Source organism: Pinus tabuliformis, chromosome J, assembly GCF_031772625.1.
Source record: "Pinus tabuliformis cultivar Carrire ecotype Pingquan chromosome J, CPIR1, whole genome shotgun sequence".
In the NCBI taxonomy this organism is placed as follows: domain Eukaryota; kingdom Viridiplantae; phylum Streptophyta; class Pinopsida; order Pinales; family Pinaceae; genus Pinus; species Pinus tabuliformis.
The window spans coordinates 1,329,929,489-1,329,998,991 of NC_142295.1; the positions used below are offsets into that span (position 1 = coordinate 1,329,929,489).

Below are 69,503 nucleotides of genomic sequence, written 5' to 3' on the forward strand. Positions count from 1 at the left end.
ACAAGGGAATATTCTGGCAAGAGGACATTATTCCATTTTTCCAATCTGCCACACTTCCAAAGGAATGTACCTCTGTCCAGCAATGCTACATTGAGCTGTCAAAGCAGGTAAGGGAGAAACTTGGAGTAATAGATCCGTATTTCCAGAAGCTGGCAGATGCCATGGTCACTTGGATTGAAGCTTGGGATGAGCTCAATCCCACTGCCGACCATGCTGAAGTAATTCCGAATGGATCAGCTAAGTCACCCGCGAAGTAGCTGCAAGGATCTCCCACATTAATTACTTGCATTTGTAAGCTCTGAGCGGTAGTGCCTCTTATTATTTTGGCATGAGAATTTTGGTAGATGAATAGTTTATTGAGTTGAGCTGTAGTTATTACTTGTTTTTTTTAATGCAGTTAAATAATGGTAGGGGCTACATTGACATCCAGAGAAACATTTGTTGGGATGCAATTATTTCTGAGAATCTGCATGCAGTATTTGCATGGATATGTTTTCTATTCGGTTAGATAATAATAGGTCTTACATGGACATCTCGAGAAGCATTCAGTCATTACATGGATAATGCTTGGATTGAGTATCTGCATGGATGGATGGTTTACGTTTTTCTTGGTGCTGCAATTGCATATTTTATTTGTTTCAGTTATTACATGGATAATGCTTGTATCCAGTATCTGCATGGATCTATTTCTGCCATTGAGATTTAAGTTTTTCTGGGACTGTAATTCCCGACCGCCGTGTTTATTGAAAAACATAATTAAATGTTCAACACAAAATGAAAATGGATCGAGTATCAATGACACTGACAATGCAATGCCATGTATCGAGTATCTGCATGGATCTACTTCCGCTATTGAGATTAGGTTTTTTGTGTGAGTGTAATAAATTGCAGACCGCTGTGTTAGTTGGAAAATTTTGAATGTTTAACGCAAAATGAAAATGGAATGTCCTGGAAAATGCAATGACATGTATGTTATTGGATCGAGATTGATGAAATTCAATTTTCGTAAACATGTATGTCGTGACTATTCTATCTGTCGTGGTAAAATCGTGGTGTTTTAGTAGGGTAATATACCCTACCTTTCATGACAACGTTTTTTTCTCTAAAGACTCTCATGACATAGCCTTCTCTCAATATGTTATGCGCATATTTATGATTTACATAGTTTATGTTTTGTAAAATTGATTTGTAGTAGTCTCACCCTTGTTGTTGTAGTAGTCTCACTCTTGTTGTTGTTGGTGGTTTTGTATTAGATGAAAAGTTGATTTTTTTGTTCAGATGAAAAGTTAATTTTTTTTTTTTCATTGTGATTAATGGCATATCATTATTTTGGAGTTTAATTTTAGATTTTATTAAACACAAAAAGATAAAAGAAATTGGGAGTAATTCTTATTGTATTTAAAAAAGTATATATAATTTCTTTTGTTATTTCCGAAGAACTCCCCAGCGTGTAGTTATAACTAGTACGTGTAGTTATAACTAGTACATTTTTGATGATTTCTAGTCTATCACTGTTTTCTTAAGCTTGGTCATAACAAGGGCTTTTGAACTTTGCATTTTTCTGTTCACATATTAATCATCAATTGAACTGTCACCACAGATTATATGTATATATATATAATATGGGATTTTTGTTTGCATTTTATATGAGGAATTTATATGTTTTAGTTTAAAAATCAAAATCATTACCTCACAAATTTATCATATCACTAATAAAAATAAAAATTAAATATAATAATAATACAATGCACACAACAATTTTCAAATATAACAAGGAATATTTCCAAATATAACCAGGAAGATTTTATTTTTAAATTAGAATAAATGAATAAGGTATTCATTTAAATAATACACGCTCCTAATGATAATCAATTAGGACATAATACAGAGGAAGATTTTATTTTAGAGTTAAAACTGAGTAAGTAGGGTATTCATTTAAATAATACACACTCCCAATGATAATCAATTTTAATGGCAATAAATTCAAAGAATGTGCAATCCATACATTTTTTTCTTAATTATTTGGTAATTTCATTTATCATATGATTTATTTAGTTAATGTTTCCGAACCTTAAATAAGGTGTTATAAGGGTGTTAATATATCCAATTTATAATAAGTAAAGGATTGATAGGTAAACATTTATATATAGGTTAAGAATAATATAAAGTTGGGAGATCTTGTACTATCCTTATAAAGTTAAAAGTAATAAAAATAATAAAATTCAATTTGCTACATTGTAATTTTGGTTTTTTTAATATAGATACTAGAAGAAAATCATAATATACATATTACATTAAAATATACCAAATATATATTAAAAAATATTATTTAATATTCATATTCATGTAATTTTGAATTTGAATTATCAATATGAAAAATTGAATTAACAACTAAACCTTAATTATTTATTAATAAACATTTTATCTAAAAAAATATTATTACATATATTTTTATTCATTATTCAAATTTCAAATAGTTATTTCATATTTTTTTTATTTCAATATTTAATTCTTATTTTAGTGATTACGAAATATTTAGTTATTTGATTATATTTTTAATTAATATAATGATGCTAATTACTAGTATATCTTACATGATTTGTCTTTTTTAATATTGAAATATGAATAGAGTTAGGGGGATTTTATTAACATGAATAGACTTGATGATGGTGAGTTTTTTGGGTAGTTGTCTAAACTTGAGTTTGTTGAACAAAGTACAGCTAGCATCACTGATGCAACTCTCTTTAATTGGTAATTGAAAGGAAATCATAATGCAAGAAAACTATGAGAATAGAAATGAAAAGAATTTAGTTGAGATGGATGTTACATGTAGTGCACCTATGTTATCATCTGAAGACAAGCTTAAAGTGAATAAGGAATTTGGAAGCAAGAAAGTTATTGGAAGCTATTTAACAGAAGCTGAAGAATCAAAAGAATTGAAAGTAAATTAATGTATAGTTCTGGTTTAGATGCTTGTATAAGAGATCGTTTTAACCAAAGAAATATTACAACCTATGTTGAGGAAAGGAAATAGAGATTTGGGACTTCAATACTAAGAAAAGAGGGAAAGGTTTGAGATATACAAAACCAAGAAATATTAGAAGATCAACATAGTCTAGAAACTGTAGGAATTTACAGGGCAAGTTCCTCAGACAGAACACCGAAAGGACACCACTCACAACCAGATCTCAGATCAATACACCAGTATTTTGACGTGGTTAAAACCCTCAAAGAGGGAAACAGTCCACGGCCTGAGCCAACGCGGCCACTTCAGGCAATTTATTAATAAAAGAATGAAAATTTACATATGTTTCTCTCATGCACGGATTACCCTACAAATGACCCTCCATGTGCTTTAAATAGAATTCATGGACCAATCGGGTGTCAAGCCACGGATCAAGTGTCGGTAATACCGAGGAGAGAATGAACCGTCGGATCACTACATATCGTGACCGTCGGATTGTAAGTTACAAAATGTACAACGGTAAAGAAACACACTTTACCTAACTCTATACCTAACTCTACACTAGACCAAGTTGTACTTAACTATTTCCTATGTGTCGGAATATCCTAACAGAAACAACTTGATATCCCTCTGAATGAAAATTCATGTGTTGTGTTCCTATCATCATGGAATAGAAATAGATAGGAAAATCAATGGATAGGCAAGAAAAACGTAATATAGGCACTCATGAAAAAGCCTACAAAAGGATTTCACTTTGAAATTTTTCAGGGGTGGCATGAGAAGTTCCAAAGTCTATACACAAAATCCAATTTAAACAACCTAATCCATTTGAAATCGCAAAGTTTTCGCACGCATCAGATGATGCTTCAATAGTGACACCATTATTTGATATGGACATTGATGCACAAGTAAGTTATCAAGGTGAGCATGTTCTTTTATTTTATTTGATGAGTAGATTAAATGGGATGGCCATTACAGGATATCCCATGATAGTTGAGACCTTGGAACATAATTCTAGTCTAGAGGCTACAATTGTAAGGAGTTGAGACTAAATATCTCATCAATGAGAAGTTTCGAGCAAAACAGGAGCATGGGAAGAGACATGCCCTATCAGCTGAGATTGAGTTTGTTTATAAGAAACTGTTGCAACATGTTGTGGTGTTTCATGCATGTCAAGATGCAAATTTTCATATTATTTTTGAACTCTAACAAGAAGTTTTGGTAGGAACAATAAGGAGATGTCCATGCTAACCTACAATTTTTGCATCATCCCCTATTGGTAATTTGTAGGTTTTGTATAATACTTTGGACCAAGCTTCCTACTAATCTTCCCTATGCCTTTTTGAGCAACATTACTGTATTCTTTGGGAGGCCTGCAAGAATCAATAGATTGGGAGAAAATAATCAAACTTCAATCCAAGGATGGATCATTGCTCAGCTCGCCGACATCTATTGCAGTTGTTTTCATGCGTACAAGGAACAAAAAATGTTTGGAATTCTTGAATTTCATCTTGAATAAATTCAAAAACCATGGAATCAAGATGAAAATATTATTTCAGGAAGGCCCTTTTCTATATATATAATTTGTAAAAACTGTTAAATGGAGAATTTGTTATTGCACTGCCTTTTCAATATTCGCTTGATCTACTTGAACGCTTGTGAGTTTTTGATATTGTTGAGAGGCTAGGGATCGATCGCCATTTCAAAGAGGAGATCAAGGATGCATTGGATTATGTTTAAAGGTATTGTGTCTTTGGTCATTCTAAATAAGTTAGGTTTTGATCATCTCATTAATGCTTGATAATTATTATATCTACAAATTAACAACCCATTAGCTACTTGATAATTTTCCATTATCTCCATGTACCTAAGGTTTGAAGGCATTTGCAAATTAATCAAATGATATGTGAAAATCATATTCAAATCATTAATGCTCTATTTTGAAAATAAATAAGAAAAGCACAATGAAGAAACACAGACTAAATATTTGAAGTATATTTTCCTTATTGATTTGATTTAAATCCTTGGTAGGTTTATAAATTAAATATCTCAGTCATTTCATCTGTGAAAGGTTGATGTAGAATTAGAATTGCGTCCTTTAAGAAAAAAAAAGCTTTTAAATGTTCCTCTACTGAGTTTGGTTTTAAGTTTCCAAATGCAAGAATGGTCAGTGAAATATAATCTAGTAACTTATTTTTTCAATGAAACATTACTTTAAGTGCACAAAGCACTGTTGATACACATGATACCATTATTTCTGGTTAGCGAAAACAAATTCCCTCCCTTCGATTACATCATGGTTAGTTATAACATAGACATGGTATAAAAAATAAATGGATCAAGATCATACATTTGATAGCTTTTCATCCTCATTTCCCAAAAAGTACAGAAATTACCTTATTATAGTGAAGTTGAATTTCACCCCCTCTGTTCTCCTTCTGTTGATTTCCATAACGACATCATGTATGTGTACGACAATGACTATCCCATTTTTCCCTTTGGTCACAAGTGCTCTACCTTGTAGCCTATCCAAAACAGTCCTTCCCATGATATCCGCTACCATGTCCCACTCCCAACCTACGAAAAATGAAAAAATGTTGAGGAATGGATCTTTGCACTCCCTAGGAAACTTGTGAAAAGAGAAGATGTAAGACTCTAGCTTTTCCCAAACTATTTACTCTCCAATTTGTCTATTTCTATCACATCACTAAATTTTTCTCTCTCATACAATACTCTTTGGGACGTGTGTGTCCATTCGGCATACTCTACACATTTATGTCACGTGCAGCCATGAGCAACCTTATGTAGAGGAAGGTTGTCACTTCAACATACTGCTCAACTTCTGATATCCTTCCTCGTGAGCTTGGATCCAAGGCCTCAACTACCAATATATACTGTGACATTGATACATTAATGGGTTGGCAGTATATGAAATGATATTTTAACATCCATGAGACTAAAAATAGTCGGTGGGACCATTAGTTCCCAATTCTTCACTTTTTTCAATTCAATCATTTTCTTATTCAAACTACTGATGAGTTGGCCCAACCTGCCAATAATCCCCTTGCTGAAAGGACAATGCCAAGAAACTGATGCTAACCTATTCCCATAACTTTCTTTGATGTCTTTGAATGCATCAAATTCCAAAGTGAAATGCTTTTCCACTTCCACTACCCGAGACGTGAAAAATGTTCACACCTGTTCTTCCCAAGCTTCTTTAGGTCTTTTCCACCATCCTATTTCACACCGAGTTTTATGTGAGTTGGCTATTAATTGAGAAATAATAACCTTTTCCCTCCACGGAATGCTATCTCTAATGTACTCCTTTTGTTGGAGATTACACATAGGGTTGAATTCCTTAATGTAGTACTTCTTCTTTCTACCCAACTCTTTTCCCCATACCCGTTTACGAAACTTGTCTATAACGAAATCATTTAGCTCCTTTCTATTTGTGGGACAGACATTGAGGTAGATATTCAATTTTTGCATCCATGTGTGGTTTTGTCTCATCCATGTTTTCTTTCTTTCACTCATGCCTTCATTGAAAATAACATTAAGCCATCTACCTACTCCCATTTGCTCAATTCTTTTAAGATATATTTTGAGTTGCACCATAGCAATTGCTTCAATGGGAGTTACTCCTGTTTCAGTCAACATTATCTCATAAGGTACCAAACTTTTTATTTTTAACTTGCTCATGATCGAGCATTTTTGGATTTTCTCAATTTGTTTCCATTTTAAGACGGGAGTGTTGCCAACCTAAAATTCACATCCATATAGCATCACTGGACAAACTAGGAGTCAAAAAATCACTTTAACTATTTTGAAGAGAATATAATGCTTTCCACCCTCTTGAAATTCTCTTCTTCCTGCGGTCCTCCCAATAATTTTTTTATTTTTGAAATCAATCCCGAGGTACTTGTACTCATTTTCTTCTTCGAGAATGTTGCCTTGAAAGAAGAACGTACACTGGCTCTGCTTCCTTTTGTTAGAGAAAATCATTATTTTGGTCTTGCTAATATTGACTTACATCCCCACTCCTCTATAAAAATGCTCAAGAGCATATAAGTGCATCTGCAATCCATGGCCCAATTTAGATATCAAAACAAGATCTTCAGCATATAAAAGAAGTTTTATCACAAACTCCCCCAACCGAACACCATCTCCACCTTGCAGATTTAGCCACTCTTCAAGTTTATCAATATATAAACCAAAAAGAGTAGGAGATAGAGTGCTACCTTGCTTGACTCCAATGTCACTTCTAAAGCTTTCTGAAATACTCATTGAGGTTCTAATTTTGACTTTCACCTCTTCATAAAGTCTATGGACAACATATCTATAATGCGAATGAAATTCAAGCTCTTCCATTCTACACCACAACTTATCTCTAGGGACTGTGTCAACTGCCTTTTTGAAGTCCACAAAGCAGTAGAATACTTCTTCTTTGTCCCCCTAAACCTTTTCAATAATGTGTCCCAATGTGATACCATGATACACTGTAGAATGCTTCGGCCTAAAACCTGCTTGTTCTTTTGCCCTCTTTTCTTTTACTTCTGCCCAGTTACGGATTCTATTTTCTACCATGTTACCCAAAATATTTGCAAACAAAGGATTGATCATAATGGTTCTATAATTGGAAGGATTATTAATGCCTCCACTTTTAAAAAGGGGTATTTCTAGTCTAGTTGTCCAGTCCCTTGGGAGACCTTGCTGAATGATGTTATTGAATATTTCCATGATGTGTGGTGCAAGAGTGTTCATTCCCCATTTTAGATACTCTGCTTGGAGTTCAACCAAGTCCTTTGTCTTTCATGTTTTCAACTTCTTAATTCCAATCTCCACCGCCTGTAACATGGAGAGCCTTGTAGTTGTGTTGACGCAAATTAATTACATATCATTTAATTGTCAACCCGGGAATTTCGTAAAACTTTTGAAGCGTGCATGCAGTATATATGCTAGAAATTAACTTTCAATTTAGATCAATATAACTGCGAAACCAAATAACGACAAACCAAATTCACCTATTCAAATTCAAAAATCAATTCAAAAGAAATTATAGTACAGTGCATGGAATTTAAATCTTAATCCATCACACTTGTAGGAATTGAAATCTTAATCTACCACACTTGCAGGAAGCAAATATTAATATACCACACTTGCCGGAATTGAAATTGCATGAAATGAAATCTACTCTAAGGGATCATGTGTGCATTATCATATCAGGGTCCTATGAAATAAATAATCAAAAGCACATGAGATGAAATGAAAGCAAAAACAGTCATTCTTAACCTCTCACACAGGAAGAGATATGAAAGAAAATAAAAAACAATCACTCTTAACCTCTCACATAGGAAAAGATATGAAAAAAATAAATCTTAATCTATGAAAGTATAAATCTTAATCTATGAAAAACAATAATTCTCACACATTATAGGTGGCCAATCCAAAAGCATGAGAGATGGCGATTTGAGAGGCTCCCAATGCAAGCATGACCAGAAAGAGGTGAACATCACTCGTGCTCATGGTGCTAAATCTAAATTCCATTCAAACATGAGTAATATTAACTTGAACACCTAAGTATCTCCAACTTTACACATGCCTCTGAAAGGAGGAGGCTCTCCTATTTATACAAAAACATAAGAAGCTACCTCATTAATGGAGGTCCATTATTCTTTCCCCAGATCCCTATAAAATCTCATAGAGTTACAACTCAAATAGGTAGTTATGAGGCCCATATAGAGTTACAACTCAAATAGGTAATGATGATACACATATCCTCTTTGACCTTTATGCAAATCTTCTTCCATATCTTGAAGGGAATTCGAATTTGAGCATTGGAGGCCACATAAGGGTACCTTGGAAGCTTCCAAATGACCTACACATCTCATGAAACTCAAGCCACTTTTAATTATTAGAAGGTATATGTCAATTTTCTAAGTTTCAACAATAAATTCACTTAAAATACTAGAAATCATTAGCTTTTGGAAAACACAAAGGTAACCCCATGTAATCATGAAAATGGAGGCTAATGAAATGTTATATGCTATGGAGTTGCGACATGTGAGTTAAATGGTGGCAATAAAGGTGAAAGTGGATGATATTTTGAGGACATTTTGGAGACTCTACATACCCCCAACTGACGTTATTGCATGTCCTCATTCAATCTACTGCATTTCTTAATCATGATTTACGTTTGAATGAGTTTGGCTTCTATTAATTGTCCTTAAACTTTGCATTTGACAATTTCGTTTCTTTTTGCAAAGTATTCCTTATCATACATTGAATTGCAACATGTTTGGTTGGTCCTTGTGTGACAACCAAATCTTAATTGGTATTGGCTCTTGTGTACCAATGCCTTGTTTCCTTTTGGCGCAGCAAGATTCACTGAACATATTTAAAAATACATCTTTAAATCAACCATACAATATGCTCATCATTTAGGCATTTACTTGCAAATCACATAAACTTTGAACCATAATGCAATCATAATTGATTAGGACAAGTATGTTAGGATGAAATGAAGTGATATGGATGTGATAATAAATGGATGTCCCTTCTCCTCACCCCCCCACCCCCCAACCAAAGGTATTTACAGTTTTTTTTTTTCAAATGAGAAAGGAAATATGGTGAAGTATTTTCCAAAAATTATAATTTCAGTATTCAAGGAATTCTATGATTAAAAGCTAGAAAATAACATACCTTTACTTACCTAGCAAGTGGAAAAACTGTGCATATGTAGAGAAGCTATAGCTTTTGCTGGATCATGGAATAGAATGTAGAATTTCATCTGCTTCTTAGTTGCATAAATGATGGATGAGGTGGTGAAAGTGGATTCTTCATTTCTCCTCCTAAATCTGTTGTATCTACTGCAAAACGCTGAAATGATATAGTCTTCACCTGCTACAAAACCCGATGGTACAATTCTAGTCATGCAAATAAATGTGTTGTTGTCGAGCATGAAGAGAAGTCATTGGATTATCCGCCATTAATGAATTTCGTTAACCAATGCGAGGAAAACGTGTCATTAATGTCAACGAGTGCCAAGGTACCTAAGTAAATCTTGCAAAGTGCGAATAGATGAGCTGATGTCGAGCCACTTCCAAGATCCAACGATCAAGGGACATTGATGTATTCCCATGATTGTTGGCGAGAGAACTTGTCATTGATTCATACAAGCGTCAAGGTATTAATAAGGACTCTAGCCCTGAAGCTAGATAATGTGTTGATGTCAATAGGCCAAGCCTTGTTAGAAGGGAGGCATTATGAATCCCCCATCATCTAATGAGTATGAAATGATGATTTTGGAAGGTCTATAGATGAAAATTTGCGTCAAGCAAGATTTATTTAACGAAAAGGAAAATGACAAGAGGGTAAACAAGTGAACAGAAAGCAACAGGAAAAATCAGCATGTAAGCGAGTTGAATGTCTCTATTAATGGGTTAATGAATGGAAATTATGGAAAATGTTGTGGAAAACATGCAACACTTACAAGGAAAATGGCGATGACGATGCTTAGTGAAAGTGATTGAATAGCTTGTGAGTTTGGAGACGAAAAATGATGGAATTTATGGATGATAGAAATGGATTCAATTGGTTCATGTTTCTTGAAATTGGTCTTAGAAAACCAATCGTGCACAAATTGGCCTCCTTCAATTCTTCGATTGTCATAGAACCTGAAAACAAACATGGCACTAATATGGAAAGAAAACATAATTGTGTTCAAACAGAAGTGATCAAATTCTCTAGCTACAAACGAAAAATTTGCATAATTAACAGTTTCATGATGTGTCTTCGTTTCAAATGGTTAGTCCAATTTCACAATTGCGATAATAAATCCGATTTGTAAAAAAAACAATTTCCTCAATTTATGTTTGAATCATAACATTTCATAAAGATAAAGAAATATTATTTGTGAATGCTTGATGATTCATACAAAACAATCCTCAATCAAAAATTCATCAATCGATCATGCAGATAAAGCGCCCTTACAGTTCTCCTTTCCTGCATCATAGTTGAAGAGATAACACTAGATAAAACCAATAACAAATTTTTGAGCATGATTTCGATAACGTAAAAACTCAACCTTAACAAAATTTGATTGCAATTAAGCTTAGTTAAGGTGAGTTATTGCGCTTTTATTCAATTGTTTTTGTCTCGTGTTTTTTTTCTTACAAAATTTCAATCAGATGCTCAGAGACAAAGTTATGACGATTTTCCCCACGTAACATGTTTGAGATATAATTCGGGAGCCTACGAAAACCCTAACTTCCTTGGATCCTATCTCTGGAAATATAGCGAGAAAAGATCTGAAATTCATATCTGAGGTTCATAGAGATTTAGGGTCAAATGGGTTTTAATTGCAGCTTCTGAAAAGTCATAGAAAAAAAAGTTATAGCGAAAATGCAACGATGACCTGTATGGAGAAGCGAAACCCTAGAATCCAAAGCTCTGATACCAAATGTTATGTAACGAGCTCACAAAATAGAAGAAGAGATAGATCAATGACTTCAAAATCAGCCTCTTCGAGGGAGGAAACCTCATTTACATTACACAAAATGAATCATTCTTCCATGATACAAATGAAAAAACCTCCTTTCTACATATAGGAGTCTAATGGGTCACAATATAATCAAAGCCGACATAACAATAATAATATAAGGGCACAACAATAGAAATAGTGGGCTTCTGTGGGGCACAATAATAACAATATGGGGACAACAGGGGCACAACAATAACAATAAGGGCTACAATGACAATAGTAATGGGGGAATCACTAGTATTATAGGGACCTAACATGATACCATGTGAAAATTTTGAAACTGAAATCCTATTGCAGCAACTCGAAATTATTCTTCTAATTGTTAAATAATTTAAAAATATATTTACTACAATAAAAACTGAATAAATCACACTGCAACCTTCACAAATAAAATTGCGGAAATAATAGTGTTGGAAACTGAGAAAATACTAGCACATACACACAATAAAAAGGAAACCGTTATTTTTGGACAAATGTCCCCGGAAGAACCCAACTTGGGAAAATCAATGCAGTAGTGAAATTTTGAGCACAAACTGTGGAAGCTCAAGTTGTAATCCAAAAAACAAAAAAATATGGAAAAATTATGTGAGGGAATTACCCTTCCTCCACAAGTAATCCCGACACAACTTCTCTTCATAAACCTGTCCTCTCAGACCTTGTGCATTAGCCTCTACACTGCTCTGCACAAACCCTATGACGTCTAACATCTGAACCACCTATGAGGAATTGGTTATGCCTATCTCTATTAAGTAAATCGTTTATCCGACACTCCTCTCCTCTGAGAAACTGTGCATTCCTCTGCATTGTCTCACTGGGAATAACTCGGCCCCTTGCCGCTACCTTTTCAGATCCAGAAAAGGTCATCCGGACCACCGTCCCTGCCCCTCGCTACCTTCGTTGCCTCATTGAAGCTCGAACTCTCCAGCAACTAACTGCTGCTACTCTAGAAAATTGAATTCTCCAAGTGACTCTCATGCCCTCTACATCACCACATAGATCCCTTCTTATGTATTCCTATTGGGACACGAATGACCAAGATTAAATCTTAATTGATGGCTGAGATCATTTCTGGATCTATCCATGTGAAATTATAGATGATTCACACCTCGACTTAATTAATTCTAATTAATTAACCATATTCCCTAAGTTTAGACTCACGAAATTTTTAAAAATTGTTTAATAATCCAATTAAGCCATATTGAAGTGGAATTCCCAGAAACAATTTCTTAGTTTTGGAGATCTCATGCATTCTAACCTCTCCACCAAATTTTTTGGTGAGAACACATCCGATGCTATAGAAACTAACAGTAAACAGGTTATCCTTAGGTCACGCATGTACACAAAATCCACAAAATTAGATTGCACCATGGTACCTCTAAGAGTGTAGGTTGTTATCGGTATTAAAGTGTATAATTCACACACTGCATTATGCTATTATCGAAAACTAAGATATCATGGATTGGAGAGTTTGGTGTTGCATTGAATTTCTTTCCTTAGTTCTTTCATTACCCTGACATTTTTTTCAATACCATTATTGAGATGAAAAACATCATCCAATTGATAATTGACGTTACCTATCAACTTATTTTCTTGGGAAATCCATGAAAGAAAAATTTTGACTAATAACAATAGTTATTTGCAAACATACTCTTCGTTGCAATTAAGTTTGTTAATGTTTCTTGAAGCACAATACACCAGTGTCCATGAGCTCATACTCTTTAATAGTAGCTTCAACGTCCATGTGCAAGATTTGTGCGTTCAATAGGCATATTAGCGAAAATACTATTTTGATATTGATTACATGCCGTATTCAAGTTGGTAATATGTTTATTTTTAAAGCTGTTAATTTTCAACACCAACTTTCTTCAAGTTTCTCTTTGTATTTTGCTTATGGATACAATGGTTGTTGTGTGCACATGTCCGCATTGTTTAACTCTAGTGGGTTCAAATACCAAGCCATCCATCATTCTTCCTCATGATTTATGTATTGTTTGACCACACATCAACTAGACAAGGAATTGTTCTCGGACAAACGATATTTCATTTCTTTATTTTGTTTGTCTGTAGACTCTTATGATAAGATTCCAATGATGGGGCATGCCAGACATGAACAAATTTGCATTACATGTTTTTTAACTAAGACAACTATTATGTCTATGGATTCAATTAGACAATATGAAATCAATGCTCTATATAATGGAAAAAATTATATCTTTTGCATCGTTCACTAAGCCATATTGATGACATCGCTACTTGCAATTAACTCAACAAACATATATCATTTCAAGACAATTGTAGAAGACATGCATTTTCTTGTTTTCAAAGGCATTTTTTTACATGGAATGTGTTTTGTTATCATATGATTTTAATGTATATGCTTATGATTGGACGAGTGCCAACATTTTATCTTTATATTCTTCAAGATGTTTGTTCCTATGGGAAAACTACAAATTGGATCATTTGTTGAACATTTGTAGTAGTGTTTATTAAAATAGTTAACATCATGTTTTTTTAACATTAATGAGAATTCCTGGAGAATCGGTATCTTTGAAAATATGGCTGCTACTGTTATACCAAACGCGACTATTTCATAAACATCACTAATGGTCTGGATATAACATGCTTCCATAGACTTGAACCCACATAGATGGGTAAACAAATTGTTCACCAAATGTTTCGAGATAATATCCTTTGAATATAGTTAACATCATCTCGTGTTTGAGAACATGTCCTAATTCTGTTAAAACTAGATATGAAGATTTTGTTCTCTTACCTCATGACTTGTTTGAGCTTGAAACATTTTATGATATCTCTCCAAAAGCTATAGGACATCATTTCATAGGACAAACATGGCTTTTCAAAACTCCAAGAATCATAGATAGGTTATGCTTGATAGAGCCACCACAAAATATGATTTTGACATTTTTGAAAGGTGTTGTTGAAGCGTGTAGAATTTATCTAAGCCTTTTCTCCATGTTATATAATATTGAAAACCTTATCAATGATTCATCAATAAGTACTATATTAAGTGGTTCGTTTTCATTTGTTAAGAGATCTAGTATACTCAAATTTAGTGGAAGCATATTCATTGTTGTGACGTGTAAGTGTAAAGTTGAATGCATTGTGATGTCATTTTGGTTATATGTGGATTTTCTAGTAAGTGTGACCACGTTTCCTTTCTTTTAAGAGGTTAATTATGGAGTTTCTTATTGTAAAAATAAAATGAGCCTTGGTAAATTGCTTTAGTTGTAAGGGACAAGCAAAATGAAATGTTTGGATTGTTTTTCTTTTTAATCATTAATTCTTTATTATTGATTGTTATTCTTTGTAACTTCTTTTTCTAATGTTGTAATATTCATTTGTACTCAACATGAATGGTTGTTTAATTGTTTCATTGATACTAGACATCATATGGCTAGACATCATTTTTTGTTGTAGATCAATGTTTATATTAGATTTCTCAAATCTAGACATGTCGTTTCACCAATCCAAGGATACCTCAATGGAAAAAAAATGTTTCAATTTAGATGCAATTATTTAAGAGGTGATATTTTGAATTTCTCTAGTTTAGTTTCTTTTTTTTTGTCATTGTAGTAGAGGCATTCATCTTAGATTTTATTGAAAGTGTTTATCACTATGTGGTTCATCTTTGTGATGTATAAGTTACAACGTGTTTCCATAACATAGGCACCTAAGCTGAATTACACAAGTGCATTTGCATTCCATAGTAGCGGGACACTTTTATCGAATGTGCTTATCCATATCTTTGATAGACGTCCCTTCAATAGTTCACAATGCTCTCACAACACTATCTACATGATAGGGAACACTTATCCCTAGTGCCTTCACTTTTTGTTGGAATTCTCATTGAATTTGTTTTCAACAAGAAAAATTGTGTTTTCTGTGATACCACTTTAAGTAGGGAGACAATGGCCTACAAAGTGAGAGTTGCCAGCACACCAACAACCATTGAAAATGTCACCTTTTTTTGTGTTTTTTTTCAAGGAAATAAAATCTTGTAATTTTATTAGGAAAGTAAAATTGCATCTGTATATGCGTTGATTATTCTTGGTAGGATAAAGAGCCCTAGAAGATCTTTCCAAAAGTATCATACATACTGCAAATGTATCCTACTTTTAAAGCTTAGAGGAATTAGAGATATGGAATAAAACCAAGTTTTAATCATATGAAGTAATGGCCACCATTCTCAACCTGATTCATTCATACAGCACCACCACTCTGAATTTATTCTACAATTACATACTTCGATAAATATAATAAAACGAAAATTTTCCTATGAGTAACATCTATTAGGCTTCAAATGGCTTTAAATATTGGAGTTGACTTCCCAAAATGGTTGTAAATCTAAAATCCCCTCATATCGACAAACATAAGAGCATTAATCTTTAATTCAACAAACCTTAACTTAGTTTCCCAACATAGTTATATGTTCTCATGCTGTCAAAATTATTACCTTGTCTCATTGGTACAGTGATCCAAATTGATATCTACCTCAACAATGTTTAGTTTGTATGTTAAAATCTAGAAGCACAATGGGACGCTATCACCTCCACCAAGTTTCAAATCTCGCAAGAGGACATCTTTGGCCTGTTGTGATAAGGCTTAAGGAGTGGACTCTCCTTCCCTCGTGGAGTCTCGAATCTTGCTAAGTCATAAATTCCTTAGATATATGGCATACGGGTTGATGGATATACTCTTGGTGTTATAGTGGCAACTGCTAAATTTGATATTGGGCCTTACTCAAATTACTCCAATGATTTACCGATTCACTTTAGCAAAAAATCTCACAAATCCTTACCAACTTTAAAGAAGTCAATAAGGTTCTTACTCTTGCATTGGACCAACTTTGTTACAATAATTAATATTACTCATTAGATGTTAGGTGTTCCTTTAAAATAAATTAAAACCCTTAGAAAAAAAATTAGAAAAGATGAATACTTACTTATCAAACACAAATTTTTAATTAGACTTACTGTTAAAGCAACTTTTGGCTATGAGTAATCTACCATTAAAATATATTTTGATTTGAATGCTTGTTCAACCTTGATTACTATTAGCCCATAGGGCATTGGATTGATGGTGAATGAGTGTACTATTAAGGCGCTCCTTGCTATAGGTGGCCAGTTCAAATTCCATATGGTTAGCCTTAATAAAAAAACCATATTACCACTATACCTACATAAAGAAGGCTTTGCAATATCAAATTATATGGAAGTAACAATTCAAGTGGAAGACCTATAAAATGTAGCGCAGTTGGTTTGAGTGGGGTTTAATCTCCACCAAGTGTCAGGGTCAAACCTCATGGAGAAAGGTAGGGTGGGAAACACTTTTAGGGGAATTAAACTATGCCAAGGGATGATAGCATCCCACAAACCTGATGATAGCAATCATAGTGATAACATTCCACGTATCCCACTAATAGCAATCATAGTGATAGCGTCCCACTAATGGGTAGGTAGATCGTTCTTCCATCTAATTCCTATTCATAGCATCCCACTAATGGGTTAGCAAACATAGTGATAGCATCCCACTAGTGGGTATATCATTTTTCCATCTCATTTTTATTCATAAAATCCCATTAATAGATTAGCAATGCTAGTGATAACACTCCACTAATAAATAAACCTTTTTCTATACCTAAACTTAAACTTAACGTACTTAATTAAAAAAAAAAAATAGATAAAAATAATAATATTACATAAATAATTGTGAAATATTGTCAACCTTAAATATGGCACGTTCACACCCATTGACCCCATTGACTTAATGCGCACATGATATGGCATGTTCGCACCCGTTGGAGGAAATGTGGGTCATGGCAACCTTCCCTTTAAAGAAGCCAGCTAGCAAAATCCAACAACAAGGAGTGCCAACTACGTGGAGCCCTTTTGGAGAGGCGTTTGATGCGGTGGTAATTATATCATTTTGTGTTTGATGAGTTGAGAAGTGTTTGACATGGGGGTAATTAGATCATTCTATGTTTGGTAGATTTCATTTAATATGGGGTCATCAGAGTATTTTATGTTTAATGAGTTTGGTTAGCGTGGGTAATTAGGTTTTGATGATTTGTGTTTAATATAGGGTAATTAGATTATTTTATGTTTCATATAGTTAGGTAATTAGACTTTAATGATTTGTGTTTAATATAGGGTAATTAGATTATTTTATATTTAATATATTTGGGTAATTAGATTTTGATTATTTGTGTTTAATAGAGGGTAATTAGATTATTTTACATTTAATATATTTTGCTTTTAGTAATTAGACTTTAACTATTTGTGTTTAATATAGGGTAATTAGATTATTTTATATTTAATATATTTGGGTAATTAGATTTCGATGATTTGTGTTTAATATAGGGTAATTAGATTATTTTACATTTAATATATTTTGCTTTTATAGTTTTTATAAAATTGATGATCTGGAGTCGGGATAATTTACTTTAAAAGCAAGTTTTATAAAAGCAAAATTACTATCAAAACCGGAGACTTTAATTGTGATTTATCCCAGGCTTCCGGAGTCTGGGCAAGAGCGTGAATCCCCAGATAACAAATCTCTTGAACCCCTTGCCGGGGAGTGCTCTTCCACACCTATATATACACTTACGGAGAGAAACCAAATCAAGATTGAGAGGAAAAGTCCTTTGGGGTTGTGGAAGATTGGGTTGTGTGTATTTCATTTTCTTTCATTTCTGGTTTCTTGGCACGTAGGTCAGTTGATCCAGTAACAATGGCAGTTTCGACTTCGAGTGCTGCGACCCCAATCCTGAAGGAGGAGCTGGACATAGTGATACCCACGATCCGGAACTTGGATTTCTTGGAGATGTGGAGGCCATTCTTTGAGCCCTACCACCTCATCATTGTGCAGGATGGCGATCCGTCGAAGACCATCAGTGTGCCTAAGGGTTTCGATTACGAACTGTACAACAAAAATGATATCGAGAGGATCCTGGGCCCCAAGGCCTCCTGCATCTCTTTCAAGGATAGTGCATGTCGTTGCTTCGGCTACATGATCTCGAAGAAGAAATACATCTTTACTATTAACGATGACTGCTTCGTTGCCAAGGATCCCTCCGGCAATGACATCAATGCTCTCCAACAGCACATTATGAATTTGCTTTCTCCTTCAACTCCATTCTTTTTCAATACACTGTATGATCCATACAGACAGGGTGCAGATTTTGTACGTGGGTACCCCTTCAGCCTTCGCCATGGAACACCCACTGCAGTTTCTCATGGCCTCTGGATGAATATCCCTGATTACGATGCCCCCACACAGCTTGTCAAACCTTCCGAACGCAACACCAGATATGTTGATGCAGTTTTGACAATTCCAAAGGGTACGCTTTTCCCCATGTGTGGCATGAATTTGGCCTTCAATCGGGACTTGATTGGCCCTGCCATGTATTTTGGCTTGATGGGTGATGGCCAGCCTATTGGTCGCTATGACGATATGTGGGCAGGATGGTGTGTCAAGGTCATCTGCGACCACTTGGGATTGGGTGTGAAGACAGGGCTGCCATACATTTGGCACAGCAAGGCCAGTAACCCTTTTGTTAATTTGAAGAAAGAATACAAGGGAATATTCTGGCAAGAGGACATTATTCCATTTTTCCAATCTGCCACACTTCCAAAGGAATGTACCTCTGTCCAGCAATGCTACATTGAGCTGTCAAAGCAGGTAAGGGAGAAACTTGGAGTAATAGATCCGTATTTCCAGAAGCTGGCAGATGCCATGGTCACTTGGATTGAAGCTTGGGATGAGCTCAATCCCACTGCCGACCATGCTGAAGTAATTCCGAATGGATCAGCTAAGTCACCCGCGAAGTAGCTCTACCTTGTAGCCTATCCAAAACAGTCCTTCCTATGATATCCGCTACCATGTCCCACTCCCAACCTACGAAAAATGAAAAAATGTTGAGGAATGGATCTTTGCACTCCCTAGGAAACTTGTGAAAAGAGAAGATGTAAGACTCTAGCTTTTCCCAAACTATTTACTCTCCAATTTGTCTATTTCTATCACATCACTAAATTTTTCTCTCTCATACAATACTCTTTGGGACGTGTGTGTCCATTCGGCATACTCTACACATTTATGTCGCATGCAGCCATGAGCAACCTTATGTAGAGGAAGGTTGTCACTTCAACATACTGCTCAACTTCTAATATCCTTCCTCGTGAGCTTGGATCCAAGGCCTCAACTACCAATATATACTGTGACATTGATACATTAATGGGTTGGTAGTATATGAAATGAAATGAAATGATATTTTAACATCCATGAGACTAAAAATAGTCGGTGGGACCATGAGTTCCCAATTCTTCACTTTTTTCAATTCAATCATTTTCTTATTCAAACTACTGATGAGTTGGCCCAACCTGCCAATAATCCCCTTGCTGAAAGGACAATGCCAAGAAATTGATGCTAACCTATTCCCATAACTTTCTTTGATGTCTTTGAATGCATCAAATTCCAAAGTGAAATGCTTTTCCACTTCCACTACCCCAGACGTGAAAAAAGTTCACACCTGTTCTTCCCAAACTCCTTTAGGTCTTTTCCACCATCCTATTTCACACCGAGTTTTATGTGAGTTGGCTATTAATTGAGAAATAATAACCTTTTCCCTCCACGGAATGCTATCTCTAATGTACTCCTTTTGTTGGAGATTACACATAGGGTTGAATTCCTTAATGTAGTACTTCTTCTTTCTACCCAACTCTTTTCCCCATACCCGTTTACGAAACTTGTCTATAACGAAATAATTTAGCTCCTTTCTTTTTGTGGGACAGACATTGAGGTAGATATTCAATTTTTGCATCCATGTGTGGTTTTGTCTCATCCATGTTTTCTTTCTTTCACTCATGCCTGTTGGAAATAATACTGAGAGGGGGGGGTGAATCAGTATTATCAGATCAGATAAAACTTTTCAATTTCATACTCAGAAACATATACGCGACTTCAGTTAAGTGAACCCGCGTGTACACGCGACTGTGTCTAATGCAACTAGCGTATATCCAGAGATCTTATGATTCAGTTAATCTTATCTTCAGTAAATGCATCAGAACATTATTAAGCATATTAACAGTAAACAAGTGCAGTATAACAGAACAGATCATCACACAAAAACCACACACATGAACACCATGATATAAGGTGGAAACCCAATGTGGGTGAAAACCACCTGCTGCAATTTGTCTCTTTCTTCTTTAATGAGAACTTCTTTTACAATGTACTGGTGCAGTCCTTTACCAGCACGCAGGCTACAACCTGCAGAGGGCTACAACCCTCTTAGCTCTTGTACTAGCCAATCCATTTACTAGTACGTAGGTGCCTACCTACAGAATGCTTCTTTACTCGTTTTCCAGCTGCTAGTGGAAGGGAGCTACAACCCCCTGGCTCTTGTACTGGCTGATATGTTTACCAGTACGTAGGTGCCGGCCTACGAGCTACCCGGGACCACGTTTCATACATTTTCATACTGGATCCATAAGACAATCATCATTGTAGTACAACCTGCATCATTAATCACTGAAACACCCAATTCTAAATCACTGTAACCCTATCAACAATAACCAGACAATCATAGCAACAACCAGATCCAGCTCCATATTCAAATATCATACTTCACATTGTATACGCTACTTGGATGAACCCAACCTGCGTGTATACGCTCTTTTACCAAAACCAACTCGCGTACAGATCTATAAATTCAACCTTAAAACTCTGCAGCTATATCAGACATCAAAACATACCCAGATCATAATAATAAACATGCGTCAGTAGATCTAGTCTATCCAGAGTCAAACCATATGAAGATAATCATTCCAAGCCTTGAGATCTCGTTCCATCATTCATCATCCTCCACATGGGTGAAACCTTGGTTCAGATCACCAACCCATAACCAGCACTTGGATCACACACTTTCTCAGATCTTCATCACTCACCCTTGCTCACTTTGGCCTAGTGATCTTCTCCTTATATAGCCTTAGGCCTTGCTCAATACCAAGAGCCAAAACCATAGTAACACAATACCATCAACCTCGAAACTAGGGATCGACACGTCCGTCGAGACACCATGGTCCAAAACCATAGGCACAACTTCCAAGGACTAACTGCCACTGACCAAAGGTACGTTTTCACATGTACGCGCTTTTACTGAAGCCAACCTGCGTGTACACGCGACTTGGTCTTAACAAACCTGCGTGTATGAACTTCCTTGGCAAGCTGTACTAGGATCTGTCTTCTGATTAAGTTGCCATCTCCTGTACCAACTTCTGAGCATCTGTACCAACCTCTGAGTGAGTTGCCATCAAGGACAACACTTGAATCATAATGCCAACAATCTCCCCCTTTGGACTTGATGGCAACCACCACACCAAGTCAATCTCCCCCTTTGACATCAAGGGCAAAGGGTGGACCAAGATATTCTCTTCTTTGGTATACCCTCTCCTGTCCATACTGCTGTCCATACTCCCCCTGAGTACATGCTGAAATCTCCAAATGTGCTCCCCCTTTGTGTATGCCAAAGTGTACCAATCTATCCATCCTGCTCTTGCTGAATTGTGCTGTTCATGCTCCCCTTGACTGTAGGCAAGATCTGCAAAAGATGTTCTTCAAGAAGAACAAAGACTTATACATCATAGAAGACCTTCCTATCACCAAAAGACTCAACATACATTCATCACCCAACCTAGTGGGGATATACCAATATTGACTCATCCACCTAACCATGTGAAGATACATGATAATACATGAACATTTCATCATTCATCCCAGGCATAGTGGGGAAACCAACATAGGCCGTTACATGACCTTGACATCATAAAAGAGATACATGACATAGTGATGAAATATCTAGACCAAGACTTATGAAAGCCACCAACAGCATCATGATCTGTACCATAAGCATCAGCCTGCAATACCATTCCTAAACAGTAAGATGTATCATTTAGCTTCATAGACTTTATCAACACCTTCTAACCATAATGCCAACAATGCATTATTTGAAGAATATTCTCCCCCTGAGTGTAAGCCAACCATGTCTGAACCATTTCCTGAGTCTGTTCTGCTCCCCCTGAGCCTGAGCCAACCATGACTGAACCTGGGTCTGTTCTGCTGCCCTTTCTCCATATACGCGACTTTGCAGCCTGTAACTCGCGTATATACGCGGCTTTCCTTCATGAAACTTGTGTATGAGAATTAGAACACTGAAGTTTTACACCTTCAGCTCCCCCTGAGTTTGTTATGTCTGTGCTGTGCTGAGTACCCTGTGTTGTGCCATATTTTTCTGACTGAACTTCCTTTTTCTTCCATATCTTCAAGCATGTTGATGATTTCTTCTTATCATGAGCTTTGTTCCTGCAATCTCTTGCTTTATGTCCAAACTTGTTACATGCATAGCATCTTACATGTTTCATATTCCTCCTGTAGCAATCAGCAGCTTTGTGGCCAAGCATATTGCAAGAAAAACAATATCCATTAAAGTACCTCGAATGTGATGATCTTTCTGCATGATGGTCTTGAAACCTTCTTCTTCTACATATGGCTGCAACATGTCCAAGATTATGACATACATAACATTCAACATTATTCAGTGGAGGAAATAATCGTCTATCACGTCCATAGTTAGGAGTAAAGAATCTTCCTTGAGGAATTTCTTTCCTTGGTTGTTCCTTGTTGGGCATTTCAGATTTCTCATTAGAGTTTCTTGCCTCACCTTGTGAACTAGATTCACCTTCAACATATCCACGAAAACCAAGACCAGTCTTGATAGCAGGAGATCTTTGACTATGAAGAATATCATCCAAGACTTTAGTACTATCTTGAAATCGTAAAAGCTTATCCTTTTCTTCTATTTTACCTTTCAGGATATTTACCTCAACTTGATGTTGTTCTTCCTTTTCAAGACATTGCTTCTCCAAGGTCTCTTCAGCTTTCCTTCCTTCATCCAACTGATGCCTTAGTTTGAGGATCTCGTTTTCTTGCTCTTTATTCAGTGCTAGCAGCATTTCTCGAATTCTGGAGGCACATTCTAACTGATCTTCTAATCTGATGATTTCTTCCTTGAGGGCATTCTCCCTTTTGCTAGGTAGATCTTGTTGATCTATGATTTGATCTGATGCTTCATTTGCTTGTCCATCTTCAATCTGAGATGCTTCAGGATCTGAACACTTGCTTCCACTCAACGGCAGGTTGTCATTTTTCCTTTGAGCTGTCTTCTTCTTCTGACGTGCTTTCTTCCCCATTGTTCTACGAATCTCCTTCAAGCGATCAAGCTTCTCTGAAGGACCGGCTCCGATACCAATTGTTGGAAATAATACTGAGAGGGGGGGTGAATCAGTATTATCAGATCAGATAAAACTTTTCAATTTCATACTCAGAAACATATACGCGACTTCAGTTAAGTGAACCCGCGTGTACACGCGACTGTGTCTAATGCAACTAGCGTATATCCAGAGATCTTATGATTCAGTTAATCTTATCTTCAGTAAATGCATCAGAACATTATTAAGCATATTAACAGTAAACAAGTGCAGTATAACAGAACAGATCATCACACAAAAACCACACACATGAACACCATGATATAAGGTGGAAACCCAATGTGGGTGAAAACCACCTGCTGCAATTTGTCTCTTTCTTCTTTAATGAGAACTTCTTTTACAATGTACTGGTGCAGTCCTTTACCAGCACGCAGGCTACAACCTGCAGAGGGCTACAACCCTCTTAGCTCTTGTACTAGCCGATCCATTTACTAGTACGTAGGTGCCTACCTACAGAATGCTTCTTTACTCGTTTTCCAGCTGCTAGTGGAAGGGAGCTACAACCCCCTGGCTCTTGTACTGGCTGATATGTTTACCAGTACGTAGGTGCCGGCCTACGAGCTACCCGGGACCACGTTTCATACATTTTCATACTGGATCCATAAGACAATCATCATTGTAGTACAACCTGCATCATTAATCACTGAAACACCCAATTCTGAATCACTGTAACCCTATCAACAATAACCAGACAATCATAGCAACAACCAGATCCAGCTCCATATTCAAATATCATACTTCACATTGTATACGCTACTTGGATGAACCCAACCTACGTGTATACGCTCTTTTACCAAAACCAACTCGCGTACAGATCTATAAATTCAACCTTAAAACTCTGCAGCTATATCAGACATCAAAACATACCCAGATCATAATAATAAACATGCGTCAGTAGATCTAGTCTATCCAGAGTCAAACCATATGAAGATAATCATTCCAAGCCTTGAGATCTCGTTCCATCATTCATCATCCTCCACATGGGTGAAACCTTGGTTCAGATCACCAACCCATAACCAGCACTTGGATCACACACTTTCTCAGATCTTCATCACTCACCCTTGCTCACTTTGGCCTAGTGATCTTCTCCTTATATAGCCTTAGGCCTTGCTCAATACCAAGAGCCAAAACCATAGTAACACAATACCATCAACCTCGAAACTAGGGATCGACACGTCCGTCGAGACACCATGGTCCAAAACCATAGGCACAACTTCCAAGGACTAACTGCCACTGACCAAAGGTACGTTTTCACATGTACGCGCTTTTACTGAAGCCAACCTGCATGTACACGCGACTTGGTCTTAACAAACCTGCGTGTATGAACTTCCTTGTCAAGCTGTACTAGGATCTGTCTTCTGATTAAGTTGCCATCTCCTGTACCAACTTCTGATAATCTGTACCAACCTCTGAGTGAGTTGCCATCAAGGACAACACTTGAATCATAATGCCAACAATGCCTTCATTGAAAATAACATTAAGCCATCTACCTACTCCCATTTTGCTCAATTCTTTTAAGATATATTTTGAGTTGCACCATAGCAATTGCTTCAATGGGAGTTACTCCTGTTTCAGTCAACATTATCTCATAAGGTACCAAACTTTTTATTTTTAACTTGCTCATGATCGAGCGTTTTTGGATTTTCTCAATTTGTTTCCATTTTAAGACGGGAGTGTTGCCAACCTAAAATTCACATCCATATAACATCACTGGACAAACTAGGAGTCAAAAAATCACTTTAACTGTTTTGAAGAGAATATAATGCTTTCCACCCTCTTGAAATTCTCTTCTTCCTGCGGTCCTCCCAATAATTTTTTTATTTTTGAAATCAATCCCGAGGTACTTGTACTCATTTTCTTCTTCGAGAATGTTGCCTTGAAAGAAGAACGTACACTGGCTCTGCTTCCTTTTGTTAGAGAAAATCATTATTTTGGTCTTGCTAATATTGACTTACATCCCCACTCCTCTATAAAAATGCTCAAGAGCATATAAGTGCATCTGCAATCCATGGCCCAATTTAGATATCAAAACAAGATCTTCAGCATATAAAAGAAGTTTTATCACAAACTCCCCCAACCGAACACCATCTCCACCTTGCAGATTTAGCCACTCTTCAAGTTTATCAATATATAAACCAAAAAGAGCAGGAGATAGAGTGCTACCTTGCTTGACTCCAATGTCACTTCTAAAGCTTTCTGAAATAATCATTGAGTTTCTAATTTTGACTTTCACCTCTTCATAAATTCTATGGACAACATATCTATAATGTGAATGAAATTCAAGCTCTTCCATTCTACACCACAACTTATCTCTAGGGACTGTGTCAACTACCTTTTTGAAGTCCACAAAGCAGTAGAATACTTCTTCTTTGTCCCCCTAAACCTTTTCAATAATGTGTCCCAATGTGATACCATGATACACTGTAGAATGCTTCGGCCTAAAACCTGCTTGTTCTTTTGCCCTCTTTTCTTTTACTTCTGCCCAGTTACGGATTCTATTTTCTACCATGTTACCCAAAATATTTGCAAACAAAGGATTGATCATAATGGTTCTATAATTGGAAGGATTATTAATGCCTCCACTTTTAAAAAGGGGTATTTCTAGTCTAGTTGTCCAGTCCCTTGGGAGACCTTGCTGAATGATGTTATTGAATATTTCCATGATGTGTGGTGCAAGAGTGTTCATTCCCCATTTTAGATACTCTCCTTGGAGTTCAACCAAGTCCTTTGTCTTTCATGTTTTCAGCTTCTTAATTCCAATCTCCACCGCCTGTAACATGGAGAGCCTTGTAGTTGTGTTGACGCAAATTAATTACATATCATTTAATTGTCAACCCGGGAATTTCGTAAAACTTTTGAAGCGTGCATGCACTATATATGCTAGAAATTAACTTTCAATTTAGATCAATATAACTACGAAACCAAATAACGACAAACCAAATTCACCTATTCAAATTCCAAAATCAATTCAAAAGAAATTATAGTACAGTGCATGGAATTGAAATCTTAATCCATCACACTTGTAGGAATTGAAATCTTAATCTACCACACTTGCAGGAAGCAAATATTAATATACCACACTTGCCGGAATTGAAATTGCATGAAATGAAATCTACTCTAAGGGATCATGTGTGCATTACCATATCAGGGTCCTATGAAATAAATAATCAAAAGCACATGAGATGAAATGAAAGCAAAAACAGTCATTCTTAACCTCTCACACAGGAAGAGATATGAAAGAAAATAAAAAACAATAACTATTAACCTTTCACATAGGAAAAGATATGAAGGAAATAAATCTTAATCTATGAAAGTATAAATCTTAATCTATGAAAAACAATAATTCTCACACATTATAGGTGGCCAATCCAAAAGCATGAGAGATGGCGATTTGAGAGGCTCCCAATGCAAGCATTACCAGAAAGAGGTGAACATCACTCGTGCTCATGGTTCTAAATCTAAATTCCATTCAAACATGAGTAATGTTAACTTGAACACCCGAGTATATCCAACTTTACACATGCCTCTGAAAGGAGGAGGCTCTCCTATTTATACAAAAACATAAGAAGCTACCTCATTAATGGAGGTCCATTATTCTTTCCCCAAATCCCTATAAAATCTCATAGAGTTACAACTCAAATAGGTAGTTATGAGGCCCATATAGAGTTACAACTCAAATAGGTAATGATGATACACATATCCTCTTTGACCTTTATGCAAATCTTCTTCCATATCTTGAAGGGAATTCGAATTTGAGCATTGGAGGCCACATAAGGGTACCTTGGAAGCTTCCAAATGACCTACACATCTCATGAAACTCAAGCCACTTTTAATTATTAGAAGGTATATGTCAATTTTCTAAGTTTCAACAATAAATTCACTTAAAATACTAGAAATCATTAGCTTTTGGAAAACACAAAGGTAACCCCATGTAATCATGAAAATGGAGGCTAATGAAATGTTATATGCTATGGAGTTGCGACATGTGAGTTAAATGGTGGCAATAAAGGTGAAAGTGGATGATATTTTGAGGACATTTTGGAGACTCTACATACCCCCAACTGACGTTATTTCATGTCCTCATTCAATCTACTGCATTTCTTAATCATGATTTACTTTTGAATGAGTTTGGCTTCTATTAATTGCCCTTAAACTTTGAATTTGACAATTTCATTTCTTTTTGCAAAGTATTCCTTATCATACATTGAATTGCAACATGTTTGGTTGGTCCTTGTGTGACAACCAAATCTTAATTGGTATTGGCTCTTGTGTACCAATGCCTTGTTTCCTTTTGGCGCAGCAAGATTCACTGAACATATTCCAAAATACATCTTTAAATCAACCATACAATATGCTCATCATTTAGGCATTTATTTGCAAATCACATAAACTTTGAACCATAATGCAATCATAATTGATTAGGACAAGTATGTTAGGATGAAATGAAGTGATATGGATGTGATAATAAATGGATGTCCCTTCTCCTCACCCCCCCACCCCCCAACCAAAGGTATTTACAGTTTTTTTTTCAAATGAGAAAGGAAATATGGTGAAGTATTTTCCAAAAATTATAATTTCAGTATTCAAGGAATTCTATGATTAAAAGCTAGAAAATAACATACCTTTACTTACCTAGCAAGTGGAAAAACTGTGCATATGTAGAGAAGCTATAGCTTTTGCTGGATCATGGAATAGAGTGTAGAATTTCATCTGCTTCTTAGTTGCATAAACGATGGATGAGGTGGTGAAAGTGGATTCTTCATTTCTCCTCCTAAATCTGTTGTATCTACTGCAAAACGCTGAAATGATATAGTCTTCACCTGCTACAAAACCCGACATTACAATTCTAGTCATGCAAATAAATGTGTTGTTGTCGAGCATGAAGAGAAGTCATTGGATTATCCACCATTAATGAATTTCGTTAACCAATGCGAGGAAAACGTGTCATTAATGTCAAAGAGTGCCAAGGTACCTAAGTAAATCTTGCAAAGTGCGAATAGATGAGCTGATGTCGAGCCACTTCCAAGATCCAACGATCAAGGGACATTGATGTATTCCCATGATTGTTGGCGAGAGAACTTGTCATTGATTCATACAAGCGTCAAGGTATTAATAAGGACTCTAGCCCTGAAGCTAGATAATGTGTTGATGTCAATAGGCCAAGCCTTGTTAGAAGGGAGGCATTATGAATCCCCCATCATCTAATGAGTATGAAATGATGATTTTGGAAGGTCTATAGATGAAAATTTGCGTCAAGCAAGATTTATTTAACGAAAAGGAAAATGACAAGAGGGTAAACAAGTGAACAGAAAGCAACGGGAAAAATCAGCATGTAAGCGAGTTGAACGTCTCTATTAATGGGTTAATGAATGGAAATTATGGAAAATGTTGTGGAAAACATGCAACACTTACAAGGAAAATGGCGATGACGATGCTTAGTGAAAGTGATTGAATAGCTTGTGAGTTTGGAGACGAAAAATGATGGAATTTATGGATGATAGAAATGGATTCAATTGGTTCATGTTTCTTGAAATTGGTCTTAGAAAACTAATCGTGCACAAATTGGCCTCCTTCAATTCTTCGATTGTCATAGAACCTGAAAACGAACATGGCACTAATATGGAAAGAAAACATAATTGTGTTCAAACAGAAGTGATCAAATTCTCTAGCTAAAAACGAAAAATTTGCATAATTAACAGTTTCATGATGTGTCTTCGTTTCAAATGGTTAGTCCAATTTCACAATTGCGATAATAAATCCGATTTGTAAAAAAAACAATTTCCTCAATTTATGTTTGAATCATAACATTTCATAAAGATAAATAAATATTATTTGTGAATGCTTGATGATTCATACAAAACAATCCTCCATCAAAAATTCATCAATTGATCATGCAGATAAAGCGCCCTTACAGTTCTCCTTTCCTGCATCATAGTTGAAGAGATAACACTAGATAAAACCAATAATAAATTTTTGAGCATGATTTCGATAATGTAAAAACTCAACCTTAACAAAATTTGATTGCAATTAAGCTTAGTTAAGGTGAGTTATTGCACTTTTATTCAATTGTTTTTGTCTCGTGTTTTTTTTCTTACAAAATTTCAATCAGATGCTCAGAGACAAAGTTATGACGATTTTCCCCACGTAACATGTTTGAGATATAATTCGGGAGCCTGCGAAAACCCTAACTTCCTTGGATCCTATCTCTGGAAATATAGCGAGAAAAGATCTGAAATTCATATCTTAGGTTCATAGAGATTTAGGGTCAAATGGGTTTTAATTGCAGTTCTGAAACGTCATAGAAAAAAAGGTTATAGCGAAAATGCAACGATGACCTGTATGGAGAAGCGAAACCCTAGAATCCAAAGCTCTGATACCAAATGTTACGTAACGAGCTCACAAAATAGAAGAAGAGATAGATCAATGACTTCAAAATCAGCCTCTTCGAGGGAGGAAACCTCATTTACATTACACAAAATGAATCATTCTTCCATGATACAAATGAAAAAACCTCCTTTCTACATATAGGAGTCTAATGGGTCACAATATAATCAAAGCCGACATAACAATAATAATATAAGGGCACAACAATAGAAATAGTGGGCTTCTGTGGGGCACAATAATAACAATATGGGGACAACAGGGGCACAACAATAACAATAAGGGCTACAATTACAATAGTAATGGGGGAATCACTAGTATTATAGGGACCTAACATGATACCATGTGAAAATTTTGAAACTGAAATCCTATTGCAGCAACTCGAAATTATTCTTCTAATTGTTAAATAATTTAAAAATATATTTACTACAATAAAAACTGAATAAATCACACTGCAACCTTCACAAATAAAATTGCGGAAATAATAGTGTTGGAAACTGAGAAAATACTAGCACATACACACAATAAAAAGGAAACCGTTATTTTTGGACAAATGTCCCCGGAAGAACCCAACTTGGGAAAATCAATGCAGTAGTGAAATTTTGAGCACAAACTGTGGAAGCTCAAGTTGTAATCCAAAAAACAAAAAAATATGGAAAAATTATGTGAGGGAATTACCCTTCCTCCACAAGTAATCCCGACACAACTTCTCTTCATAAACCTGTCCTCTCAGACCTTGTGCATTAGCCTCTACGCTGCTCTGCACAAACCCTATGACGTCTAACATCTGAACCACCTATGAGGAATTGGTTATTCCTATCTCTATTAAGTAAATCGTTTATCCGACACTCCTCTCCTCTGAGAAACTATGCATTCCTCTGCATTGTCTCACTGGGAATAACTCGGCCCCTTGCCGCTACCTTTTTAGATCCAGAAAAGGTCATCCGGACCACCGTCCCTGCCCCTCGCTACCTTCGTTGCCTCATTGAAGCTCGAACTCTCCAGCAACTAACTGCTGCTACTCTAGAAAATTGAATTCTCCAAGTGACTCTCATGCCCTCTCCATCACCACATAGATCCCTTCTTATGTATTCCTGTTGGGACACGAATGACCAAGATTAAATCTTAATTGATGGCTGAGATCATTTCTGGATCTATCCATGTGAAATTATAGATGATTCACACCTCGACTTAATTAATTCTAATTAATTAACCATATTCCCTAAGTTTAGACTCACGAAATTTTTAAAAATTGTTTAATAATCCAATTAAGCCATATTGAAGTGGAATTCCCAGAAACAATTTCTTAGTTTTGGAGATCTCATGCATTCTAACCTCTCCACCAAATTTTTTGGTGAGAACACATCCGATGCTATAGAAACTAACAGTAAACAGGTTATCCTTAGGTCACGCATGTACACAAAATCCACAAAAGTAGATTGCACCATGGTACCTCTAAGAGTGTAGGTTGTTATCGGTATTAAAGTGTATAATTCACACACTGCATTATGCTATTATCGAAAACTAAGATATCATGGATTGGAGAGTTTGGTGTTGCATTGAATTTCTTTCCTTAGTTCTTTCATTACCCTGACATTTTTTTCAATACCATTATTGAGATGAAAAACATCATCCAATTGATAATTGACGTTACCTATCAACTTATTTTCTTGGGAAATCCATGAAAGAAAAATTTTGACTAATAACAATAGTTATTTGCAAACATACTCTTCGTTGCAATTAAGTTTGTTAATGTTTCTTGAAGCACAATACACCAGTGTCCATGAGCTCATACTCTTTAATAGTAGCTTCAACGTCCATGTGCAAGATTTGTGCGTTCAATAGGCATATTAGCGAAAATACTATTTTGATATTGATTACATGCCGTATTCAAGTTGGTAATATGTTTATTTTTAAAGCTGTTAATTTTCAACACCAACTTTCTTCAAGTTTCTCTTTGTATTTTGCTTATGGATACAATGGTTGTTGTGTGCACATGTCCGCGTTGTTTAACTCTAGTGGGTTCAAATACCAAGCCATCCATCATTCTTCCTCATGATTTATGTATTGTTTGACCACACATCAACTAGACAAGGAATTGTTCTCGGACAAACGATATTTCATTTCTTTATTTTGTTTGTCTGTAGACTCTTATGATAAGATTCCAATGACGGGGCATGCCAGACATGAACAAATTTGCATTACATGTTTTTTAACTAAGACAACTATTATGTCTATGGATTCAATTAGACAATATGAAATCAATGCTCTATATAATGGAAAAAATTATATCTTTTGCATCGTTCACTAAGCCATATTGATGACATCGCTACTTGCAATTAACTCAACAAACATATATCATTTCAAGACAATTGTAGAAGACATGCATTTTCTTGTTTTCAAAGGCATTTTTTTACATGGAATGTGTTTTGTTATCATATGATTTTAATGTATATGCTTATGATTGGACGAGTGCCAACATTTTATCTTTATATTCTTCAAGATGTTTGTTCCTATGGGAAAACTACAAATTGGATCATTTGTTGAACATTTGTAGTAGTGTTTATTAAAATAGTTAACATCATGTTTTTTTTAACATTAATGAGAATTCCTGGAGAATCGGTATCTTTGAAAATATGGCTGCTACTGTTATACCAAACGCGACTATTTCATAAACATCACTAATGGTCTGGATATAACATGCTTCCATAGACTTGAACCCACATAGATGGGTAAACAAATTGTTCACCAAATGTTTCGAGATAATATCCTTTGAATATAGTTAACATCATCTCGTGTTTGAGAACATGTCCTAATTCTGTTAAAACTAGATATGAAGATTTTGTTCTCTTACCTCATGACTTGTTTGAGCTTGAAACATTTTATGATATCTCTCCAAAAGCTATAGGACATCATTTCATAGGACAAACATGGCTTTTCAAAACTCCAAGAACAATAGATAGGTTATGCTTGATAGAGCCACCACAAAATATGATTTTGACATTTTTGAAAGGTGTTGTTGAAGCGTGTAGAATTTATCTAAGCCTTTTCTCCATGTTATATAATATTGAAAACCTTATCAATGATGATTCATCAATAAGTACTATATTAAGTGGTTCGTTTTCATTTGTTAAGAGATCTAGTATACTCAAATTTAGTGGAAGCATATTCATTGTTGTGATGTGTAAGTGTAAAGTTGAATGCATTGTGATGTCATTTTGGTTATATGTGGATTTTCTAGTAAGTGTGACTACGTTTCCTTTCTTTTAAGAGGTTAATTATGGAGTTTCTTATTGTAAAAATAAAATGAGCCTTGGTAAATTGCTTTAGTTGTAAGGGACAAGCAAAATGAAATGTTTGGATTGTTTTTCTTTTTAATCATTAATTCTTTATTATTGATTGTTATTCTTTGTAACTTCTTTTTCTAATGTTGTAATATTAATTTGTACTCAACATGAATGGTTGTTTAATTGTTTCATTGATACTAGACATCATATGGCTAGACATCATTTTTTGTTGTAGATCAATGTTTATATTAGATTTCTCAAATCTAGACATGTCGTTTCACCAATCCAAGGATACCTCAATGGAAAAAAAATGTTCCAATTTAGATGCAATTATTTAAGAGGTGATATTTTGAATTTCTCTAGTTTAGTTTCTATTTTTTTGTCATTGTAGTAGAGGCATTCATCTTAGATTTTATTGAAAGTGTTTATCACTATGTGGTTCATCTTTGTGATGTATAAGTTACAACGTGTTTCCATAACATAGGCACCTAAGCTGAATTACACAAGTGCATTTGCATTCCATAGTAGCGGGACACTTTTATCGAATGTGCTTATCCATATCTTTGATAGACGTCCCTTCAATAGTTCACAATGCTCTCACAACACTATCTACATGATAGGGAACACTTATCCCTAGTGCCTTCACTTTTTGTTGGAATTCTCATTGAATTTGTTTTCAACAAGAAAAATTGTGTTTTCTGTGATACCACTTTAAGTAGGGAGACAATGGCCTACAAAGTGAGAGTTGCCGGCACACCAACAACCATTGAAAATGTCACCTTTTTTTTGTGTTGTTTTTCAAGGAAATAAAATCTTGTAATTTTATTAGGAAAGTAAAATTGCATCTGTATATGCGTTGATTATTCTTGGTAGGATAAAGAGCCCTAGAAGATCTTTCCAAAAGTATCATACATACTGCAAATGTATCCTACTTTTAAAGCTTAGAGGAATTAGAGATATGGAATAAAACCAAGTTTTAATCATATGAAGTAATGGCCACCATTCTCAACCTGATTCATTCATACAGCACCACCACTCTAAATTTATTCTACAATTACATACTTCGATAAATATAATAAAACGAAAATTTTCCTATGAGTAACATCTATTAGGCTTCAAATGGCTTTAAATATTGGAGTTGACTTCCCAAAATGGTTGTAAATCTAAAATCCCCTCATATCGACAAACATAAGAGCATTAATCTTTAATTCAACAAACCTTAACTTAGTTTCCCAACATAGTTATATGTTCTCATGCTGTCAAAATTATTACCTTGTCTCATTGGTACAGTGATCCAAATTGATATCTACCTCAACAATGTTTAGTTTGTATGTTAAAATCTAGAAGCACAATGGGACGCTATCACCTCCACCAAGTTTCAAATCTCGCAAGAGGACATCTTTGGCCTGTTGTGATAAGGCTTAAGGAGTGGAATCTCCTTCCCTCGTGGAGTCTCGAATCTTGCTAAGTCATAAATTCCTTAGATATATGGCATACGGGTTGATGGATATACTCTTGGTGTTATAGTGGCAACTGCTAAATTTGATATTGGGCCTTACTCAAATTACTCCAATGATTTACCGATTCACTTTAGCAAAAAATCTCACAAATCCTTACCAACTTTAAAGAAGTCAATAAGGTTCTTACTCTTGCATTGGACCAACTTTGTTACAATAATTAATATTACTCATTAGATGTTAGGTGTTCCTTTAAAAATAAATTAAAACCCTTAGAAAAAAAATTAGAAAAGATGAATACTTACTTATCAAACACAAATTTTTAATTAGACTTACTCTTAAAGCAACTTTTGGCTATGAGTAATCTACCATTAAAATATATTTTGATTTGAATGCTTGTTCAACCTTGATTACTATTAGCCCATAGGGCATTGGATTGATGGTGAATGAGTGTACTATTAAGGCGCTCCTTGCTATAGGTGGCCAGTTCAAATTCCATATGGTTAGCCTTAATAAAAAAACCATATTACCACTATACCTACATAAAGAAGGCTTTGCAATATCAAATTATATGGAAGTAACAATTCAAGTGGAAGACCTATAAAATGTAGCGCAGTTGGTTTGAGTGGGGTTTAATCTCCACCAAGTGTCAGGGTCAAACCTCATGGAGAAAGGTAGGGTGGGAAACACTTTTAGGGGAATTAAACTATGCCAAGGGATGATAGCATCCCACAAACCTGATGATAGCAATCATAGTGATAACATTCCACGTATCCCACTAATAGCAATCATAGTGATAGCGTCCCACTAATGGGTAGGTAGATCGTTCTTCCATCTAATTCCTATTCATAGCATCCCACTAATGGGTTAGCAAACATAGTGATAGCATCCCACTAGTGGGTATATCATTTTTCCATCTCATTTTTATTCATAAAATCCCATTAATAGATTAGCAATGCTAGTGATAACACTCCACTAATAAATAAACCTTTTTCTATACCTAAACTTAAACTTAAAGTACTTAATTAAAAAAAAACAAATAGATAAAAATAATAATATTACATAAATAATTGTAAAATATTGTCAACCTTAAATATGGCACGTTCACACCCATTGACCCCATTGACTTAATGCGCACATGATATGGCATGTTCGCACCCGTTGGAGGAAATGTGGGTCATGGCAACCTTCCCTTTAAAGAAGCCAGCTAGCAAAATCCAACAACAAGGAGTGCCAACTACGTGGAGCCCTTTTGGAGAGGCGTTTGATGCGGTGGTAATTATATCATTTTGTGTTTGATGAGTTGAGAAGTGTTTGACATGGGGGTAATTAGATCATTCTATGTTTGGTAGATTGCATTTAATATGGGGTCATTAGAGTATTTTATGTTTAATGAGTTTGGTTAGCATGGGTAATTAGGTTTTGATGATTTGTGTTTAATATAGGGTAATTAGATTATTTTATGTTTCATATAGTTAGGTAATTAGACTTTAATGATTTGTGTTTAATATAGGGTAATTAGATTATTTTATATTTAATATATTTGGGTAATTAGATTTTGATTATTTGTGTTTAATAGAGGGTAATTAGATTATTTTACGTTTAATATATTTTGCTTTTAGTAATTAGACTTTAACTATTTGTGTTTAATATAGGGTAATTAGATTATTTTATATTTAATATATTTGGGTAATTAGATTTTGATGATTTACGTTTAATATAGGGTAATTAGATTATTTTACGTTTAATATATTTTGTTTTTATAGTTTTTATAAAATTGATGATCTGGAGTCGGGACAATTTACTTTAAAAGCAAGTTTTATAAAAGCAAAATTACCGTCAAAACCGGAGACTTTAATTGTGATTTATCCCAGGCTTCCGGAGTCTGGGCAAGAGCGTGAATCCCCAGATAACAAATCTCTTGAACCCCTTGCCGGGGAATGCTCTTCCACACCTATATATACACTTACGGAGAGAAACCAAATCAAGATTGAGAGGAAAAGTCCTTTGGGGTTGTGGAAGATTGGGTTGTGTGTATTTCATTTTCTTTCATTTCTGGTTTCTTGGCACGTAGGTCAGTTGATCCAGTAACAATGGCAGTTTCGACTTCGAGTGCTGCGACCCCAATCCTGAAGGAGGAGCTGGACATAGTGATACCCACGATCCGGAACTTGGATTTCTTGGAGATGTGGAGGCCATTCTTTGAGCCCTACCACCTCATCATTGTGCAGGATGGCGATCCGTCGAAGACCATCAGTGTGCCTAAGGGTTTCGATTACGAACTGTACAACAGAAATGATATCGAGAGGATCCTGGGCCCCAAGGCCTCCTGCATCTCTTTCAAGGACAGTGCCTGCCGTTGCTTCGGCTACATGGTCTCTAAGAAGAAATACATCTTTACTATTGACGATGACTGCTTCGTTGCCAAGGATCCCTCCGGCAATGACATCAATGCTCTCCAGCAGCACATTATGAATTTGCTTTCTCCTTCAACTCCATTCTTTTTCAATACACTGTATGATCCATACAGACAGGGTGCAGATTTTGTACGTGGGTACCCCTTCAGCCTTCGCCATGGAACACCCACTGCAGTTTCTCATGGCCTCTGGATGAATATCCCTGATTACGATGCCCCCACACAGCTTGTCAAACCTTCCGAACGCAACACCAGATATGTTGATGCAGTTTTGACAATTCCAAAGGGTACGCTTTTCCCCATGTGTGGCATGAATTTGGCCTTCAATCGGGACTTGATTGGCCCTGCCATGTATTTTGGCTTGATGGGTGATGGCCAGCCTATTGGTCGCTATGACGATATGTGGGCAGGATGGTGTGTCAAGGTCATCTGCGACCACTTGGGATTGGGTGTGAAGACAGGGCTGCCATACATTTGGCACAGCAAGGCCAGTAACCCTTTTGTTAATTTGAAGAAAGAATACAAGGGAATATTCTGGCAAGAGGACATTATTCCATTTTTCCAATCTGCCACACTTCCAAAGGAATGTACCTCTGTCCAGCAATGCTACATTGAGCTGTCAAAGCAGGTAAGGGAGAAACTTGGAGTAATAGATCCGTATTTCCAGAAGCTGGCAGATGCCATGGTCACTTGGATTGAAGCTTGGGATGAGCTCAATCCCACTGCCGACCATGCTGAAGTAATTCCGAATGGATCAGCTAAGTCACCCGCGAAGTAGCTGCAAGGATCTCCCACATTAATTACTTGCATTTGTAAGCTCTGAGCGGTAGTGCCTCTTATTATTTTGGCATGAGAATTTTGGTAGATGAATAGTTTATTCAGTTGAGCTGTAGTTATTACTTGTTTTTTTTAATGCAGTTAAATAATGGTAGGGGCTACATTGACATCCAGAGAAACATTTGTTGGGATGCAATTATTTCTGAGAATCTGCATGCAGTATTTGCATGGATATGTTTTCTATTCGGTTAGATAATAATAGGTCTTACATGGACATCTCGAGAAGCATTCAGTCATTACATGGATAATGCTTGGATTGAGTATCTGCATGGATGGATGGTTTACGTTTTTCTTGGTGCTGCAATTGCATATTTTATTTGTTTCAGTTATTACATGGATAATGCTTGTATCCAGTATCTGCATGGATCTATTTCTGCCATTGAGATTTAAGTTTTTCTGGGACTGTAATTCCCCACCGCCGTGTTTATTGAAAAACATAATTAAATGTTCAACACAAAATGAAAATGGATCGAGTATCAATGACACTGACAATGCAATGCCATGTATCGAGTATCTGCATGGATCTACTTCCGCTATTGAGATTAGGTTTTTTGTGAGTGTAATAAATTGCAGACCGCTGTGTTAGTTGGAAAATTTTGAATGTTTAACGCAAAATGAAAATGGAATGTCCTGGAAAATGCAATGACATGTATGTTATTGGATCGAGATTGATGAAATTCAATTTTCGTAAACATGTATGTCGTGACTATTCTATCTGTCGTGGTAAAATCGTGGTGTTTTAGTAGGGTAATATACCCTACCTTTCATGACAACGTTTTTTTCTCTAAAGACTCTCATGACATAGCCTTCTCTCAATATGTTATGCGCATATTTATGATTTACATAGTTTATGTTTTGTAAAATTGATTTGTAGTAGTCTCACCCTTGTTGTTGTTGGTGGTTTTGTATTAGATGAAAAAGTTGATTTTTTTTGTTCAAATGAAAAGATAATTTTTTTCTTTTTTTTTCATTGTGATTAATGGCATATCATTATTTTCGAGTTTAATTTTAGATTTTATTAAACACAAAAAGATAAAAGAAATTGGGAGTAATTCTTATTGTATTTAAAAATATATATAATTTCTTTTGTTATTTCCGAAGAACTCCCCAGCGTGTAGTTATAACTAGGACACTTTTTGATGATTTCCACTCTCTCACTATTTTCTTTAACAAGGGCTTTTGAATTTTGCATTTTTCTGTTCACATATTAATCATCAATTGAACTGTCACCACAGATTATATATATATATATATATATATATATAATATGGGATTTTTGTTTGCATTTTATATGAGGAATTTATATGTTTTAGTTTAAAAATCAAAATCATTACCTCACAAATTTATCATATCACTAATAAAAATAAAAATTAAATATAATAATAACACAATGCACACAACAATTTCCAAATATAACAAGGAATATTTCCAAATATAACCAGGAAGATTTTATTTTTAAATTAGAATAAATGAGTAAGGTATTCATTTAAATAATACACGTTCCTAATGATAATCAATTAGGACATAATACAGTGCACCCAGGAAGATTTTATTTTAGAGTTAAAACTGAGTAAGTAGGGTATTCATTTAAATAATACACACTCCCAATGATAATCAATTTTAATGGTAATAAATTCAAAGAATGTGCAATCCATACATTTTTTTCTTAATTATTTGGTAATTTTATTTATCATATGATTTATTTAGTTAATGTTTCGGAACCTTAAATTAGGTGTTATAAGGGTGTCTTCTAGGTGTAATGTAAAAATATGTTTAATTTATAGTAAGTAAAGGATTGGTTGATAAACATTTACATATGGGTTAAGAATAATATAACAGCCAATATAGGTGTAATGTAAAAAAGTTTGTACACATTTTTACATGCTTATTTAATAAGTTAAATTTATGTTAATATATCCAATTTATAATAAGTAAAGGATTGATAGGTAAACATTTATATATCTGTTAAGAATAATATAAAGTTGGGAGATCTTGAAGTATCCTTATAAAGTTAAAAGTAATAAAAATAATAAAATTCAATTTGCTATATTGTAATTTTGGTTTTTTTAATATAAATACTAGAAGAAAATCATAATATACATATTACATGTAATTTTGAATTTGAATTATCAATATGAAAAATTGAATTAACCACTAAACCTTAATGATTTATTAATAAACATTTTATCTAAAAAAATATTATTACATATATTTTTATTCATTATTCAAATTTCAAATAGTTATTTCATATTTTTTTTGTTTCAATATTTAATTCTTATTTTAGTGATTACGAAATATTTAGTTATTTGATTATATTTTTAATTAATATAATGATGCTAATTACTAGTATATCTTACATGATTTGTCTTTTTAATATTGAAATATGAATAGAGTCAGGGGGATTTTATTAACATGAATAGACTTGATGATGGTGAGTTTTTTGGGTAGTTGTCTAAACTTGAGTTTGTTGAACAAAGTACAGCTAGCATCACTCATGCAAGTCTCTTTAATTGGTAATTGAAAGGAAATCATAATGCAAGAAAACTATGAGAATAGAAATGAAAGGAATTTAGTTGAGATGGATGTTACATGTAGTGCACCTATGTTATCATCTAAAGACAAGCTTAAAGTGAATAAGGAATTTGGAAGCAAGAAAGTTATTGGAAGCTATTTAACAGAAGCTGAAGAATCAAAAGAATTGAAAGTAAATTAATGTATAGTTCTGGTTTAGATGCTTGTATAAGAGATCGTTTTAACCAAAGAAATATTACAACCTGTGTTGAGGAAAGGAAACAGAGATTTGGGACTTCACTACTAAGAAAAGAGGAAAGATTTGAGATATACAAAACCAAGAAATATTAGAAGATCAACATAGTCTAGAAACAACTTGATATCCCTCTGAATGAAAATTCATGTGTTGTGTTCCTATCATCATGGAATAGAAATAGATAGGAAAATCAATGGATAGGCAAGAAAAACGTAATATAGGCACTCATGAAAAAGCCTACAAAAGGATTTCACTTTGAAATTTTTTAGGGGTGGCATGAAAAGTTCCAAAGTCTATACAAAAAATCCAATTTAGACAACCTAATCCATTTGAAATCGCAAAGTTTTCGCACGCATCAGATGATGCTTCAATAGTGACACCATTATTTGATATGGACATTGATGCACAAGTAAGTTATCAAGGTGAGCATGTTCTTTTATTTTATTTGATGATTAGATTAAATGGGATGGCCATTACAGGATATCCCATGATAGTTGAGACCTTGGAACATAATTCTAGTCTAGAGGCTACAATTGTAAGGAGTTGAGACTAAATATCTCATCAATGAGAAGTTTCGAGCAAAACAGGAGCATGGGAAGAGACATGCCCTATCAGCTGAGATTGAGTTCGTTTATAAGAAACTGTTGCAACATGTTGTGGTGTTTCATGCATGTCAAGATGCAAATTTTCATATTATTTTTGAACTCTAACAAGAAGTTTTGGTAGGAACAATAAGGAGATGTCCATGCTAACCTACAATTTTTGCATCATCCCCTATTGGTAATTTGTAGGTTTTGTATCAAGCTTCCTACTAATCTTCCCTATGCCTTTTTGAGCAACATTACTGTATTCTTTGGGAGGCCTGCAAGAATCAATAGATTGGGAGAAAATAATCAAACTTCAATTCAAGGATGGATCATTGCTCAGCTCGCCGACATCTATTGCAGTTGTTTTCATGCGTACAAGGAACAAAAAATGTTTGGAATTCTTGAATTTCATCTTGAATAAATTCAAAAACCATGGAATCAAGATGAAAATATTATTTCAGGAAGGCCCTTTTCTATATATATAATTTGTAAAAACTGTTAAATGGAGAATTTGTTATTGCACTGCCTTTTCAATATTCGCTTGATCTACTTGAACGCTTGTGAGTTTTTGATATTGTTGAGAGACTAGGGATCGATCGCCATTTCAAAGAGGATATCAAGGATGCATTGGATTATGTTTAAAGGTATTGTGTCTTTGGTCATTCTAAATAAGTTAGGTTTTGATCATCTCATTAATGCTTGATAATTATTATATCTACAAATTAACAACCCATTAGCTGCTTGATAATTTTCCATTATCTCCATGTACCTAAGGTTTGAAGGCATTTGCAAATTAATCAAATGATATGTGAAAATCATATTCAAATCATTAATGCTCTATTTTGAAAATAAATAAGAAAAGCACAATGAAGAAACACGGACTAAATATTTGAAGTATATTTTCCTTATTGATTTGATTTAAATCCTTGGTAGGTTTATAAATTAAATATCTCAGTCATTTCATCTGTGAAAGGTTGATGTAGAATTAGAATTGCGTCCTTTAAGAAAAAAAAAGCTTTTAAATGTTCCTCTACTGAGTTTGGTTTTAAGTTTCCAAATGCAAGAATGGTCAGTGAAATATAATCTAGTAACTTATTTTTTTAATGAAACATTACTTTAAGTGCACAAAGCACTGTTGATACACATGATACCATTATTTCTGGTTAGCGAAAACAAATCCCCTCCCTTCGATTACATCATGGTTAGTTATAACATAGACATGGTATAAAACATAAATGGATCAAGATCATACATTTGATAGCTTTTCATCCTCATTTCCCAAAAAGTACAGAAATTCCCTTATTATAGTGAAGTTGAATTTCACCCCCTCTGTTCTCCTTCTGTTGATTTCCATAACGACATCATGTATGTGTACGACAATGACTATCCCATTTTTCCCTTTGGTCACAAGTGCTCTACCTTGTAGCCTATCCAAAACAGTCCTTCCCATGATATCCGCTACCATGTCCCACTCCCAACCTACGAAAAATGAAAAAATGTTGAGGAATGGATCTTTGCACTCCCTAGGAAACTTGTGAAAAGAGAAGATGTAAGACTCTAGCTTTTCCCAAACTATTTACTCTCCAATTTGTCTATTTCTATCACATCACTAAATTTTTCTCTCTCATACAATACTCTTTGGGACGTGTGTGTCCATTCGGCATACTCTACACATTTATGTCGCGTGCAGCCATGAGCAACCTTATGTAGAGGAAGGTTGTCACTTCAACATACTGCTCAACTTCTGATATCCTTCCTCGTGAGCTTGGATCCAAGGCCTCAACTACCAATATATACTGTGACATTGATACATTAATGGGTTGGCAGTATATGAAATGAAATGAAATGATATTTTAACATCCATGAGACTAAAAATAGTCGGTGGGACCATCAGTTCCCAATTCTTCACTTTTTTCAATTCAATCATTTTCTTATTCAAACTACTGATGAGTTGGCCCAACCTGCCAATAATCCCCTTGCTGAAAGGACAATGCCAAGAAACTGATGCTAACCTATTCCCATAACTTTCTTTGATGTCTTTGAATGCATCAAATTCCAAAGTGAAATGCTTTTCCACTTCCACTACCCCAGACGTGAAAAATGTTCACACCTGTTCTTCCCAAGCTTCTTTAGGTCTTTTCCACCATCCTATTTCACACCGAGTTTTATGTGAGTTGGCTATTAATTGAGAAATAATAACCTTTTCCCTCCACGGAATGCTATCTCTAATGTACTCCTTTTGTTGGAGATTACACATAGGGTTGAATTCCTTAATGTAGTACTTCTTCTTTCTACCCAACTCTTTTCCCCATACCCGTTTACGAAACTTGTCTATAACGAAATCATTTAGCTCCTTTCTATTTGTGGGACAGACATTGAGGTAGATATTCAATTTTTGCATCCATGTGTGGTTTTGTCTCATCCATGTTTTCTTTCTTTCACTCATGCCTTCATTGAAAATAACATTAAGCCATCTACCTACTCCCATTTGCTCAATTCTTTTAAGATATATTTTGAGTTGCACCATAGCAATTGCTTCAATGGGAGTTACTCCTGTTTCAGTCAACATTATCTCATAAGGTACCAAACCTTTTATTTTTAACTTGCTCATGATCGAGCGTTTTTGGATTTTCTCAATTTGTTTCCATTTTAAGACGGGACTGTTGCCAACCTAAAATTCACATCCATATAGAATCACTGGACAAACTAGGAGTCAAAAAATCACTTTAACTATTTTGAAGAGAATATACTGCTTTCCACCCTCTTGAAATTCTCTTCTTCCTGCGGTCCTCCCAATAATTTTTTTATTTTTGAAATCAATCCCGAGGTACTTGTACTCATTTTCTTCTTCGAGAATGTTGCCTTGAAAGAAGAACGTACACTGGCTCTGCTTCCTTTTGTTAGAGAAAATCATTATTTTGGTCTTGCTAATATTGACTTACATCCCCACTCCTCTATAAAAATGCTCAAGAGCATATAAGTGCATCTGCAATCCATGGCCCAATTTAGATATCAAAACAAGATCTTCAGCATATAAAAGAAGTTTTATCACAAACTCCCCCAACCGAACACCATCTCCACCTTGCAGATTTAGCCACTCTTCAAGTTTATCAATATATAAACCAAAAAGAGCAGGAGATAGAGTGCTACCTTGCTTGACTCCAATGTCACTTCTAAAGCTTTCTGAAATACTCATTGAGGTTCTAATTTTGACTTTCACCTCTTCATAAATTCTATGGACAACATATCTATAATGCGAATGAAATTCAAGCTCTTCCATTCTACACCACAACTTATCTCTAGGGACTGTGTCAACTGCCTTTTTGAAGTCCACAAAGCAGTAGAATACTTCTTCTTTGTCCCCCTAAACCTTTTCAATAATGTGTCCCAATGTGATACCATGATACACTGTAGAATGCTTCGGCCTAAAACCTGCTTGTTCTTTTGCCCTCTTTTCTTTTACTTCTGCCCAGTTACGGATTCTATTTTCTACCATGTTACCCAAAATATTTGCAAACAAAGGATTGATCATAATGGTTCTATAATTGGAAGGATTATTAATGCCTCCACTTTTAAAAAGGGGTATTTCTAGTCTAGTTGTCCAGTCCCTTGGGAGACCTTGCTGAATGATGTTATTGAATATTTCCATGATGTGTGGTGCAAGAGTGTTCATTCCCCATTTTAGATACTCTGCTTGGAGTTCAACCAAGTCCTTTGTCTTTCATGTTTTCAGCTTCTTAATTCCAATCTCCACCGCCTGTAACATGGAGAGCCTTGTAGTTGTGTTGACGCAAATTAATTACATATCATTTAATTGTCAACCCGGGAATTTCGTAAAACTTTTGAAGCGTGCATGCACTATATATGCTAGAAATTAACTTTCAATTTAGATCAATATAACTACGAAACCAAATAACGACAAACCAAATTCACCTATTCAAATTCCAAAATCAATTCAAAAGAAATTATAGTACAGTGCATGGAATTGAAATCTTAATCCATCACACTTGTAGGAATTGAAATCTTAATCTACCACACTTGCAGGAAGCAAATATTAATATACCACACTTGCCGGAATTGAAATTGCATGAAATGAAATCTACTCTAAGGGATCATGTGTGCATTATCATATCAGGGTCCTATGAAATAAATAATCAAAAGCACATGAGATGAAATGAAAGCAAAAACAGTCATTCTTAACCTCTCACACAGGAAGAGATATGAAAGAAAATAAAAAAAAAAACACTCTTAACCTCTCACATAAGAAAAGATATGAAGGAAATAAATCTTAATCTATGAAAGTATAAATCTTAATCTATGAAAAACAATAATTCTCACACACTATAGGTGGCCAATCCAAAAGCATGAGAGATGGCGATTTGAGAGGCTCCCAATGCAAGCATTACCAGAAAGAGGTGAACATCACTCGTGCTCATGGTGCTAAATCTAAATTCCATTCAAACATGAGTAATATTAACTTGAACACCCGAGTATCTCCAACTTTACACATGCCTCTGAAAGGAGGAGGCTCTCCTATTTATACAAAAACATAAGAAGCTACCTCATTAATGGAGGTCCATTATTCTTTCCCCAGATCCCTATAAAATCTCATAGAGTTACAACTCAAATAGGTAGTTATGAGGCCCATATAGAGTTACAACTCAAATAGGTAATGATGATACACATATCCTCTTTGACCTTTATGCAAATCTTCTTCCATATCTTGAAGGGAATTCGAATTTGAGCATTGGAGGCCACATAAGGGTACCTTGGAAGCTTCCAAATGACCTACACATCTCATGAAACTCAAGCCACTTTTAATTATTAGAAGGTATATGTCAATTTTCTAAGTTTCAACAATAAATTCACTTAAAATACTAGAAATCATTAGCTTTTGGAAAACACAAAGGTAACCCCATGTAATCATGAAAATGGAGGCTAATGAAATGTTATATGCTATGGAGTTGCGACATGTGAGTTAAATGGTGGCAATAAAGGTGAAAGTGGATGATATTTTGAGGACATTTTGGAGACTCTACATACCCCCAACTGACGTTATTTCATGTCCTCATTCAATCTACTGCATTTCTTAATCATGATTTACTTTTGAATGAGTTTGGCTTCTATTAATTGTCCTTAAACTTTGCATTTGACAATTTCATTTCTTTTTGCAAAGTATTCCTTATCATACATTGAATTGCAACATGTTTGGTTGGTCCTTGTGTGACAACCAAATCTTAATTGGTATTGGCTCTTGTGTACCAATGCCTTGTTTCCTTTTGGCGCAGCAAGATTCACTGAACATATTTAAAAATACATCTTTAAATCAACCATACAATATGCTCATCATTTAGGCATTTATTTGCAAATCACATAAACTTTGAACCATAATGCAATCATAATTGATTAGGACAAGTATGTTAGGATGAAATGAAGTGATATGGATGTGATAATAAATGGATGTCCCTTCTCCTCACCCCCCCACCCCCCAACCAAAGGTATTTACAGTTTTTTTTTTTCAAATGAGAAAGGAAATATGGTGAAGTATTTTCCAAAAATTATAATTTCAGTATTCAAGGAATTCTATGATTAAAAGCTAGAAAATAACATACCTTTACTTACCTAGCAAGTGGAAAAACTGTGCATATGTAGAGAAGCTATAGCTTTTGCTGGATCATGGAATAGAATGTAGAATTTCATCTGCTTCTTAGTTGCATAAATGATGGATGAGGTGGTGAAAGTGGATTCTTCATTTCTCCTCCTAAATCTGTTGTATCTACTGCAAAACGCTGAAATGATATAGTCTTCACCTGCTACAAAACCCGATGGTACAATTCTAGTCATGCAAATAAATGTGTTGTTGTCGAGCATGAAGAGAAGTCATTGGATTATCCGCCATTAATGAATTTCGTTAACCAATGCGAGGAAAACGTGTCATTAATGTCAACGAGTGCCAAGGTACCTAAGTAAATCTTGCAAAGTGCGAATAGATGAGCTGATGTCGAGCCACTTCCAAGATCCAACGATCAAGGGACATTGATGTATTCCCATGATTGTTGGCGAGAGAACTTGTCATTGATTCATACAAGCGTCAAGGTATTAATAAGGACTCTAGCCCTGAAGCTAGATAATGTGTTGATGTCAATAGGCCAAGCCTTGTTAGAAGGGAGGCATTATGAATCCCCCATCATCTAATGAGTATGAAATGATGATTTTGGAAGGTCTATAGATGAAAATTTGCGTCAAGCAAGATTTATTTAACGAAAAGGAAAATGACAAGAGGGTAAACAAGTGAACAGAAAGCAACAGGAAAAATCAGCATGTAAGCGAGTTGAATGTCTCTATTAATGGGTTAATGAATGGAAATTATGGAAAATGTTGTGGAAAACATGCAACACTTACAAGGAAAATGGCGATGACGATGCTTAGTGAAAGTGATTGAATAGCTTGTGAGTTTGGAGACGAAAAATGATGGAATTTATGGATGATAGAAATGGATTCAATTGGTTCATGTTTCTTGAAATTGGTCTTAGAAAACTAATCGTGCACAAATTGGCCTCCTTCAATTCTTCGATTGTCATAGAACCTGAAAACAAACATGGCACTAATATGGAAAGAAAACATAATTGTGTTCAAACAGAAGTGATCAAATTCTCTAGCTACAAACGAAAAATTTGCATAATTAACAGTTTCATGATGTGTCTTCGTTTCAAATGGTTAGTCCAATTTCACAATTGCGATAATAAATCCGATTTGTAAAAAAAACAATTTCCTCAATTTATGTTTGAATCATAACATTTCATAAAGATAAAGAAATATTATTTGTGAATGCTTGATGATTCATACAAAACAATCCTCAATCAAAAATTCATCAATTGATCATGCAGATAAAGCGCCCTTACAGTTCTCCTTTCCTGCATCATAGTTGAAGAGATAACACTAGATAAAACCAATAACAAATTTTTGAGCATGATTTCGATAACGTAAAAACTCAACCTTAACAAAATTTGATTGCAATTAAGCTTAGTTAAGGTGAGTTATTGCGCTTTTATTCAATTGTTTTTGTCTCGTGTTTTTTTTCTTACAAAATTTCAATCAGATGCTCAGAGACAAAGTTATGACGATTTTCCCCACGTAACATGTTTGAGATATAATTCGGGAGCCTGCGAAAACCCTAACTTCCTTGGATCCTATCTCTGGAAATATAGCGAGAAAAGATCTGAAATTCATATCTGAGGTTCATAGAGATTTAGGGTCAAATGGGTTTTAATTGCAGCTTCTGAAAAGTCATAGAAAAAAAAGTTATAGCGAAAATGCAACGATGACCTGTATGGAGAAGCGAAACCCTAGAATCCAAAGCTCTGATACCAAATGTTATGTAACGAGCTCACAAAATAGAAGAAGAGATAGATCAATGACTTCAAAATCAGCCTCTTCGAGGGAGGAAACCTCATTTACATTACACAAAATGAATCATTCTTCCATGATACAAATGAAAAAACCTCCTTTCTACATATAGGAGTCTAATGGGTCACAATATAATCAAAGCCGACATAACAATAATAATATAAGGGCACAACAATAGAAATAGTGGGCTTCTGTGGGGCACAATAATAACAATATGGGGACAACAGGGGCACAACAATAACAATAAGGGCTACAATGACAATAGTAATGGGGGAATCACTAGTATTATAGGGACCTAACATGATACCATGTGAAAATTTTGAAACTGAAATCCTATTGCAGCAACTCGAAATTATTCTTCTAATTGTTAAATAATTTAAAAATATATTTACTACAATAAAAACTGAATAAATCACACTGCAACCTTCACAAATAAAATTGCGGAAATAATAGTGTTGGAAACTGAGAAAATACTAGCACATACACACAATAAAAAGGAAACCGTTATTTTTGGACAAATGTCCCCGGAAGAACCCAACTTGGGAAAATCAATGCAGTAGTGAAATTTTGAGCACAAACTGTGGAAGCTCAAGTTGTAATCCAAAAAACAAAAAAATATGGAAAAATTATGTGAGGGAATTACCCTTCCTCCACAAGTAATCCCGACACAACTTCTCTTCATAAACCTGTCCTCTCAGACCTTGTGCATTAGCCTCTACGCTGCTCTGCACAAACCCTATGACGTCTAACATCTGAACCACCTATGAGGAATTGGTTATGCCTATCTCTATTAAGTAAATCGTTTATCCGACACTCCTCTCCTCTGAGAAACTGTGCATTCCTCTGCATTGTCTCACTGGGAATAACTCGGCCCCTTGCCGCTACCTTTTCAGATCCAGAAAAGGTCATCCGGACCACCGTCCCTGCCCCTCGCTACCTTCGTTGCCTCATTGAAGCTCGAACTCTCCAGCAACTAACTGCTGCTACTCTAGAAAATTGAATTCTCCAAGTGACTCTCATGCCCTCTCCATCACCACATAGATCCCTTCTTATGTATTCCTGTTGGGACACGAATGACCAAGATTAAATCTTAATTGATGGCTGAGATCATTTCTGGATCTATCCATGTGAAATTATAGATGATTCACACCTCGACTTAATTAATTCTAATTAATTAACCATATTCCCTAAGTTTAGACTCACGAAATTTTTAAAAATTGTTTAATAATCCAATTAAGCCATATTGAAGTGGAATTCCCAGAAACAATTTCTTAGTTTTGGAGATCTCATGCATTCTAACCTCTCCACCAAATTTTTTGGTGAGAACACATCCGATGCTATAGAAACTAACAGTAAACAGGTTATCCTTAGGTCACGCATGTACACAAAATCCACAAAAGTAGATTGCACCATGGTACCTCTAAGAGTGTAGGTTGTTATCGGTATTAAAGTGTATAATTCACACACTGCATTATGCTATTATCGAAAACTAAGATATCATGGATTGGAGAGTTTGGTGTTGCATTGAATTTCTTTCCTTAGTTCTTTCATTACCCTGACATTTTTTTCAATACCATTATTGAGATGAAAAACATCATCCAATTGATAATTGACGTTACCTATCAACTTATTTTCTTGGGAAATCCATGAAAGAAAAATTTTGACTAATAACAATAGTTATTTGCAAACATACTCTTCGTTGCAATTAAGTTTGTTAATGTTTCTTGAAGCACAATACACCAGTGTCCATGAGCTCATACTCTTTAATAGTAGCTTCAACGTCCATGTGCAAGATTTGTGCGTTCAATAGGCATATTAGCGAAAATACTATTTTGATATTGATTACATGCCGTATTCAAGTTGGTAATATGTTTATTTTTAAAGCTGTTAATTTTCAACACCAACTTTCTTCAAGTTTCTCTTTGTATTTTGCTTATGGATACAATGGTTGTTGTGTGCACATGTCCGCGTTGTTTAACTCTAGTGGGTTCAAATACCAAGCCATCCATCATTCTTCCTCATGATTTATGTATTGTTTGACCACACATCAACTAGACAAGGAATTGTTCTCGGACAAACGATATTTCATTTCTTTATTTTGTTTGTCTGTAGACTCTTATGATAAGATTCCAATGATGGGGCATGCCAGACATGAACAAATTTGCATTACATGTTTTTTAACTAAGACAACTATTATGTCTATGGATTCAATTAGACAATATGAAATCAATGCTCTATATAATGGAAAAAATTATATCGTTTGCATCGTTCACTAAGCCATATTGATGACATCGCTACTTGCAATTAACTCAACAAACATATATCATTTCAAGACAATTGTAGAAGACATGCATTTTCTTGTTTTCAAAGGAATTTTTTTACATGGAATGTGTTTTGTTATCATATGATTTTAATGTATATGCTTATGATTGGACGAGTGCCAACATTTTATCTTTATATTCTTCGAGATGTTTGTTCCTATGGGAAAACTACAAATTGGATCATTTGTTGAACATTTGTAGTAGTGTTTATTAAAATAGTTAACATCATGTTTTTTTAACATTAATGAGAATTCCTGGAGAATCGGTATCTTTGAAAATATGGCTGCTACTGTTATACCAAACGCGACTATTTCATAAACATCACTAATGGTCTGGATATAACATGCTTCCATAGACTTGAACCCACATAGATGGGTAAACAAATTGTTCACCAAATGTTTCGAGATAATATCCTTTGAATATAGTTAACATCATCTCGTGTTTGAGAACATGTCCTAATTCTGTTAAAACTAGATATGAAGATTTTGTTCTCTTACCTCATGACTTGTTTGAGCTTGAAACATTTTATGATATCTCTCCAAAAGCTATAGGACATCATTTCATAGGACAAACATGGCTTTTCAAAACTCCAAGAATCATAGATAGGTTATGCTTGATAGAGCCACCACAAAATATGATTTTGACATTTTTGAAAGGTGTTGTTGAAGCGTGTAGAATTTATCTAAGCCTTTTCTCCATGTTATATAATATTGAAAACCTTATCAATGATGATTCATCAATAAGTACTATATTAAGTGGTTCGTTTTCATTTGTTAAGAGATCTAGTATACTCAAATTTAGTGGAAGCATATTCATTGTTGTGATGTGTAAGTGTAAAGTTGAATGCATTGTGATGTCATTTTGGTTATATGTGGATTTTCTAGTAAGTGTGACTACGTTTCCTTTCTTTTAAGAGGTTAATTATGGAGTTTCTTATTGTAAAAATAAAATGAGCCTTGGTAAATTGCTTTAGTTGTAAGGGACAAGCAAAATGAAATGTTTGGATTGTTTTTCTTTTTAATCATTAATTCTTTATTATTGATTGTTATTCTTTGTAACTTCTTTTTCTAATGTTGTAATATTCATTTGTACTCAACATGAATGGTTGTTTAATTGTTTCATTGATACTAGACATCATTTTTTGTTGTAGATCAATGTTTATATTAGATTTCTCAAATCTAGACATGTCGTTTCACCAATCCAAGGATACCTCAATGGAAAAAAAATGTTCCAATTTAGATGCAATTATTTAAGAGGTGATATTTTGAATTTCTCTAGTTTAGTTTCTATTTTTTTGTCATTGTAGTAGAGGCATTCATCTTAGATTTTATTGAAAGTGTTTATCACTATGTGGTTCATCTTTGTGATGTATAAGTTACAACGTGTTTCCATAACATAGGCACCTAAGCTGAATTACACAAGTGCATTTGCATTCCATAGTAGCGGGACACTTTTATCGAATGTGCTTATCCATATCTTTGATAGACGTCCCTTCAATAGTTCACAATGCTCTCACAACACTATCTACATGATAGGGAACACTTATCCCTAGTGCCTTCACTTTTTGTTGGAATTCTCATTGAATTTGTTTTCAACAAGAAAAATTGTGTTTTCTGTGATACCACTTTAAGTAGGGAGACAATGGCCTACAAAGTGAGAGTTGCCAGCACACCAACAACCATTGCAAATGTCACCTTTTTTTTGTGTTTTTTTTCAAGGAAATAAAATCTTGTAATTTTATTAGGAAAGTAAAATTGCATCTGTATATGCGTTGATTATTCTTGGTAGGATAAAGAGCCCTAGAAGATCTTTCCAAAAGTATCATACATACTGCAAATGTATCCTACTTTTAAAGCTTAGAGGAATTAGAGATATGGAATAAAACCAAGTTTTAATCATATGAAGTAATGGCCACCATTCTCAACCTGATTCATTCATACAGCACCACCACTCTAAATTTATTCTACAATTACATACTTCGATAAATATAATAAAACGAAAATTTTCCTATGAGTAACATCTATTAGGCTTCAAATGGCTTTAAATATTGGAGTTGACTTCCCAAAATGGTTGTAAATCTAAAATCCCCTCATATCGACAAACATAAGAGCATTAATCTTTAATTCAACAAACCTTAACTTAGTTTCCCAACATAGTTATATGTTCTCATGCTGTCAAAATTATTACCTTGTCTCATTGGTACAGTGATCCAAATTGATATCTACCTCAACAATGTTTAGTTTGTATGTTAAAATCTAGAAGCACAATGGGACGCTATCACCTCCACCAAGTTTCAAATCTCGCAAGAGGACATCTTTGGCCTGTTGTGATAAGGCTTAAGGAGTGGACTCTCCTTCCCTCGTGGAGTCTCGAATCTTGCTAAGTCATAAATTCCTTAGATATATGGCATACGGGTTGATGGATATACTCTTGGTGTTATAGTGGCAACTGCTAAATTTGATATTGGGCCTTACTCAAATTACTCCAATGATTTACCGATTCACTTTAGCAAAAAATCTCACAAATCCTTACCAACTTTAAAGAAGTCAATAAGGTTCTTACTCTTGCATTGGACCAACTTTGTTACAATAATTAATATTACTCATTAGATGTTAGGTGTTCCTTTAAAAATAAATTAAAACCCTTAGAAAAAAAATTAGAAAAGATGAATACTTACTTATCAAACACAAATTTTTAATTAGACTTACTCTTAAAGCAACTTTTGGCTATGAGTAATCTACCATTAAAATATATTTTGATTTGAATGCTTGTTCAACCTTGATTACTATTAGCCCATAGGGCATTGGATTGATGGTGAATGAGTGTACTATTAAGGCGCTCCTTGCTATAGGTGGCCAGTTCAAATTCCATATGGTTAGCCTTAATAAAAAAACCATATTACCACTATACCTACATAAAGAAGGCTTTGCAATATCAAATTATATGGAAGTAACAATTCAAGTGGAAGACAATGTAGCGCAGTTGGTTTGAGTGGGGTTTAATCTCCACCAAGTGTCAGGGTCAAACCTCATGGAGAAAGGTAGGGTGGGAAACACTTTTAGGGGAATTAAACTATGCCAAGGGATGATAGCATCCCACAAACCTGATGATAGCAATCATAGTGATAACATTCCACGTATCCCACTAATAGCAATCATAGTGATAGCGTCCCACTAATGGGTAGGTAGATCGTTCTTCCATCTAATTCCTATTCATAGCATCCCACTAATGGGTTAGCAAACATAGTGATAGCATCCCACTAGTGGGTATATCATTTTTCCATCTCATTTTTATTCATAAAATCCCATTAATAGATTAGCAATGCTAGTGATAACACTCCACTAATAAATAAACCTTTTTCTATACCTAAACTTAAACTTAAAGTACTTAATTAAAAAAAAAATAGATAAAAAATAACAATATTACATAAATAATTGTGAAATATTGTCAACCTTAAATATGGCACGTTCACACCCATTGACCCCATTGACTTAATGCGCACATGATATGGCATGTTCGCACCCGTTGGAGGAAATGTGGGTCATGGCAACCTTCCCTTTAAAGAAGCCAGCTAGCAAAATCCAACAACAAGGAGTGCCAACTACGTGGAGCCCTTTTGGAGAGGCGTTTGATGCGGTGGTAATTATATCATTTTGTGTTTGATGAGTTGAGAAGTGTTTGACATGGGGGTAATTAGATCATTCTATGTTTGGTAGATTGCATTTAATATGGGGTCATTAGAGTATTTTATGTTTAATGAGTTTGGTTAGCATGGGTAATTAGGTTTTGATGATTTGTGTTTAATATAGGGTAATTAGATTATTTTATGTTTCATATAGTTAGGTAATTAGACTTTAATGATTTGTGTTTAATATAGGGTAATTAGATTATTTTATATTTAATATATTTGGGTAATTAGATTTTGATTATTTGTGTTTAATAGAGGGTAATTAGATTATTTTACGTTTAATATATTTTGCTTTTAGTAATTAGACTTTAATTATTTGTGTTTAATATAGGGTTTAATATAGGGTAATTAGATTATTTTATATTTAATATATTTGGGTAATTAGATTTTGATGATTTACGTTTAATATAGGGTAATTAGATTATTTTACGTTTAATATATTTTGTTTTTATAGTTTTTATAAAATTGATGATCTGGAATCGGGACAATTTACTTTAAAAGCAAGTTTTATAAAAGCAAAATTACCGTCAAAACCGGAGACTTTAATTGTGATTTATCCCAGGCTTCCGGAGTCTGGGCAAGAGCGTGAATCCCCAGATAACAAATCTCTTGAACCCCTTGCCGGGGAATGCTCTTCCACACCTATATATACACTTACGGAGAGAAACCAAATCACGATTGAGAGGAAAAGTCCTTTGGGGTTGTGGAAGATTGGGTTGTGTGTATTTCATTTTCTTTCATTTCTGGTTTCTTGGCACGTAGGTCAGTTGATCCAGTAACAATGGCAGTTTCGACTTCGAGTGCTGCGACCCCAATCCTGAAGGAGGAGCTGGACATAGTGATACCCACGATCCGGAACTTGGATTTCTTGGAGATGTGGAGGCCATTCTTTGAGCCCTACCACCTCATCATTGTGCAGGATGGCGATCCGTCGAAGACCATCAGTGTGCCTAAGGGTTTCGATTACGAACTGTACAACAGAAATGATATCGAGAGGATCCTTGGCCCCAAGGCCTCCTGCATCTCTTTCAAGGACAGTGCCTGCCGTTGCTTCGGCTACATGGTCTCTAAGAAGAAATACATCTTTACTATTGACGATGACTGCTTCGTTGCCAAGGATCCCTCCGGCAATGACATCAATGCTCTCCAGCAGCACATTATGAATTTGCTTTCTCCTTCAACTCCATTCTTTTTCAATACACTGTATGATCCATACAGACAGGGTGCAGATTTTGTACGTGGGTACCCCTTCAGCCTTCGCCATGGAACACCCACTGCAGTTTCTCATGGCCTCTGGATGAATATCCCTGATTACGATGCCCCCACACAGCTTGTCAAACCTTCCGAACGCAACACCAGATATGTTGATGCAGTTTTGACAATTCCAAAGGGTACGCTTTTCCCCATGTGTGGCATGAATTTGGCCTTCAATCGGGACTTGATTGGCCCTGCCATGTATTTTGGCTTGATGGGTGATGGCCAGCCTATTGGTCGCTATGACGATATGTGGGCAGGATGGTGTGTCAAGGTCATCTGCGACCACTTGGGATTGGGTGTGAAGACAGGGCTGCCATACATTTGGCACAGCAAGGCCAGTAACCCTTTTGTTAATTTGAAGAAAGAATACAAGGGAATATTCTGGCAAGAGGACATTATTCCATTTTTCCAATCTGCCACACTTCCAAAGGAATGTACCTCTGTCCAGCAATGCTACATTGAGCTGTCAAAGCAGGTAAGGGAGAAACTTGGAGTAATAGATCCGTATTTCCAGAAGCTGGCAGATGCCATGGTCACTTGGATTGAAGCTTGGGATGAGCTCAATCCCACTGCCGACCATGCTGAAGTAATTCCGAATGGATCAGCTAAGTCACCCGCGAAGTAGCTGCAAGGATCTCCCACATTAATTACTTGCATTTGTAAGCTCTGAGCGGTAGTGCCTCTTATTATTTTGGCATGAGAATTTTGGTAGATGAATAGTTTATTCAGTTGAGCTGTAGTTATTACTTGTTTTTTTTAATGCAGTTAAATAATGGTAGGGGCTACATTGACATCCAGAGAAACATTTGTTGGGATGCAATTATTTCTGAGAATCTGCATGCAGTATTTGCATGGATATGTTTTCTATTCGGTTAGATAATAATAGGTCTTACATGGACATCTCGAGAAGCATTCAGTCATTACATGGATAATGCTTGGATTGAGTATCTGCATGGATGGATGGTTTACGTTTTTCTTGGTGCTGCAATTGCATATTTTATTTGTTTCAGTTATTACATGGATAATGCTTGTATCCAGTATCTGCATGGATCTATTTCTGCCATTGAGATTTAAGTTTTTCTGGGACTGTAATTCCCGACCGCCGTGTTTATTGAAAAACATAATTAAATGTTCAACACAAAATGAAAATGGATCGAGTATCAATGACACTGACAATGCAATGCCATGTATCGAGTATCTGCATGGATCTACTTCCGCTATTGAGATTAGGTTTTTTGTGTGTGTGTAATAAATTGCAGACCGCTGTGTTAGTTGGAAAATTTTGAATGTTTAACGCAAAATGACAATGCAATGACATGTATGTTATTGGATCGAGATTGATGAAATTCAATTTTCGTAAACATGTATGTCGTGACTATTCTATCTGTCGTGGTAAAATCGTGGTGTTTTAGTAGGGTAATATACCCTACCTTTCATGACAACGTTTTTTTCTCTAAAGACTCTCATGACATAGCCTTCTCTCAATATGTTATGCGCATATTTATGATTTACATAGTTTATGTTTTGTAAAATTGATTTGTAGTAGTCTCACCCTTGTTGTTGTTGGTGGTTTTGTATTAGATGAAAAAGTTGATTTTTTTTTGTTCAAATGAAAAGATAATTTTTTTTTTTTTTTTCATTGTGATTAATGGCATATCATTATTTTCGAGTTTAATTTTAGATTTTATTAAACACAAAAAGATAAAAGAAATTGGGAGTAATTCTTATTGTATTTAAAAATATATATAATTTCTTTTGTTATTTCCGAAGAACTCCCCAGCGTGTAGTTATAACTAGTACATTTTTGATGATTTCTAGTCTATCACTGTTTTCTTAAGCTTGGTCATAACAAGGGCTTTTGAACTTTGCATTTTTCTGTTCACATATTAATCATCAATTGAACTGTCACCACAGATTATATGTATATATATATAATATGGGATTTTTGTTTGCATTTTATATGAGGAATTTATATGTTTTAGTTTAAAAATCAAAATCATTACCTCACAAATTTATCATATCACTAATAAAAATAAAAATTAAATATAATAATAATACAATGCACACAACAATTTCCAAATATAACAAGGAATATTTCCAAATATAACCAGGAAGATTTTATTTTTAAATTAGAATAAATGAGTAAGGTATTCATTTAAATAATACACGCTCCTAATGATAATCAATTAGGACATAATACAGTGCACCGAGGAAGATTTTATTTTAGAGTTAAAACTGAGTAAGTAGGGTATTCATTTAAATAATACACACTCCCAATGATAATCAATTTTAATGGCAATAAATTCAAAGAATGTGCAATCCATACATTTTTTTCTTGATTATTTGGTAATTTCATTTATCATATGATTTATTTAGTTAATGTTTCCGAACCTTAAATAAGGTGTTATAAGGGTGTTAATATATCCAATTTATAATAAGTAAAGGACTGATAGATAAACATTTATATATCGGTTAAGAATAATATAAAGTTGGGAGATCTTGTACTATCCTTATAAAGTTAAAAGTAATAAAAATAATAAAATTCAATTTGCTACATTGTAATTTTGGTTTTTTTAATATAAATACTAGAAGAAAATCATAATATACATATTACATTAAAATATACCAAATATATATTAAAAAATATTATTTAATATTCATATTCATGTAATTTTGAATTTGAATTATCAATATGAAAAATTGAATTAACCACTAAACCTTAATTATTTATTAATAAACATTTTATCTAAAAAAATATTATTACATATATTTTTATTCATTATTCAAATTTCAAATAGTTATTTCATATTTTTTTTATTTCAATATTTAATTCTTATTTTAGTGATTACGAAATATTTAGTTATTTGATTATATTTTTAATTAATATAATGATGCTAATTACTAGTATATCTTACATGATTTGTCTTTTTTAATATTGAAATATGAATAGAGTTAGGGGATTTTATTAACATGAATAGACTTGATGATGGTGAGTTTTTTGGGTAGTTGTCTAAACTTGAGTTTGTTGAACAAAGTACAGCTAGCATCACTGATGCAACTCTCTTTAATTGGTAATTGAAAGGAAATCATAATGCAAGAAAACTATGAGAATAGAAATGAAAAGAATTTAGTTGAGATGGATATTACATGTAGTGCACCTATGTTATCATCTGAAGACAAGCTTAAAGTGAATAAGGAATTTGGAAGCAAGAAAGTTATTGGAAGCTATTTAACAGAAGCTGAAGAATCAAAAGAATTGAAAGTAAATTAATGTATAGTTCTGGTTTAGATGCTTGTATAAGAGATCGTTTTAACCAAAGAAATATTACAACCTATGTTGAGGAAAGGAAACAGAGATTTGGGACTTCAATACTAAGAAAAGAGGGAAAGGTTTGAGATATACAAAACCAAGAAATATTAGAAGATCAACATAGTCTAGAAACTGTAGGAATTTACAGGGTAAGTTCCTCAGACAGAACACCAAAAGGACACCGCTCACAACCAGATCTCAGATCAATACACCAGTATTTTGACGTGGTTAAAACCCTCAAAGAGGGAAACAGTCCACGGCCTGAGCCAACGCGGCCACTTCAGGCAATTTATTAATAAAAGAATGAAAATTTACATATGTTTCTCTCATGCACGGATTACCCTACAAATGACCCTCCATGCGCTTTAAATAGAATTCATGGACCAATCGGGTGTCAAGCCACGGATCAAGTGTCGGTAATACCGAGGAGAGAATGAACCGTCGGATCACTACATATCGTGACCGTCGGATTGTAAGTTACAAAATGTACAACGGTAAAGAAACACACTTTACCTAACTCTATACCTAACTCTACACTAGACCAAGTTGTACTTAACTATTTCCTATGTGTCGGAATATCCTAACAGAAACAACTTGATATCCCTCTGAATGAAAATTCATGTGTTGTGTTCCTATCATCATGGAATAGAAATAGATAGGAAAATCAATGGATAGGCAAGAAAAATGTAATATAGGCACTCATGAAAAGCCTACAAAAGGATTTCACTTTGAAATTTTTCAGGGGTGGCATGAGAAGTTCCAAAGTCTATACACAAAATCCAATTTAAACAACCTAATCCATCTGAAATCGCAAAGTTTTCGCACACATCAGATGATGCTTCAATAGTGACACCATTATTTGATATGGACATTGATGCACAAGTAAGTTATCAAGGTGAGCATGTTCTTTTATTTTATTTGATGAGTAGATTAAATGGGATGGCCATTACAGGATATCCCATGATAGTTGAGACCTTGGAACATAATTCTAGTCTAGAGGCTACAATTGTAGGGAGTTGAGACTAAATATCTCATCAATGAGAAGTTTCGAGCAAAACAGGAGCATGGGAAGAGACATGCCCTATCAGCTGAGATTGAGTTTGTTTATAAGAAACTGTTGCAACATGTTGTGGTGTTTCATGCATGTCAAGATGCAAATTTTCATATTATTTTTGAACTCTAACAAGAAGTTTTGGTAGGAACAATAAGGAGATGTCCATGCTAACCTACAATTTTTGCATCATCCCCTATTGGTAATTTGTAGGTTTTGTATAATACTTTGGACCAAGCTTCCTACTAATCTTCCCTATGCCTTTTTGAGCAACATTACTGTATTCTTTGGGAGGCCTGCAAGAATCAATAGATTGGGAGAAAATAATCAAACTTCAATCCAAGGATGGATCATTGCTCAGCTCGCCGACATCTATTGCAGTTGTTTTCATGCGTACAAGGAACAAAAAATGTTTGGAATTCTTGAATTTCATCTTGAATAAATTCAAAAACCATGGAATCAAGATGAAAATATTATTTCAGGAAGGCCCTTTTCTATATATATAATTTGTAAAAACTGTTAAATGGAGAATTTGTTATTGCACTGCCTTTTCAATATTCGCTTGATCTACTTGAACGCTTGTGAGTTTTTGATATTGTTGAGAGGCTAGGGATCGATCGCCATTTCAAAGAGGAGATCAAGGATGCATTGGATTATGTTTAAAGGTATTGTGTCTTTGGTCATTCTAAATAAGTTAGGTTTTGATCATCTCATTAATGCTTGATAATTATTATATCTACAAATTAACAACCCATTAGCTACTTGATAATTTTCCATTATCTCCATGTACCTAAGGTTTGAAGGCATTTGCAAATTAATCAAATGATATGTGAAAATCATATTCAAATCATTAATGCTCTATTTTGAAAATAAATAAGAAAAGAACAATGAAGAAACACAGACTAAATATTTGAAGTATATTTTCCTTATTGATTTGATTTAAATCCTTGGTAGGTTTATAAATTAAATATCTCAGTCATTTCATCTGTGAAAGGTTGATGTAGAATTAGAATTGCGTCCTTTAAGAAAAAAAAAGCTTTTAAATGTTCCTCTACTGAGTTTGGTTTTAAGTTTCCAAATGCAAGAATGGTCAGTGAAATATAATCTAGTAACTTATTTTTTCAATGAAACATTACTTTAAGTGCACAAAGCACTGTTGATACACATGATACCATTATTTCTGGTTAGCGAAAACAAATCCCCTCCCTTCGATTACATCATGGTTAGTTATAAAATAGACATGGTATAAAACATAAATGGATCAAGATCATACATTTGATAGCTTTTCATCCTCATTTCCCAAAAAGTACAGAAATTACCTTATTATAGTGAAGTTGAATTTCACCCCCTCTGTTCTCCTTCTGTTGATTTCCATAACGACATCATGTATGTGTACGACAATGAATATCCCATTTTTCCCTTTGGTCACAAGTGCTCTACCTTGTAGCCTATCCAAAACAGTCCTTCCCATGATATCCGCTACCATGTCCCACTCCCAACCTACGAAAAATGAAAAAATGTTGAGGAATGGATCTTTGCACTCCCTAGGAAACTTGTGAAAAGAGAAGATGTAAGACTCTAGCTTTTCCCAAACTATTTACTCTCCAATTTGTCTATTTCTATCACATCACTAAATTTTTCTCTCTCATACAATACTCTTTGGACGTGTGTGTCCATTCGGCATACTCTACACATTTATGTCGCGTGCAGCCATGAGCAACCTTATGTAGAGGAAGGTTGTCACTTCAACATACTGCTCAACTTCTGATATCCTTCCTCGTGAGCTTGGATCCAAGGCCTCAACTACCAATATATACTGTGACATTGATACATTAATGGGTTGGCAGTATATGAAATGAAATGAAATGATATTTTAACATCCATGAGACTAAAAATAGTCGGTGGGACCATTAGTTCCCAATTCTTCACTTTTTTCAATTCAATCATTTTCTTATTCAAACTACTGATGAGTTGGCCCAACCTGCCAATAATCCCCTTGCTGAAAGGACAATGCCAAGAAACTGATGCTAACCTATTCCCATAACTTTCTTTGATGTTTTGAATGCATCAAATTCCAAAGTGAAATGCTTTTCCACTTCCACTACCCAGACGTGAAAAATGTTCACACCTGTTCTTCCCAAGCTTCTTTAGGTCTTTTCCACCATCCTATTTCACACCGAGTTTTATGTGAGTTGGCTATTAATTGAGAAATAATAACCTTTTCCCTCCACGGAATGCTATCTCTAATGTACTCCTTTTGTTGGAGATTACACATAGGGTTGAATTCCTTAATGTAGTACTTCTTCTTTCTACCCAACTCTTTTCCCCATACCCGTTTACGAAACTTGTCTATAACGAAATCATTTAGCTCCTTTCTATTTGTGGGACAGACATTGAGGTAGATATTCAATTTTTGCATCCATGTGTGGTTTTGTCTCATTCATGTTTTCTTTCTTTCACTCATGCCTTCATTGAAAATAACATTAAGCCATCTACCTACTCCATTTGCTCAATTCTTTTAAGATATATTTTGAGTTGCACCATAGCAATTGCTTCAATGGGAGTTACTCCTGTTTCAGTCAACATTATCTCATAAGGTACCAAACTTTTTATTTTTAACTTGCTCATGATCGAGCGTTTTTGGATTTTCTCAATTTGTTTCCATTTTAAGAAGGGAGTGTTGCCAACCTAAAATTCACATCCATATAGCATCACTGGACAAACTAGGAGTCAAAAAATCACTTTAACTATTTTGAAGAGAATATAATGCTTTCCACCCTCTTGAAATTCTCTTCTTCCTGCGGTCCTCCCAATTATTTTTTTATTTTTGAAATCAATCCCGAGGTACTTGTACTCATTTTCTTCTTCGAGAATGTTGCCTTGAAAGAAGAACGTACACTGGCTCTGCTTCCTTTTGTTAGAGAAAATCATTATTTTGGTCTTGCTAATATTGACTTACATCCCCACTCCTCTATAAAAATGCTCAAGAGCATATAAGTGCATCTGCAATCCATGGCCCAATTTAGATATCAAAACAAGATCTTCAGCATATAAAAGAAGTTTTATCACAAACTCCCCCAACCGAACACCATCTCCACCTTGCAGATTTAGCCACTCTTCAAGTATATCAATATATAAACCAAAAAGAGTAGGAGATAGAGTGCTACCTTGCTTGACTCCAATGTCACTTCTAAAGCTTTCTGAAATACTCATTGAGGTTCTAATTTTGACTTTCACCTCTTCATAAATTCTATGGACAACATATCTATAATGCGAATGAAATTCAAGCTCTTCCATTCTACACCACAACTTATCTCTAGGGACTGTGTCAACTGCTTTTTGAAGTCCACAAAGCAGTAGAATACTTCTTCTTTGTCCCCCTAAACCTTTTCAATAATGTGTCCCAATCTGATACCATGATACACTGTAGAATGCTTCGGCCTAAAACCTGCTTGTTCTTTTGCCCTCTTTTCTTTTACTTCTGCCCAGTTACGGATTCTATTTTCTACCATGTTACCCAAAATATTTGCAAACAAAGGATTGATCATAATGGTTCTATAATTGGAAGGATTATTAATGCCTCCACTTTTAAAAAGGGGTATTTCTAGTCTAGTTGTCCAGTCCCTTGGGAGACCTTGCTGAATGATGTTATTGAATATTTCCATGATGTGTGGTGCAAGAGTGTTCATTCCCCATTTTAGATACTCTGCTTGGAGTTCAACCAAGTCCTTTGTCTTTCATGTTTTCAGCTTCTTAATTCCAATCTCCACCGCCTGTAACATGGAGAGCCTTGTAGTTGTGTTGACGCAAATTAATTACATATCATTTAATTGTCAACCCGGGAATTTCGTAAAACTTTTGAAGCGTGCATGCACTATATATGCTAGAAATTAACTTTCAATTTAGATCAATATAACTGCGAAACCAAATAACGACAAACCAAATTCACCTATTCAAATTCAAAAATCAATTCAAAAGAAATTATAGTACAGTGCATGGAATTGAAATCTTAATCCATCACACTTGTAGGAATTGAAATCTTAATCTACCACACTTGCAGGAAGCAAATATTAATATACCACACTTGCCGGAATTGAAATTGCATGAAATGAAATCTACTCTAAGGGATCATGTGTGCATTATCATATCAGGGTCCTATGAAATAAATAATCAAAAGCACATGAGATGAAATGAAAGCAAAAACAGTCATTCTTAACCTCTCACACAGGAAGAGATATGAAAGAAAATAAAAAACAATCACTCTTAACCTCTCACATAGGAAAAGATATGAAGGAAATAAATCTTAATCTATGAAAGTATAAATCTTAATCTATGAAAAACAATAATTCTCACACATTATAGGTGGCCAATCCAAAAGCATGAGAGATGGCGATTTGAGAGGCTCCCAATGCAAGCATTACCAGAAAGAGGTGAACATCACTCGTGCTCATGGTGCTAAATCTAAATTCCATTCAAACATGAGTAATATTAACTTGAACACCCGAGTATCTCCAACTTTACACATGCCTCTGAAAGGAGGAGGCTCTCCTATTTATACAAAAACATAAGAAGCTACCTCATTAATGGAGGTCCATTATTCTTTCCCCAGATCCCTATAAAATCTCATAGAGTTACAACTCAAATAGGTAGTTATGAGGCCCATATAGAGTTACAACTCAAATAGGTAATGATGATACACATATCCTCTTTGACCTTTATGCAAATCTTCTTCCATATCTTGAAGGGAATTCGAATTTGAGCATTGGAGGCCACATAAGGGTACCTTGGAAGCTTCCAAATGACCTACACATCTCATGAAACTCAAGCCACTTTTAATTATTAGAAGGTATATGTCAATTTTCTAAGTTTCAACAATAAATTCACTTAAAATACTAGAAATCATTAGCTTTTGGAAAACACAAAGGTAACCCCATGTAATCATGAAAATGGAGGCTAATGAAATGTTATATGCTATGGAGTTGCGACATGTGAGTTAAATGTGGCAATAAAGGTGAAAGTGGATGATATTTTGAGGACATTTTGGAGACTCTACATACCCCCAACTGACGTTATTTCATGTCCTCATTCAATCTACTGCATTTCTTAATCATGATTTACGTTTGAATGAGTTTGGCTTCTATTAATTGTCCTTAAACTTTGCATTTGACAATTTCGTTTCTTTTTGCAAAGTATTACTTATCATACATTGAATTGCAACATGTTTGGTTGGTCCTTGTGTGACAACCAAATCTTAATTGGTATTGGCTCTTGTGTACCAATGCCTTGTTTCCTTTTGGCGCAGCAAGATTCACTGAACATATTTAAAATACATCTTTAAATCAACCATACAATATGCTCATCATTTAGGCATTTACTTGCAAATCACATAAACTTTGAACCATAATGCAATCATAATTGATTAGGACAAGTATGTTAGGATGAAATGAAGTGAAATGGAATGAAGTGAAATGGAATGAAGTGATATGGATGTGATAATAAATGGATGTCCCTTCTCCTCACCCCCCCACCCCCAACCAAAGGTATTTACAGTTTTTTTTTTTCAAATGAGAAAGGAAATATGGTGAAGTATTTTCCAAAAATTATAATTTCAGTATTCAAGGAATTCTATGATTAAAAGCTAGAAAATAACATACCTTTACTTACCTAGCAAGTGGAAAAACTGTGCATATGTAGAGAAGCTATAGCTTTTGCTGGATCATGGAATAGAATGTAGAATTTCATCTGCTTCTTAGTTGCATAAATGATGGATGAGGTGGTGAAAGTGGAGTCTTTATTTCTGCTGCTAAATTTGTTGTATCTACTGCGAAACGCTGAAATGATATAGTCTTCACCTGCTACAAAACCCCGGTACAATTCTAGTCATGCAAATAAATGTGTTGTTGTCGAAGCATGAAGAGAAGTCATTGGATTATCCGCCATTAATGAATTTCGTTAACCAATGCGAGGAAAACGTGTCATTAATGTCAACGAGTGCCAAGGTACCTAAGTAAATCTTGCAAAGTGCGAATAGATGAGCTGATGTCGAGCCACTTCCAAGATCCAACGATCAAGGGACATTGATGTATTCCCATGATTGTTGGCGAGAGAACTTGTCATTGATTCATACAAGCATCAAGGTATTAATTTGGACTCTAGCCCTGAAGCTAGATAATGTGTTGATGTCAATAGGCCAAGCCTTGTTAGAAGGGAGGCATTATGAATCCCCCATCATCTAATGAGTATGAAATGATGATTTTGGAAGGTCTATAGATGAAAATTTGTGTCAAGCAAGATTTATTTAACGAAAAGGAAAATGACAAGAGGGTAAACAAGTGAACAGAAAGCAACAGGAAAAATCAGCATGTAAGCGAGTTGAATGTCTCTATTAATGGGTTAATGAATGGAAATTATGGAAAATGTTGTGGAAAACATGCAACACTTACAAGGAAAATGGCGATGACGATGCTTAGTGAAAGTGATTGAATAGCTTGTGAGTTTGGAGACGAAAAATGATGGAATTTATGGATGATAGAAATGGATTCAATTGGTTCATGTTTCTTGAAATTGGTCTTAGAAAACTAATCGTGCACAAATTGGCCTCCTTCAATTCTTCGATTGTCATAGAACCTGAAAACAAACATGGCACTAATATGGAAAGAAAACATAATTGTGTTCAAACAGAAGTGATCAAATTCTCTAGCTACAAACGAAAAATTTGCATAATTAACAGTTTCATGATGTGTCTTCGTTTCAAATGGTTAGTCCAATTTCACAATTGCGATAATAAATCCGATTTGTAAAAAAAACAATTTCCTCAATTTATGTTTGAATCATAACATTTCATAAAGATAAAGAAATATTATTTGTGAATGCTTGATGATTCATACAAAACAATCCTCAATCAAAAATTCATCAAATGATCATGCAGATAAAGCGCCCTTACAGTTCTCCTTTCCTGCATCATAGTTGAAGAGATAACACTAGATAAAACCAATAACAATTTTTGAGCATGATTTCGATAACGTAAAAACTCAACCTTAACAAAATTTGATTGCAATTAAGCTTAGTTAAGGTGAGTTATTGCGCTTTTATTCAATTGTTTTTGTCTCGTGTTTTTTTTCTTACAAAATTTCAATCAGATGCTCAGAGACAAAGTTATGACGATTTTCCCCACGTAACATGTTTGAGATATAATTCGGGAGCCTGCGAAAACCCTAACTTCCTTGGATCCTATCTCTGGAAATATAGCGAGAAAAGATCTGAAATTCATATCTGAGGTTCATAGAGATTTAGGGTCAAATGGGTTTTAATTGCAGCTTCTGAAAAGTCATAGAAAAAAAAGTTATAGCGAAAATGCAACGATGACCTGTATGGAGAAGCGAAACCCTAGAATCCAAAGCTCTGATACCAAATGTTATGTAACGAGCTCACAAAATAGAAGAAGAGATAGATCAATGACTTCAAAATCAGCCTCTTCGAGGGAGGAAACCTCATTTACATTACACAAAATGAATCATTCTTCCATGATACAAATGAAAAAACCTCCTTTCTACATATAGGAGTCTAATGGGTCACAATATAATCAAAGCCGACATAACAATAATAATATAAGGGCACAACAATAGAAATAGTGGGCTTCTGTGGGGCACAATAATAACAATATGGGACAACAGGGCACAACAATAACAATAAGGGCTACAATGACAATAGTAATGGGGGAATCACTAGTATTATAGGGACCTAACATGATACCATGTGAAAATTTTGAAACTGAAATCCTATTGCAGCAACTCGAAATTATTTTCTAATTGTTAAATAATTTTAAAAATATATTTACTACAATAAAAACTGAATAAATCACACTGCAACCTTCACAAATAAAATTGCGGAAATAATAGTGTTGGAAACTGAGAAAATACTAGCACATACACACAATAAAAAGGAAACCGTTATTTTTGGACAAATGTCCCCGGAAGAACCCAACTTGGGAAAATCAATGCAGTAGTGAAATTTTGAGCACAAACTGTGGAAGCTCAAGTTGTAATCCAAAAACAAAAAAATATGGGAAAAATTATGTGAGGGAATTACCCTTCCTCCACAAGTAATCCCGACACAACTTCTCTTCATAAAACTGTCCTCTCAGACCTTGTGCATTAGCCTCTACATGCTCTGCACAAACCCTATGGACGTCTAACATCTGAACCACCTATGAGGAATTGGTTTATGCTTTTTCTATATTATAAGTAAATCGTTTATCCGACACTCCTCTCTCTCTGAAAACTGTGCATTCCTCTGCATTGTCTCACTGGGAATAACTCGGCCCCTTGCCGCTACCTTTTCAGATCAAAAAGGTCATCCGGACCACCGTCCCTGCCCCTCGCTACCTTCGTTGCCTCATGAAGCTCGAACTCTCCAGCAACTACTGCTGCTACTCTAGAAAATTGAATTCTCCAAGTGACTCTCATGCCCTCTCATCACCACATAGATCCCTTCTTATGTATTCCTGTTGGGACACGAATGACCAAGATTAAATCTTAATTGATGGCTGAGATCATTTCTGGATCTATCCATGTGAAATTTATAGATGATTTCACACCTCGATTAATTAATTCTAATTAATTAACATATTCCCTAAGTTTAGACTCACGAAATTTTTAAAAATTGTTTAATAATCCAATTAAGCCATATTGAAGTGGAATTCCCAGAAACAATTTCTTAGTTTGGAGATCTCATGCATTCTAACCTCTCCACCAAATTTTTTGGTGAGAACACATCCGATGTATAGAAAACTACAGTAAACAGGTTATCCTTAGGTCACGCATGTACACAAAATCACAAAATTAGATTGCACCATGGTACCTCTAAGAGTGTAGGTTGTTATCGGTATTA

The 69,503-nt window shown here is 34.9% G+C and overlaps 4 pseudogenes; all 4 read left to right on the top strand.

Moving 5' to 3' along the window:
- Nucleotides 1-257, top strand: part of LOC149232230 (UDP-arabinopyranose mutase 1 pseudogene) — a 1,101-nt pseudogene extending 844 nt beyond the window's left edge.
- Nucleotides 258-18,254: 17,997 nt separating this feature from the next.
- On the top strand, nt 18,255-19,355 carry LOC149232231 (UDP-arabinopyranose mutase 1 pseudogene; annotated as a pseudogene).
- A 17,711-nt stretch (nt 19,356-37,066) lies between these two features.
- Nucleotides 37,067-38,167, top strand: LOC149232232 (UDP-arabinopyranose mutase 1 pseudogene; annotated as a pseudogene).
- Nucleotides 38,168-55,777: 17,610 nt separating this feature from the next.
- LOC149232233 (UDP-arabinopyranose mutase 1 pseudogene) lies at nt 55,778-56,878 on the top strand (annotated as a pseudogene).
- The last annotated feature ends 12,625 nt before the right edge of the window (nt 56,879-69,503 follow it).